This window comes from Metopolophium dirhodum, chromosome 5 (assembly GCF_019925205.1).
Source record: "Metopolophium dirhodum isolate CAU chromosome 5, ASM1992520v1, whole genome shotgun sequence".
NCBI lineage: Eukaryota > Metazoa > Arthropoda > Insecta > Hemiptera > Aphididae > Metopolophium > Metopolophium dirhodum.
In genome coordinates, this window is record NC_083564.1 from 16036925 (window position 1) to 16100817 (window position 63893).

Sequence of the window (63893 nt, forward strand, 5' to 3'; positions counted from 1 at the left end):
TTTGTGATACAAAAGATTGAATATCAGCTTTTCCATATTTTAATGCAATATACTTGCGTTTAATATTTTCTTTAGCTTTAATCAATTCTCCGAGTACCTCGCCTTTAGACGACATATTTGTGAATTAAGTGTCTTATAAAAAAACAATAGTTTATATAACAACGAACGTATCGAATCCGTGACGATAGCGACCATTGTCACGTTCACTGTCTTTGTATATGACAATAAATTCATATCCTCCTTTACACCAACATGAAGTACAAACGTTTTTAAACTCGGGATATGACACATCACCAGAGCAATGTTCGTTGTAAACATGCTTTAGGTTTGTCTCGTCTTGTTTAAATAAAACAATAAAATTTGCGTTATCACGTAAAAGTTGTTTAGGTACTTTTGAATAACTCTAAGCTAAATAGAAAACATCTACTAAATTATGGTGGCCTCTGGAAAAGTAAGTCCTTGCAATCTTCTGGTTTTCAGTAATAATATCATCGAAAATAAACACAGAGTTTGGTAAAGCTTTTTCAGGTTCGATAACTTGCTCGTTTTCGTAGAACGTGAATAATTGTATTCCATTAATACCTGATAAAATATCACTCAATAATTTATACTTTGGTTGATCCAATGTTTTTGAATATATGTAAACGTTGTGAAATCGTATACCATTTATATGTGTTAATAATGTGAATATTAAATTAGTTTTCCCACAGCCTGAAGGACCCATGATAAGCGCTCTAATCGTATTAGGTAGAAGTACACCGTGTTTTTGTTTTTTATACGAAGTAGGTGGGTCCACGTTTTCAACTGTGAGTTGTATATCTTGTTTAATGAATTTCATTTTTTAAATAAATATCCCTGTAACGCTGACAGCGTAAGCAGTACACGATATCACTCGCTCGAAGAAAGACCAAGAATAAAGGTGCTGGTCTTATAAACACGCTTATAAATAAACTACCATTAGAGCTTCACGTACCTGGTGAGAGTAAATACACGTATACTAACGTGGTGATAGTAATAATAAAAATATTGTTTCTTTATAGGTTATCAATATTGTGAACCTGGCACTAATTTGAAAAAACGATTAGCTCGCGGAGATAAAGGGGTTAATCCTTTAGACACTGCGTGTAGAGAACACGATATTGCATACGATCTTAGTAACTCTATCGCAGATCGCAACGAGGCCGATTATATATTAGAGCAACGAGCCTGGGATAGGTTCAAGTCTAAAGATTCGAGTTTAAAAGAAAAAGCTGTAGCTTGGGGCGTGACTACCGCCATGAAAGTGAAACGTAAAATTGGGCCTGGATGTGGGTTTAAAGCAGCTATCAAAGCAGCTAAAAACGTGATAAAGAAAAATATCGGTGAAAAAAACCTGATGAAATTAAGTAAAAAGTGTATAACCGTTGCACGAAAAACATTCAAAAATAAAAAGACTAAAGTTCCAAGGGTTATATCAATACCAAAAAAGAGTGGAGTGTTGCCGTTAATCCAGATTTTCGCCGGTTTATCAGCACTAGGAGCACTGAGTGACGGCGTTGCCAACGTTGTCAAGGTTGCGAATGAATTTAAAATAAATACGCAATCTCATTTGGGTGGCGGATTATACATCGCGCCGTATAAAGGTAACTCGTATAAAATCGGATCAAGTCTATTTCTTGCACCATATAAAAGTGGAGGGGATTTGAAAACGAAAAAAACTAGAAAAACTAAAAAAAATAAAAAAAACTAATAACTACGTTACCCAGAAGAGCGCTGTACGATTTCGAACTTATAAAATTTGCACGTTTGAATAAAATACCTCATTTCATCGGTATGTTTACTCAAGATAGGTTACCCGTACGTCGTAAATGAGTAGAATCAGCGGTTGTTAACTTGGATACGGAAAACGGTACAGGTACTCACTGGGTAGCGTATAGAAAAATCGGAAATCAAGGTTAATATTATGAAAGTTTTGGAAATTTACCACCTCCATTAGAAGTACAACGATATTTTCACGGATATGACATAAATTTCAATTACAGCAGAGAGAAGAAATATAATACTACAAACTGTGGACACTTGTGTTTAAAATTTTTATCATGTATACGATAACGTTAAACGGGAACTCGAGTGAATTGTCATGCGACATTTTTCCACCGCTAGAAGTAGAAAGCACAGCACAAATATGTCTTTTGAGTCTACAGACAAATAATTCGATACCGAACATTGAACCCGGTTGCAATACTATCGGTTTCCGTAATATGATTGGACAAAGAGAGGAAGTTATTATACCCACAGGCTCGTATGAGTTTGAAAATTTAGAGACTGTTATAAAAAAAAATATGCCCGAATATATCGACTGGTTTGAATTAAAAGCAAACAATACCACATTAAAGTTTATAGTCTCGTGTAGTCATGACGTAGACTTATCAGTTGAGAATAGTATAGCGAAGTTATTGGGTTTTAGAAATTATTTATACACTTCTGGTATTAATCATGAATCTGAAAGTACAGTTAAGATAATGAAAATCAATAGTATAAAAGTAGAGTGCAACTTGATTACTGGTTCATTCTGTGATGGAGCACCGAGCCAGATCATACATGAACTTTATCCAACTGTCCCACCAGGTTATAAAATCATCGAAGTACCTAGACATCTAGTTTTTTATGCTCTCAATACGACTTCAATATCTAGAGTATACATCGTGTTAAAAGATCAGAACGGTTGTCTAATAAATCTGCGCGGTGAACCAATTACGATTCGATTACAAATAACGTGTGGAAATGGCATTAAAATTTAATATAAAAAGATCTACAATCAAAAAACCAGTTAGTTTACCGACTGTCGTGAAAAAGTCAACATCTAGACCGAAAAAAGGCAAGATCAAGCTCACAAAAAATAATTTAAATTTTCTACGTTCGTTGCAAGTATAAAAATAATTATGGATGACTCGTATTTAGACGTTGGGGTCGACTATGTCGATGAGTGTAAAATAACACAAAAGCATTATCATTCGTTCACTCCATACTCAAATATGTCTTTATCAAATAACGATGAAATTAGGATAAGTGTTTTAAATATGGATGCATACACTCTACCATGTGAAAGCTATATTTATATAGAGGGGAGAGTAAATAAACCGGCCGATGCAGTGGGGGATGTACGTTTTTCAAATAATGGATTGGCATTTTTATACTCCAAAATGCGCTATGAAATAAACGGAATAGAAATTCAAAAATTAAAAACACCTGGAGTTGCATCTTGCTTGAAAGCATATTGTTCGTATACTCCAAACGATTTGAATACGTTGGGGAACGCTGCTTGGGACTCGGCGATGGATGGCGAAGATAATAAAAACTTTATGAACAACAATGTATTTACCGGGTGTATCCCTCTAAAACATTTATTCGGATTTTGTGAAGACTATAAAAAAATATTGCTTAATTGTAATCAACAGCTGATTTTCTACCGACCTGGATGCGATACACGTTGTTGGCGCGGGCGCAACCGAAGCAGTCTCAAAAAATAGAAAAATTACAATTGAACTTACTAGGGTGGTGTGGAAGATGCCTATTATCAGAGTTAGTGATAAAGAAAAATTAAGGTTGATAAAAGTGGTAGATTCATGTAAAACACTATCATGTGCGTTCAGAACCTGGGATCTCTGCGAATATCCTATTCTTCCTAGAAATACCTCACATTCGTGGACGGTAAAGACCAGCAACTTGTTAGAAAAACCGAGGTTTGTGTTATTCGGATTACAAACAGATCGAAAAAAAAAATATTGAAATAGACGCTGGACGCTTTGATCACTGTCAACTAAAAAATCTTAAGGTTCACTTAAATTCTGAATTGTATCCATATGAAGATTTTCGTGTTGATTTTAAAAATAATATAACTAGTATACTGTATAAGGCCTATGCAGACTTTCAAAAATCATATTATGAGAAAGAGTATAGTGAACCTTTATTGTCAAAACATATTTTTCAAAACTATTCACCAATCATCGTTGTTGATTTATCGTGTCAAAACGACAATGTGAAGTCGTCAACCGTAGACCTACGTATTGAATTTGAAACTGATTCAGTTATTCCGGAAAAAAAACTACAGCGTATTGCTTAATATTACATGATCAGATTATAAATTATAGCCCGTTTAGTGGCGAAGTTAGAAAATTGTAAAAATGTATATAATTTTGTTTTTCCTCTTATGTAAAATATTGTAACCTTATTATTATTAATAAATAAAAAAACTTGTTTTTAAATATCACGCTTGTTTTTATTTTACACAATAAGAAAAATAATAATACAGAAAAATTAATTATATTGTGGTCCAAATGGACCATCGTTTTCCGAACGTCCTTCCTGAATGTTTTCGAGGTGACTCTCTTGTGCTAGATTTCCCTGTAATTTTTTTTTTAAATTAAAATATGTTATGTCAAATTTAAAAATGATTATTACCTGCGGATATAATCTGGTGACGCTTCTGATATCCAAAACTACAGACTAATTTCTATAATACCTCATATTGGTAAATTATTTGAATCGATTGTATACTCCAAAATAAAGCGTAGTCTTAATCATCTTATCATAAGTGAGCAGCATGGTTTTAGATCACATAAATCAACCGTAACAAGTGGTGTTGCCTTCTCTTCTTATTTATCAGAAGTTATCGAACACAGAGGTCAGGTAGATGTAATCTTTACAGACTTTAATAAAGCATTTGACACAGTGGACCACAATTGCCTCATAATGGTGCTTAAGTCTTTAGGCATTGGGAATCCCCTACTATCTTGGTTGCACTCTTACATCACAGGTAGAAAACAATTCATAAAATTCAAAAATGCAATTTCAGAGTTAGCTGTGATACCATCTGGAGTCCCTCAAGGAGGCTACCTTAGTCCTCTTTTATTTATTCTGTTTGTAAACTCAATAACCAAATGGATCACTAAGGCTAAACTCCTTCTTTTTGCTGATGACATAAAAATATTCCTTAAAATAGACAATCTTAATCAATGTCATATCCTACAGTCAGAACTAGATATTTTTGCAAGTTGGGCGTACTCCATTGGTCTTAGCCTTAATATAAGCAAATGTCATGTTATCTCGTTTTCTAGGCAGCGATCTCCTATCTACCACAACTATTCTCTTAATGGCACTTCTCTTAACCATGTCTTCCTCTATAAAGATCTTGGTATTCATTACTCACCATCATTAAATTTTGAGCACCATATAAATGTCACTGTAGGTAAAGCTTTAAAAGTATTGGGTTTTATTAAACGCAATACTAATCAGTTTTCTTCTGCTCGTTGTCTCTGCACATTATACTTCTCATTAGTACGTTCTATATTAGAATACGGTGTGGTTGTGTGGCATCCCTACCTAGCTAAAGACGAACTACGACTCGAGCGTGTACAAATTAGATTTCTTTCCTACATTGCCTAAATAATGAAGATCCCTCACCCTACGCATGACTATTCCTTAATTCGTAGTTCATTGGGAATACCAATGCTGTCAACTCATCGACAAGATGCCGATGAGCACTTTATAACCTCGCTCATAGGTGGCACCATAGATGCACCCGATCTCCTCTCTAAAATATGTTTTCGTATCCCTTCCTTCTTCTCCAGAAATCACGCACTCTTCCAAGTTCCAACTCACAATACATTATACGGACATAATAACCCCTTGCTTAGAATGCTTCGTAATATTAACAATCTTTATTTTGATTTTAATAAGTAATTAAATAATATCATTGTTATAAATATGTTATATCATAGATTTATATAGCTAAATTAAGGTATTACCATTTAGTTTATATTATGTTGTGTTTTTCCATATGTTCTAATTTTGTGTGTATTTGTATTATTATATTATTGTTATATCTATTAAATTTAAACTGAATCTGTTAATTTAAAATTGCCGTTTGGCGTTTATATATTATAAATAAATAAATAAATAATAATGATATATTCAATAATAGACATAAATGCTACAGGGAGCACGTAACCCCGGGTGGCATACATCAATAAAACTAATAGTAATAATATCACTAATATCAGTAATCCCGGAAAGACTACATCGATAGGAGTACAGGACTAATAGTAATAAGTATCTTCCAGGGCGGCAACCCGGTGGTTTAGAGCACGCTAAGCCACAAAAGGTCTGAAATGGGTAGGAAGATGGGGGGGCGCTCGAACAAGGCTACACCCTCGAGCGCCCTCACGAAAAGCTCACTCATGATTGTGCAGAATCGTGCGGAGCAAAAAAGAGCCGCGGGATTGAGACCGCGGCTGACGATGTCCTGCCTGGGTACAGGACTGGGCGGATGACGAACGGCCGGAAGGCGTCTTCGCACCCCCGGGCCACCTGAAGACCCCGTTCCGATCTCAACGCCAGTGGAGGGCGCATCTCCAAACCGAGCTTCCCGGGGTAATAGGAAGCACCTGGAGGTGGTCTTAGAGACTTACCGGTGGTGACGGGGAAGGGTCATCAATGAAGGAAAAGAGGACTGGCTAGGCAGTTTTCAGCAGACCAGCCACTCCAACAATATACCCCAGAGATGGGCAGCTTGCCAAATGCAGGTCCTCAAGGATCGCAGAGCATCTGCTTACACATACGACTGCCCGACCGTCAGCTACGAAAAAGTTCCGCGCTCAAGGTGCAAGCGATCGGAGCGGACCGAAACGCAGAGCGCGGACTCACGGGGAAAACCAATAACCGTGTTCCAGGCGTATCAACGCACTGAGGAAGGGAAGACCTGATAGGCACGTCAGAAGACCTCGACGTGGGTCCCCGAATAAGGACGACCGAGGTGATGGAGGGCTCCTTCCTTTTCCGCACGGGAACCATCTACCCAAATGGGGGAACTATACCACCTGCGACAAACCAGTGGGCTTGGGCGAGAGGTGCCAGAGCATGACGGGGGAGGCTGACGCGGGCCTCCGTTAGCGCGCTGGTGCTTCTAGCACGAACCTGACTGAGAGCACACGGGCCCGACCAACTCGTGTGCAAACACGTGCAAGGTGGAAGTCCGGCTGGGGGACACCCACCGACAAGCACTCAAACCCGAGCATTCGGTACGGACACGGCACCTGGCAAAAGAAAACCGTACCACTCAAAAAAGGTCGCATCGCGTCAGCGTAAGAACTGCCCCGGTGTCGATGCTAGTGGGAAAAGAGTCGTTGTGAGTACTCTGGATAACGGATCCTTCAATCTCATCCCGTGGGCGACGAGGACAGCCCCACTGAAAACCCGACTTAGCTAACGCCCGAACGGTAACAGTGCCCGTCGAGCTGTGTGGCGTGCGTCCGGCCGACGCGCGCGTGTACCTCGCGTGCTCACGCTCGCCGGCCGCGCGTTCGCGACTTATGTGGATGGCCTCGCGGGGGCTGTCGGGAATAGCGCCTTAGTAGAAGGGGAGGAATTTGACTGGGTCGAATCCAGCGCTCGCCGACGCGGATCAGCGAGACCCAACGATCTACCTCGTACGAGAGTAGCCGGCGGGGGACCGTCAGTCTGGCACCAGGGCGCCCTGAACTTAACCCGTCGGAGGGACGCGATCGCGTCACAAAGGCGTGAAATAGCCACCCTCGAGAAATATGGCTAAAGGTGTAACAACCCCCGGGGGAATGGTCTTATACTCCCCGTCACACAGTGGTTTACAATACCGTTTTTATACTAAAAATGCCATAGGAGGGAGCTCTTAGGAATACCCAACGAGGTACGTCGATGGACAAGTGTCCATCAGACGAGCACCAGCAGAGAAACCACCAAGTCAAATATTAAGTCACAGCTCGTTTACCAAAGTTATTAGTTAATTATTTTGGACTTAGAATATTTACGTTAAATTACAAATAAATATACATAACTCATACATTCAACTTGTTATTTTTTTCAAAATACTTCCACTATTGAGCTGAAGTAGTTGGTTCGTTACAGGTGTAGAAATTTGCGTGCTAGGAAATCGGGGATGTCAGCGACGCCAGACCCGCTAAAACTTCATGGTTTCAGGGTCTGGCGGCTGGAGATTACACCGCGGCGCCGGAATGAAGACGCGGTCGAAGGGACAACGCCAGGGAGAAAATTACCGAGAGTCGAGGATCGCTGTGCGGTCCGCTAACTCTCGCATTTTCACCCCGCGGTAATCCCACATCGGCCGATTCGCTCGTCCCGTGGTCCCCACCGGTTTCGCAGCACACAATCTCGCTCTGCGTCTTGATCTTCGCCGTCCGTCAACCGTGGTCGCTCCTGAGCCGTCTACGTCTGGCTTCGCCGGCTGGGCAAGGTCGTCAAGCGTCCGAGGAATCGCGCCAGCGGCACTCGTCACCCGTGGGACAGGTCGTGAGAACGTGCAGAGGTGACCAGTGGCCAACAACACTGCATACCCGCACCAATTCGCCATCTCGTATCCTCCCCCCTTGCTTATTGTGTCTCCAATCCGACGTTTTTTTTTCCTAAATTTACTTAAAATTGTCAAATTGTTCACATATTGTAAATTTCGATTTTTTTTCCTTTTTGAAAATATTTGCTTAACGATTTTTATTTTTTGCACTGGGAGGTGAGAGAGCAGTACTACTAGTTCGCTTAATGGTTTTGGTGGATTTTTGGGTCCTGGAGGACCCAGTTCCACTTCTAGGGAACATACGGGTTTTAATATTACGTAATAAAATGTGGCACAGGCGGTGACGGCGGATAATGACCTAATATATAAGGATAAGGACTAATGACCTTACGTGACGGCTGCTGATAGCCAACTGTATTTTTCTGTTAAGATAATTTTAATAGGTAGGTATTTATTAAATTCCTATATTATTAGAGTTCTATAAAAATTTTTAACACTTAATACATCAAATTCCTAATTTACTAAATCACTAAATCTAAAACATTAATATTAGGTAGGTACCTGGCTATTTACAACAAACAATTTTTTTATGAGCTATAATTTACCATTTGCATTTTTTTTTTTTTTATAAAATCAAACATTTGATTTATGTTGTTTTGGTAATGAACTGGATACTATTATTAGTCTTCCGATGGTTGTATGTACGTATAGGCATTTGCATCCTCTGGGTATGATAGGTTTAACTAGTGAGTATTAGTACTATTAAATGGAAAGGTACCAAGCAATAGTAATATGCTTATTGATTATAGAACAAACTCGAAAACAGTTCTAACATCACCAAAAATACTTGAATGTTGACAACCGCTTGGCTTAGATTATCCTTCAATAGCAATAAGAAATAATACAATTGGGTTAAGTATAAATTAATTTAAAACAAATAATACTCAAATTGTAACAAAAATGTTATTTTGCTATTAAATAAATATTCATTATATTTTATTTTGCAAATTTTTCTTGTTAAGTAATTAGTAGTTTTGAGAAATTGAAAATGTTATTTGATGTTTAATTTTCTGTTCAAATTACAGACTAAATGTTTATAAAGCATGATATCATAATAAAATATAGTTAAATAGGTAATAAAATAATTATAACTTACCAACTAATAATAGGTACATAATTGTTCAAACATATTTCCAAGAATATCTTCAAAGAAATTGTGTTAAATCTGATAAGCCCATGAAAATATTACTCATACAATACAATTTTTCATTTAATTAGTAATGCCAAATTTGATTGAACCATAAAATAATATTAAAACTTTATTTTCATGTATCTACAGTTATTAGTTTTTGAATTACAACATAATAACAAAATCGCTACATTAGAAATTTAGTGAATATCCAATATTGTAAAAATATGAACTTCAAACGCTCATAAAAATTTAATTTGATTTGCTTGTGGACATTTTTTTTTTATAAAGGTAGAAAAACTTATGAATAATCTTGTATTACATTTTCAAATTAGATAAAAATAGATTTTAAAATAAAAATTTTTATGAATTCTTAACTCAAAATAATTTGCTAATTTTTGCGATTTTGCCGTATTTTTTCCAGATTTGAACTTCATATGGTTATAATAAAAAACTATGACTAAGGATATCTAATATTTTTTAAATTTCATTGTAACATTATAGTAGGAGCTTTGTATAAAATTTGCAAGCTTTTTACACAACAATTAAAGTTTTATTGACATTCATAGAAAAAAAAAACAGTTAAAAACTGAGCATATCCGTAAACAGCTAAAAGCAAGTCAAAATATTTTTAAGAAAATTTTATGTATAGAAAAGTCTAATTTAAACATTTTGGGAAAATTGCATGTATTTACGATCATTTGTTTTAGAGTGACACCTAAAACCAAAATCTATTTTGACAAAAACCGATTTTGCGTAAAAATTCCCGTTTTTCCTTAATTTTTATTTTGTTTTTCCGGGCGCTTTTGAAAACAATTGGGAATTTTAAATTTTGACCTCCCAAAAGTACCAACTAGATTCATATTCCCATTGAACAAGATACTGAAGTTGAAAATCAAAGCATAATTTCAAATATTAATCGTATACACAGACACAAAAAAAAAATAAAAAAACACACATTATTGTAAAACCAATACATTCATCGCTCCGCTCAGAATTCAAAATGATTAATGTAAAAAAATATGAGTAAACAATAACTTATCTATAAAAAGGTTGTTAAATGAATAATTTTGTATTTTTAGTGCTCAATTGACCACTCACATTATTAAAATTCAAATTTTTCAAAATAAAGTGCTACGTATTATTGCCAACGCACCATGGTTTATAAGGAACGTAAACCTATACAAAGACCTTCAGATCCAGGAAATCACAGACCACATTAAAACCTCATCAAAAAACTTCCATACCGCACTGCTCAACTCTCCTGGCTCACTTCATTATCAGCTCCATGTACATCCGCCTCAACGCAGACTAAAACGTGGACGTCCACACGACCTTCTAGTTTAAACAGCTCCACATTATACAACAGCTGTTGCTACTCGTAGCGTCACGTAGTGTCAATATTAAGCTATACAACTTGCCATTCATTATTTCTGTTATACCTTTATATTGTTATTATTATTATTATTGATGTATTATTATTATTATTATTGATGTATTATTATTATTATAATTACTTAAATTATCATATTCAAATTGTTAAAAAAGTACCTTTATAATTAATATCAATATATGTAGATGGCCATGGCCAGGAACATCTTATATTATAATAATAATAAAAAAAAAAATGCTTAATTATAAAAATAAGTTATTAGCTATACATATTGTAACCGTTTAAAGTTTTGACTGTCAAAAAAATGCACAGCTGAACCCATTTTCCTTCTGATTTATTGTAAAAAGTGAAGGATGAATCTTGAAGAAAACGCCATCAGTAGATGGAATTATCCGTCTCACTTACAATTACCAGAAGAACTGTCGTCCGGCTCATCGACTGGTTTATTCGTTTGAAAGCTACATATTGGAACAAAGGATACGCAATAGCTTTGCTTGGATTTGTAGGTAAACTGTAGTATGTTGTCGATAAGAATTTATCTCACTGACTCAGTATCTCAATAACGTAATGTTTATATTATACGTGTAAAGCAATAACTTGACAATAAATTATGTACTCGTAATAATTATATATAAAAAAAATAAAAATATTGATTAGAACAATAGTTATTTCATTTGTCAGGTATTCCTGTACAACCTGTTTAAATATGTGTGATGTGTATGGTAAACTATTTTTTTATTCATAGGTGTATCTATTACGTCACTTCAATGGACTGTATATTATAGATTTATTGAGTTTAACATACTACACCAAAATAAAGTAAGTGACAGCAAATAATTGATTTCGATATAATAACCTACTTATAAGGGTACATTAATAAATTATCTATATAAATGATATTATATAATATAATAATTATTACAGATTGACTATTCTCATTATAGTTACATAATATGTAAGGTTATCTTACCGTATGCATGGATAGAATATCGGTTTAATGCCTGGTGGTGTTTTAGCCGCTGTTTATCCGGCTCACAAGACGTAATAGAACGATACTCAAATATAATATAGGGCTAAGGTTTATATGCAATATTGAAATATTAAATATAGACGTGAAGTATGTGCATTTTTTTTATGAAATATGCTAATATACATATTATACAGGCGGTGCCGGATTCAGAACAAGTGCCTTCCTAGACCCTTGCTCCTTTTAAATTTACCACCCCTACCCCAAGAAAAAAAATTTAGTATTTATTACTTATACATTTATTTCATTATACCTAAACAAATTAGGTCAGTAGTAATTATAAATTCTAATTAAGAATAATACATTTTTTTTTCAATTTCTTACAAAATTTGCAGACCTAGGCCGATCCACCAATCACGCTCACCCCCATTTTTTCATTTTTACATTTAGTTATGAATTTATTCGAATTCTGGTTTTTAAGACCATATTTTAAAATTTTTGAGGTTTGGGACATGAACTCTTGATTTTTGACCAAATATACAGCCACAGCGTGATACACTAAGCACGCCAAGCCCTATTTCTTGATTTAATTACAAATGTATTCGAATTCTAATTTTAGATTTTGAGTAGCACGAAAGAATGTATTGATTGTATAATGATATGTGTTTTTTTCTGTCTATCAGCAATATTTTGTATTGTAAAAATGCTCTGACTTTCGAGATCAGCATCTTTTCTGGTACTTCTGGTAACCAAATGGTTACCATTTCTGGTAATTTATTCAATAAAATTTTAAAAAAAATTAAAATGAAGGTAATAATATATATAATTATTTAATACTTAAACTTTTTTTCTGAAGGATATCTACCTATTATTATTTATTATTAATAATAAACAAAAAAAAACACATTATTCACTTGGATTTTACATTGTTTTAAACAATGTTTTATTCGTTTTAAACAATGAGCAAATTTTGTAAAACAATTTTTTTTATATCGTACAGCTAAATTCGAACTAGCGAGTGCTGAGTTTGGTACTTATAATAAATAATTAATGTCTGTTAACTACGGTAATTGTGGACTGTATGGCGTGTTAGGTAACTCTTGAAATAAAACTATAACTGGTGTGGGTATTAGACGTAGAGCTCAAACATGGATGAATTATTTTGTTTCGTAATTAAAAAACCTACAATATTAATTTATAAAGCATATTTATTGAAAGTAAAACTTTTAACTTTTAGTAACTTTTATAACATAGCACCATATACATATGAAAGATTGATGAATAGACTTTAAAACAAAATGTATTTTGAAATGAAAATAAAAAATCTAACTAATAATATAAACATAACAGTATATTAATATATATGTATATACCTATACATTAAAAACAAAAATTGCACTTTTAACAAATAGTAACAAACAGTTGCAGTATACAAATATAAATATAAATAATAAAATAAGCTTTAAATAAAACAAATGGTCCACTGTTATGGTCATTAAAAGTGTACACATTGTTGGCATTATAGCGGAAAAACTATCAACTTGACGTGAAAATGTCAAAAGACCATTTTTGTAGATAATTGCGTCCTCTACAATTTGTATTAAAAATTTTATTTTTTACAACCAATAACAAAAGAGATATTAAAAAAAAGGCCAATTCCGTGACTTTTGACCTCTAATAACCTTTAACGCGTACATGATATGGAGGTCAACTTTTTACACATTGTTTACAACGATGTAATAAAGACGTGTACCAAAATTCAGCTAGGTGGGAATTTTTCCGAGCTGAAAACCTAATTTGATTGGACTAACATATTTATAATAGCAGGTATATAATATTATATAATTACATAAAATATTGTATACTTTAGTAGGATAAAAAAGAGATTTCTGGAACCTCAACCTGCTGGCTCAACCCTATACCTGATGGCTCAACCCGCGAAACCCGTTGCTCAACCCATATCACATACGTACACGACATTCCCCCCGCTACCCCGCTCTTCATATACCCCCCACCATCAATCACGCACTTATACGATATTCCCCCCGCCACTCTTCCCTATCAATTAGCCGCGGAAAATAATTTAAAAATTTTTTTGCCGAACCGGGATTCGAACTCGAACAGGTCGCTTCCCATACGACAACCACACCACTGCGCAACTTACTCGCTTATGATTACAAGGTATATTCTATCTCATTTAACTGGTGTTTACGACAATCGTTCACATACGTACGAGATGTATAATTTCCCCCACCACCACCACAGCCACTATACCTTACAAAGGGCCGCCGCGAACGCGCGCGAGCCCGCCACCGCGTTATCATATCTATGTTATCAGTTATACCTACTTACATACGTACAAACACACATACATACATACACACACACACACACACACACACACACAAACGCACATACACATACATACATACATACATACATACATACATACATACATACATATAAACGAACATACGTTATGCTCATAATATAATATAAGGTACCTACAACATCACACATACCTATATACAAATATTATACCATAATATTATATACTTATTACTTACATATCAATAAAACACATCATATAAATATGATATAACCATACACATACAAACTATAATATAGTATTACACACCATACAGTACTCTTTAGTTTTCATTATGAACTTATATATTCATACATACATACACACACGTTATACATCTCAAACAAACACACATTCAAATATATTATAATATAGTCTACATATAATATACATAGGTACTTACATATATCTAAACAATTATACACACATCATTATCACAAACCCCTGAACATATTATTATACAATTTATACACTTATTACTTACATATCAATAAAACGCATCATATAAATATGATATAACCATACACATACAAACTATAATATACTATGAAACACCATACAGTACTCTTTAGTTTTCATTATGAACTTATATATTCATACATACATACACACACGTTATACATCTCAAACAAACACACATTCAAATATATTATAATATAGTCTACATATAATATACATAGGTACTTACATATATCTAAACAATTATACACACATCATTATCACAAACCCCTGAACATATTATTATACAATTTATACACTTATTACTTACATATCAATAAAACGCATCATATAAATATGATATAACCATACACATACAAACTATAATATACTATTAAACACCATACAGTACTCATCAGTTTTCATTCTGAACTTATATAATAATATTTACAACACACACACACACACACAAGCTCAACATATATATATATTATATACCTTATCATACATACACGCATGCATGCATAGATACATACTTTCATATCACATCACACACACACACACACACACACACACACACACGATTCCAATATTCCATATAGTCCTTTATTCATTCAATTACATATGAACGCTCATACACACACGTATATACACGTGTATACATACATACATACATATATACAAAAATATTATATATAATCAAATTCGAATAACACTTCGCTGCAGGTCTGCAGGTATGCTAGGTATAATAAGAGAATTTAAAAAATGCGAAACTTGTGGGCGTCGCTTGCAGATATGGGTAGGAACGAATGAGTTAAAAAAAATGCAAGGTTTTATGCGTGTAGACTTAGATGCAGCAGAAATAGAATTATTAACGTCTCGAATATTTAACATGATAAGTGAATTGTAGATAAGTAAACGATGTTTATACATATACTAATAAACGCTTATTTATAACTATTTACCACGCTTTTTTTTTCTCCCCTTACGTATTTACATATTTATAATATTCAGGTATATATATATATCAACTTGAATACGTTTGTATTAAGCTAAGTATCGAAAATGTTTCGTATTTATTTCAAATGGAACATATCATATAGGAAGTACTTGAGATGAATAACATGTGTAATACGACCTAAAGTTTTGCTACAGGCATACAATATTTCTATTTTCCTAGGACGTGCAACGTACATATCCAAAAATAGTGGTGCACATGAATTAGAGATTTATTTGAAAAACATGTATCCAAACACATGCTACATACCTGATAGGAAAATGTGCTATACCATACAACTACACACCACTAGTTTGTTGGCTAGAGGTTTAAGATCTTCCTCCGCATTAATATATAATATATATATAGTAATAATTAAAAAATGTGTGATCTCAACAGTTCGTGGACAATGTTCTACATAGTAATAGAACTATATTACTAGATACGTAATGTTTATATTACGATTTATATTATATTTATATTTTTATTATATTGATACGATCTATGTTTGATAAATGAAGGTGTCAACATAAGGAAACTCTTATTGTATTATTATTATTACATACATAAGTTTTTTTTTTTATGTTTAGTTTCTAAATATATTTCCTTGCATGCAATTTGTATACCGCATCTAGAAAAGGTAACTATACAATCTTTCATTATACGTTTAAACTCGATTTTATAGTATTTTTAAAACAGGCGGCTTGAACACTTTACCATACGGATATTAACACACCCGATATATACAACAAACCGACGACCCTGTATTGCATTGTATAACTGTGATCGGTGGTGGCAGCGGCGGCGGCGGCGGCGTCGGCGACGGGTCTTAGGTAGGGATTTTTTGAATGAATGAATAGTCGCTATTCATTACTCCCCATAGTTGATGATATTTTGTCGTACCATATTATCCTATATCTCTCGATCGCTCTGTATCAATACTACGCACGTAATTTATTATCATATAACGTTTTAATTTTTCTTGTTCATTTATTTTTAAATGTTTAAATGCGAATAATGTTTTTTTGAAATTCGTATGCAAGTCAAATTTGATCGCTCACCGAAAAACACATCTCGAAATGTTTAAATCTCGACAATGTCCTTTGGGATTCACTTTGAAACGTAATCTAACTAGACACGAAAAAAATCACAACGCCTAGCGTATCCCGTGTATTAGGTGTGGTATTACGTTCAGTTATAAGGCCGGTCTCAATAAACATTTGAAAAATGTTCATGGTATGTATTTTTGTATCCACTTTAAATATTTATTATTATTATTATTATATTTAAAATGTTTTATCAGGTATAGTACAAATCGCGCCACACGTTTTTGTACCAGACTTACAGCCTGGTACATCATCCGTTCGTAAAGATTGCGTATCAACTGGACGAGATGAACAAAATGTCCGCTTATCACCCATTCGAGATAACGCGATGGATGAATTTTAGAGTAATGTGAATGAATGCTTGGAAGTTCTAGACACCGTTGAGAATCTCGGACTTTATAATTCTCAAGGTTAGCATTTTTTTTTTTTTATAAGCGTGCTATAAGCTAATTAGTTTTTTTTTTTTTAAAGATTCATACACTACGCTCGATAATGGCAAACGTGTCTCCAGTGCAAATACAACGTCGGCTGTTAGGCTAAAAAAATTACGTTTAAATCTCGTAAAGTCTTCAAGATTTACACAAATCTCTACATCATCAAATCATGCAATTACCTGATATTACGTGAAAAATACCGGGAAATTTAGACCTTCATTATGCAATACGTACCTATAATCTTAAACTTCAAACACCTAACTTCATACCAGTATTTTTTCATAATTTATCAAATTATGATGCACATTTTATTGTCACTCGTCTCGGGTATGATACAAACTCTATCTCGGTAATGATCCAACACAACCAAAATCATGGCTTGTTTATCAGGATTGTGAGTATAATTTAATATTTAATTTAATATTTAATTTATTATATTACTTAAATTATAGGTAACAACTTGTACGTGTTGGACACCGTAAAGTCACAAGTGTAGTTTAACAGTTCAAAGTTTCTATTGAAATCGTTGGGCTCAGAGAAAATAGAATTTGTACTCTCGTTCATGTATTCCAGTGTTCTGGGTTCGTTCAAAGACTCGTGTATACACACACACACACACAGCTTTCCAGTGGAGTGAGCGTTGCGAGGCTGGTTATCGTGTTTTTCATTTTCAACAAAAACGGTAACGTCGTTTTATACGCGGTCGTTTGATCGTCGTCGGCTTGGTTTATGTTCGGTCTTAACACTCGTCTCGGGTATGATACAAACTCTATCTCGGTAATGATCCAACACAACCAAAATCATGGCTTGTTTATCAGGATTGTGAGTATAATTTAATATTTAATTTAATATTTAATTTATTATATTACTTAAATTACAGGTAACAACTTGTACGTGTTGGACACCGTAAAGTCACAAGTGTAGTTTAACAGTTCAAAGTTTCTATTGAAATTAATGTATGAGTCATAAAACTTGAAATATATCTAATGCGATATGATTGATGGAATGATTTGCAGACTATAGTTATATGTAATTATTAAGATTTTCGATATTTTAGACATGTCCTTGACATAGAAATTATATTTGTATTAGATTTTATCGACATTAATATACCCAATATAATAATTTGGGAGAAATTAAGGTATTTTTATCAATTTTCACTAGAAAAAAAAATATATATATATATATTTCCATGATTGTGAAGGTAATATACAAGCGATTTCATGATTATTTTACAAAGTAAGCATATAGAATACCTAACCCATGAAAAGTATCAGTTATAAGCATCCATGTAGTATAGATATAACTGTATAAATAATAATAAACTCCTATTATTTTGTATAAAATAAATGCTGGGCCATCTGTGTAAGATATGCGTTAAAAATAATTGAAATATATATAAATGGTTTACTATATGATATCATAAGTGAAAGATTATCACAGCTTGACGTAGGTACATTTTATTTTGTTTTTGCTAATATGTGATGAAAATAACTATATAATATTATCTTTCTTGTTATCGAATACCATGGAATTTAAATATGATTTTGTAGGTATTATATTGCATTTAATTGTAGTATTAGTATTCACAGCGGCGTTGTGATATATTTCATGTATCTACTGTAAATATATAATAATTAATATATGTTTAAGAATTCAGGTATCAAATAAAATAGGTATATATTGAAAGTATTTTATACAAATTATTATTTGAAATAATCAATCGAGTCTATATGTATACATGAATGTTGTTTAAGTAAATATGTGTGCAAATGTATGTACGTGTGTATGTGTGTGTGTGTGTGTGTGTGTGTGTGTGTGTGTGTGTGTGTGTGTGTGTGTGTATGTATGTATGTATTAACTATTATATTATAGTGCAACGTGTAACATGGACGATCTTGTGGTAAGTCTGATGTATCCATTCGATCGAGTAAATTGAAATTATTCTCCAGGTCTTTGTAAAAATCATCGGTTTGAATATAGTATACCAGTGAATCTAAAATTACAATATAAATTAATATGTGAAAATTAGTATAGTTTGAAAACATTTACCCTGCGTACGACATCGTTTCGACGTTCTCGACCAAGACTTTTAATCTGTTGCGTAACCGCTGCCTCGTACGTTGTTACAACACTACATACAACGATAAGGTGAATTTTATCGGTGCGCTTTCAATATATACCTATTTTATTTGATACCTGAATTCTTAAACATATATTAATTATTATATATTTACAGTAGATACATGAAATATATCACAACGCCGCTGTGAATACTAATACTACAATTAAATGCAATATAATACCTACAAAATCATATTTAAATTCCATGGTATTCGATAACAAGAAAGATAATATTATATAGTTATTTTCATCACATATTAGCAAAAACAAAATAAAATGTACCTACGTCAAGCTGTGATAATCTTTCACTTATGATATCATATAGTAAACCATTTATATATATTTCAATTATTTTTAACGCATATCTTACACAGATGGCCCAGCATTTATTTTATACAAAATAATAGGAGTTTATTATTATTTATACAGTTATATCTATACTACATGGATGCTTATAACTGATACTTTTCATGGGTTAGGTATTCTATATGCTTACTTTGTAAAATAATCATGAAATCGCTTGTATATTACCTTCACAATCATGGAAATATATATATATATATTTTTTTTTCTAGTGAAAATTGATAAAAATACCTTAATTTCTCCCAAATTATTATATTAGGTATATTAATGTCGATAAAATCTAATACAAATATAATTTCTATGTCAAGGACATGTCTAAAATATCGAAAATCTTAATAATTACATATAACTATAGTCTGCAAATCATTCCATCAATCATATCGCATTAGATATATTTCAAGTTTTATGACTCATACATTAATTTCAATAGAAACTTTGAACTGTTAAACTACACTTGTGACTTTACGGTGTCCAACACGTACAAGTTGTTACCTGTAATTTAAGTAATATAATAAATTAAATATTAAATTAAATATTAAATTATACTCACAATCCTGATAAACAAGCCATGATTTTGGTTGTGTTGGATCATTACCGAGATAGAGTTTGTATCATACCCGAGACGAGTGTTAAGACCGAACATAAACCAAGCCGACGACGATCAAACGACCGCGTATAAAACGACGTTACCGTTTTTGTTGAAAATGAAAAACACGATAACCAGCCTCGCAACGCTCACTCCACTGGAAAGCTGTGTGTGTGTGTGTGTATACACGAGTCTTTGAACGAACCCAGAACACTGGAATACATGAACGAGAGTACAAATTCTATTTTCTCTGAGCCCAACGATTTCAATAGAAACTTTGAACTGTTAAACTACACTTGTGACTTTACGGTGTCCAACACGTACAAGTTGTTACCTATAATTTAAGTAATATAATAAATTAAATATTAAATTAAATATTAAATTATACTCACAATCCTGATAAACAAGCCATGATTTTGGTTGTGTTGGATCATTACCGAGATAGAGTTTGTATCATACCCGAGACGAGTGACAATAAAATGTGCATCATAATTTGATAAATTATGAAAAAATACTGGTATGAAGTTAGGTGTTTGAAGTTTAAGATTATAGGTACGTATTGCATAATGAAGGTCTAAATTTCCCGGTATTTTTCACGTAATATCAGGTAATTGCATGATTTGATGATGTAGAGATTTGTGTAAATCTTGAAGACTTTACGAGATTTAAACGTAATTTTTTTAGCCTAACAGCCGACGTTGTATTTGCACTGGAGACACGTTTGCCATTATCGAGCGTAGTGTATGAATCTTTAAAAAAAAAAAAACTAATTAGCTTATAGCACGCTTATAAAAAAAAAAAAAATGCTAACCTTGAGAATTATAAAGTCCGAGATTCTCAACGGTGTCTAGAACTTCCAAGCATTCATTCACATTACTCTAAAATTCATCCATCGCGTTATCTCGAATGGGTGATAAGCGGACATTTTGTTCATCTCGTCCAGTTGATACGCAATCTTTACGAACGGATGATGTACCAGGCTGTAAGTCTGGTACAAAAACGTGTGGCGCGATTTGTACTATACCTGATAAAACATTTTAAATATAATAATAATAATAATAAATATTTAAAGTGGATACAAAAATACATACCATGAACATTTTTCAAATGTTTATTGAGACCGGCCTTATAACTGAACGTAATACCACACCTAATACACGGGATACGCTAGGCGTTGTGATTTTTTTCGTGTCTAGTTAGATTACGTTTCAAAGTGAATCCCAAAGGACATTGTCGAGATTTAAACATTTCGAGATGTGTTTTTCGGTGAGCGATCAAATTTGACTTGCATACGAATTTCAAAAAAACATTATTCGCATTTAAACATTTAAAAATAAATGAACAAGAAAAATTAAAACGTTATATGATAATAAATTACGTGCGTAGTATTGATACAGAGCGATCGAGAGATATAGGATAATATGGTACGACAAAATATCATCAACTATGGGGAGTAATGAATAGCGACTATTCATTCATTCAAAAAATCCCTACCTAAGACCCGTCGCCGACGCCGCCGCCGCCGCCGCTGCCACCACCGATCACAGTTATACAATGCAATACAGGGTCGTCGGTTTGTTGTATATATCGGGTGTGTTAATATCCGTATGGTAAAGTGTTCAAGCCGCCTGTTTTAAAAATACTATAAAATCGAGTTTAAACGTATAATGAAAGATTGTATAGTTACCTTTTCTAGATGCGGTATACAAATTGCATGCAAGGAAATATATTTAGAAACTAAACATAAAAAAAAAAACTTATGTATGTAATAATAATAATACAATAAGAGTTTCCTTATGTTGACACCTTCATTTATCAAACATAGATCGTATCAATATAATAAAAATATAAATATAATATAAATCGTAATATAAACATTACGTATCTAGTAATATAGTTCTATTACTATGTAGAACATTGTCCACGAACTGTTGAGATCACACATTTTTTAATTATTACTATATATATATTATATATTAATGCGGAGGAAGATCTTAAACCTCTAGCCAACAAACTAGTGGTGTGTAGTTGTATGGTATAGCACATTTTCCTATCAGGTATGTAGCATGTGTTTGGATACATGTTTTTCAAATAAATCTCTAATTCATGTGCACCACTATTTTTGGATATGTACGTTGCACGTCCTAGGAAAATAGAAATATTGTATGCCTGTAGCAAAACTTTAGGTCGTATTACACATGTTATTCATCTCAAGTACTTCCTATATGATATGTTCCATTTGAAATAAATACGAAACATTTTCGATACTTAGCTTAATACAAACGTATTCAAGTTGATATATATATATACCTGAATATTATAAATATGTAAATACGTAAGGGGAGAAAAAAAAAGCGTGGTAAATAGTTATAAATAAGCGTTTATTAGTATATGTATAAACATCGTTTACTTATCTACAATTCACTTATCATGTTAAATATTCGAGACGTTAATAATTCTATTTCTGCTGCATCTAAGTCTACACGCATAAAACCTTGCATTTTTTTTAACTCATTCGTTCCTACCCATATCTGCAAGCGACGCCCACAAGTTTCGCATTTTTTAAATTCTCTTATTATACCTAGCATACCTGCAGACCTGCAGCGAAGTGTTATTCGAATTTGATTATATATAATATTTTTGTATATATGTATGTATGTATGTATACACGTGTATATACGTGTGTGTATGAGCGTTCATATGTAATTGAATGAATAAAGGACTATATGGAATATTGGAATCGTGTGTGTGTGTGTGTGTGTGTGTGTGTGTGTGATGTGATATGAAAGTATGTATCTATGCATGCATGCGTGTATGTATGATAAGGTATATAATATATATATATGTTGAGCTTGTGTGTGTGTGTGTGTGTTGTAAATATTATTATATAAGTTCAGAATGAAAACTGATGAGTACTGTATGGTGTTTAATAGTATATTATAGTTTGTATGTGTATGGTTATATCATATTTATATGATGCGTTTTATTGATATGTAAGTAATAAGTGTATAAATTGTATAATAATATGTTCAGGGGTTTGTGATAATGATGTGTGTATAATTGTTTAGATATATGTAAGTACCTATGTATATTATATGTAGACTATATTATAATATATTTGAATGTGTGTTTGTTTGAGATGTATAACGTGTGTGTATGTATGTATGAATATATAAGTTCATAATGAAAACTAAAGAGTACTGTATGGTGTTTCATAGTATATTATAGTTTGTATGTGTATGGTTATATCATATTTATATGATGCGTTTTATTGATATGTAAGTAATAAGTGTATAAATTGTATAATAATATGTTCAGGGGTTTGTGATAATGATGTGTGTATAATTGTTTAGATATATGTAAGTACCTATGTATATTATATGTAGACTATATTATAATATATTTGAATGTGTGTTTGTTTGAGATGTATAACGTGTGTGTATGTATGTATGAATATATAAGTTCATAATGAAAACTAAAGAGTACTGTATGGTGTGTAATACTATATTATAGTTTGTATGTGTATGGTTATATCATATTTATATGATGTGTTTTATTGATATGTAAGTAATAAGTATATAATATTATGGTATAATATTTGTATATAGGTATGTGTGATGTTGTAGGTACCTTATATTATATTATGAGCATAACGTATGTTCGTTTATATGTATGTATGTATGTATGTATGTATGTATGTATGTATGTATGTGTATGTGCGTTTGTGTGTGTGTGTGTGTGTGTGTGTGTGTATGTATGTATGTGTGTTTGTACGTATGTAAGTAGGTATAACTGATAACATAGATATGATAACGCGGTGGCGGGCTCGCGCGCGTTCGCGGCGGCCCTTTGTAAGGTATAGTGGCTGTGGTGGTGGTGGGGGAAATTATACATCTCGTACGTATGTGAACGATTGTCGTAAACACCAGTTAAATGAGATAGAATATACCTTGTAATCATAAGCGAGTAAGTTGCGCAGTGGTGTGGTTGTCGTATGGGAAGCGACCTGTTCGAGTTCGAATCCCGGTTCGGCAAAAAAATTTTTAAATTATTTTCCGCGGCTAATTGATAGGGAAGAGTGGCGGGGGGAATATCGTATAAGTGCGTGATTGATGGTGGGGGGTATATGAAGAGCGGGGTAGCGGGGGGAATGTCGTGTACGTATGTGATATGGGTTGAGCAACGGGTTTCGCGGGTTGAGCCATCAGGTATAGGGTTGAGCCAGCAGGTTGAGGTTCCAGAAATCTCTTTTTTATCCTACTTACTTTTTATAAATTTAATTTTTTAAATTTTTTAATTTAGATGGATGATCAAATTGATTGGATTGTTGTTGAGTTTAGTGATGATACTAGTATTGAAGTGGTACCTAACTTTTGGTTTAAAAATAATTCTCGTGCTTGGCCTAAAGCTTCTAAGCAAGCAAAGAGATATATCCAAAAACGAATTAAACCTATTACAAATGACTTCTTATTTTTTAAGTCTAGACAAATTGGACATAAAGTTCATAGTTAAGAAATTTTTATTTTGAAATTATTTTATTAAGATTATTATAATCTAGTGAATTGTAAACTAATTAATTTTGCAAAATCTTCAGGTTCATAAAGCGAAGCAAAAAAAAAATTACCCTTGGCTATGCGGAAATCTGACTTGTCAAGTGCTGATGAAATTATCGATTGGATGAGAAGAAGGAAGAAAAAATACCCTAATAGAGATCAAAGTTTGTCTCCTAATTTATAATTATACAATTGTGAAATCAACAAAATTAAAAGTTGAAAACTCAAAAAAAAAAACAAAATTATACAATCTTCTGAAAGCTGTCCTCCTCATTATAATGGTAATAGATTTTATTTTAAATTTTTTACTAATTAATTTGTAGTTTTATTTTTATAAAAAACTTTTTAGATATTTCTCAATCAATTCATTCAAAAGAGGAAAAAAATATTTTTGATATTTCTGATGACTCTGACTCTAATAATGATATAGTATACAATTCAGACAAAGATCATATTGACAAAGGCCAAAGTAATATTTGTTCACAATATTTCAAGATATTTGAATAGTTATATAAATATTTATCACATAAAAATGTAATACATAAAACAAATTATAACCTATTTCATATATTAAAAAAAGGAAAAAAAATTAAAACAACAAATTAATAAATGTATTAAAATAGTAAATTTTAAAAAGGAAATACCTACGTTATATAAAAGCAAATATTAAGTAATTTTATGTATTTTTTTAAGAAGTCTTACATCCTTTTGACTTGTGTATATATATTATACTAATGAATATTATGCCTGATACATACTTAAATTATTATCTATTAAATAAATATATTTTTTTATCTAGATTATAAAATCTAACTTAAACTCAAAACACAACATTTAAATTGGTTTTTTTATTTAAATTTGCTTATTGATTTTTATTTAAGCTCTATGTTGTAGCGGTTGCTATATTATAACATAGGTACACTAAGTTGTTATATATCTTTCACTAAATTTGATATTATACTATCATAAACAATTGTATTAAAACTATAGCTTTTTGTTTGATTAATCACCTCATTATTTTGGCTAAAAAAACATAACGTACTATCTAAAGTAATATGTTAGTCTATATTTAAACTTATGACAGTAACTTTTTAATTTTACATGTAACTCTAATAATGTTATTGATGGTGTTAATTGTTTAACACATGAAAAACATCTATCTTTATTAGATGAATCTATTGAAAATAGAGAACAGGTCATTTCATCTCCTGTTGGGACTTGGACAGTTGAAACATTTAACAGTGATACACAATTATTATACAAAACTAGTTCTGATCGCAATAGTATCAAAGTTAAAAAAAGTATTATTTATTGATGGAAGTATTGAAAACTCTGGTAATATAGTATTTACAATGTAGTTTATAATATAATATATTGTAAAACCGTGTAAAAAACAACACCGACAACTGGACATTTCCCTTGGAAATGCATAGAAAATTTGAAGTTATAATAACTAAACTCAGAATTGGACACACGAAAATTTCCCACAGTTTCCTAATGTCCAAAGAAGAACCCCCAATATGCTCAACCTGTGGTGTCCAAATAACCATCAGCCACATACTCACCGAATGCCGAACATATCACAACACCCGATCAAGCCTCAACCTGCCCGAATCACTTTCAGAAATACTAAACAATCACCCTCAATCCATCACCAACATCATTCAATTCATCATAGCCGCCAACCTTCAAAACCTAATTTAAACAATTCTTAGATTTAATACAATACTATACATGTAATTTTATTTTATACACTGTGAACCCAATGGCCCATGTTGCCGAGGGTGTAAATTCAATAAAAAAAAAAAAAAAATATATTGTAAAATGTGTGATTTAAAACCTCCATTTTACGACCTATATGACTAATAAAATGTAGAAATAAAATATTAATTTATTTTCCCTAATTGGCTGCCGATTTAAAAATAAATTTTAATTCACATATATTTTGTAACCCATGAAAAAACATTTATTTTCGTATAAATTATTATTGGTTTTCTTTTTTGTTCGAATACTATAGCAGGATCTGTTAACAAAGCTTGTACTTCAGCGTCTACAGTGTTTACAGCCAATACTTTAACTCAGCCACAAAATAGTAATATTTTATAAAACCAACCAAAAATAACTGATGGTGTGTGCACTATTTAGTTATATTATATAGTATCAGAATTTATTTTTATGTATACATAGTAGTTGTTTAGTAGTGTTAAATATATTATGGTGTGTTAGCTTTGTTAAAAAACAAATAAATCTCAAGGTGAGATGAGACAACACACGGTGACTACAAGTGCTGTTTACAACACTTATATCCTCCACACAATCACTATGTCAATTATAATATGTATAAATATATATACTGTGTATTGTATATTTGTATTTCCAATTAATAATTTTTGATTTAACAGTTTTTCAACGGTTTATTACTAATACTTTAGTAAATATGTAATACGATATATACATGACAGCATTTTAAGTATTGTACAATCAAATAGTATAAATATAAATACATTGATGATTAATAAAAATACATCAGCTAAAAATTTCATAAATCTAGATAATATATTCCTTATAAAAAGTCATAATGAATTAGAGCCATTGGAAACCAAAATGAAGGATGATGAAAACTTTAAAAATACATTGGTATACTATTTTTAATTCTTTAAATTATCCTGCAGAATTGCTTTACGGATGTTCACTGACATTTTGCTATCAGATTATTCACTCGGTTTGATCTCTCCCGCCAGGGACGCATCTTTGCTCATAGCTAATGCGAACCATCTATCGGTCAAGGTACTCATGAGGGATGTTCGGAGAAGTAATCACCCGACGCGACGTCTTAAGCGTATATGAGCTAGCGTCGGCCTTCTGTGATTCTCATCTCACGCACTTCAGCGAGACGTTCGTCAGAGACGCCATGATTGGATCTCGTGTCACCGGTTGATTCACGTAATCGACCGTAAATGGGACGATTGGCTCGGTGTTAGCAAACTTTCTAAGTCAGTATCCATCCGCCGGCGACGTGGACGCCCCGGCCATCGGCAAGCGCCGCGGTCCGTCAACCCCGCGACGCCCAGCGAAACACACAGGCCCCACCTCCTTGGCTGTGGTTTCGCTAGATTGACGTAAACACCAGTTAAATGAGATAGAATATACCTTGCAAACATAAGCGAGTAAGTTGCGCAGTGGTGTGTTTGTCGTTTAGGAAGCGACCGTTTGAGTTCGAATCCCGATTTGGCAAAACAATTTTTAAATTATTTTCCGTGGCTAATTGATAGGGAAGAGGGGCGGGGGGAATATCGTACAAGTGTGTGATTGTTGGTGGGGGGTATATGAAGAGCGGGGTAGCGGGGAGAATGTCGTGTACGTAACGTGTACGAGGTGTAGAGTTGTATAGATGTATGTGGGTTGTGCAACGGGTTTCACGGGTTGTGCCATCAGGTATAGGGTTGTGCCAGCAGGTTGTGGTTCCAGAAATCTCTTTTTTACCCTACTCAGAAGAATTCAATAAACAACTTAAACTTTCAACCAGTCTAATTATTTCGTCAACTCTACCTAAGAAATTCTCTACCAACAGTCTTGCTACCTGCAATTTATAAACTAAGCAGTTAACCCAATTGCTAGTTTATAACATTATGAACTTGAATGAACTTTTGAATGTTTTTCTTGTTTCCGATGTTATGGATTTTACGCACATCACAAAATAAACGTACGCACCAATTTAAGATTAAAATAATTAATGTATTTTTTATTAAAATTGGTAGTAAAAATCTTAAGTATAGCTACAAACTGTTAATCGAACACTCGTAATTCTACGACTGACTGACTCCCTGTGTGTTGTCGTGACGGTGCCCCGTCTCACATAAAAAACCCTTATTCAGCGGTTCCCACGGTAGCAGCGTCTTACGACCCACACTCTGCATTATGATTGTCTATATATGTTGTTAACATATATAGATATATAAAAAATAAAATATGTGCTAATCAGGGTTTCTTAACACCGGCCAGACTAAATGAGACACGGGGGTCCAATGACCACAGTGTTTCACTTAAATGTTTAAGTTTCTGCAAAGTTTCGAATTTTCTGTTATTTGGGGGTCAGTTCAGTTTGACAATAAAATAATAAAATATTAAAAGGAAAAAAATAATAAAAGTAAGAAAAATAAATTACACTGTGTGTCTTAATACCATTAGGTTTTTCATGCTTCTGGTATTTCAGGGTTGTATATTTTTGTGACATTTTTTCTTAAACTAAAACTTAATATACTAGTTGTTAATATTGTTAGTATTACAATAATACAAATGACAATAACGTGAATGTTAATGTTGAAAATTAATGAAGGTTCAGCTAGGGTATGTGAAAGTTCATTTAACTCAACTGCTTTATTAGTCAGTTGGTTCAAATTTTGAATTAGGATTTTATTAGTGAGGTTTTGAGGAATAATTGTTTTGACTATATCTGCCAATGTGTGTAACGGTTCATTCTTAGAATTTTCTGGTATAATATCTGAATGACTATCCCTACTAGCTTTGTTATTAGAAAATAATATAGAGTTTCTGAGATTAATTTTACAAAATGGGGGTATAGTTATTCTACCTACGTCCTCAATTTCTATCTTGGAATTTTCTGTTGGATTTGTGCAAGTGATGGTACCTACTTCCCGTTGGGTATAATAGATCCATGAATTAGTTTGCACTAACTGATGCCATATAGGGGCTTTTAATGAAACGAATTTGAATTTGCAATAGTGTTATGTGCTGCCCCTTCAGGGATTCTCTATGTAGATGATTTGGAAATAATGGTAGCCAAATTAGATTTATAATACAATGTTTTATTAGAACAAATATAAAATGTCGTGGTAATAGTAGTAGTAGTCGTCGTCGTGTATATGGCTAGTGGCGTGAAGTCGCTTCTGCGTTGCTGGTCCAGGTACATCTGTCTTTACTGTGTTTCCAGCCCTCCTATATATGATGTCGGGTCCTTTGATGGATCCTGCGCATGGACGGGGCGGTGTATGTAGCTGGTTCAATAAGTTGTTATTCTCGCAACCGCCGCTCGTGACTTGTTGTTGGCCGCTCCCCCCGATTAGCTTGCCAAAATAAGATATAGTTTCTAACCATGAGGTTACGTCCAGGAGACCATAACAACTCAAGGAGAACTGCCTCTCCGAGTATAATAATACTTAAATACTAATACATGAATTGAGTGCGTAAAGCTATTCCTTTACACCTCCCTGCCAAAAAAAAAGATTATTAGCCTGTAAGGTTAAGAATCTTTAACAATACTATTTAAGTTCAATAGTCAACAGTAGTTGATTTTGCAATTTGGTATACATTGACATTTACAATTTGTTATAATTTTTACATTTCATTACAATCTTGTTTATAACAAGTTACAATAATCGATAGATATATATATATGTTTTACATTTACAATTTTGTTATAATAGGTTACAATTTGTTATACATATTTTATGACATTTTACATTTATAATGTAATTTACAATATTATTTAATTACATTGTGTTCTTCTTTTTTTTTTTTACTTTATGATAAAATTTGAATACATAATAATATAAATTTTGATTACCTGAAATTATAATATTAGAAGTGTTAAAATGTTTAGTTTATTATATAATATAAGTTTATATTTCCCCTTTTGAATACAATATTTGTTAGTTATAATAAATCTTCCACCAATTGATAAGTTATGTGAATAATATAATAAATTGTTACACATATATGTCAACATAATTTCATTTACTTAGGATATTCGAGTATATAGCTTGGATCTCTTGTTTTCTCTATTAATTTAAGTAATTCCTTACATTCTCCGTTACAATGATCATTCATAAAGAGTTCAATATTTCTGGTTATCTTATTTAATTTTTTGAAATCATAACGTTCGTTTAATCTTTTGTTTGCTTTTAATATGTGCCAGTTAAAGCATACCGGTTCCATCTTATTTTCCTTAAGTTTATAAATATGTACTTCGGTGCTTAATATTTTTTTTAATTCTTCGATAAATCTAAAATAATATAACTGTGTTAAGTCTACGTAATTACCTTCACCATGAAATTATCCTAAAAATCTCTATATATATTTATTTTTTTCTATATTTTCTACCTAGTCTATACAAATATATCGGCCTTATTTTCGTGACTACATAGTCAAAAACGCATTTGGTTAAAATTACATCAGCAATTGGATCGTGACAATGCGTGATATGATGATTCGTATTGCACACCAATCCATGTGCTTCTAATAAGTTTAACATCCTGCCGTTTTTATTAAGTTTTCCTATGTACCCTGAATATAAGGTTTCTATTGTTTCTATGTTAGTTAGTTTTAAATTAAATTCATTATTATTCCTATCACTGTACGCCGTTATATTTAAAAACGCTAAAATACCCCTTAACCTTAATCTTTTTACAATTGTTAGATCTGTCGTTCCGTTCCAAAAAACTATTATTGGCTCCCTGTTATCGATGTGCAAATATTTCTGTAGGTATACCGTTGACAAAGTCGACTCCCCCTGATGGTTTATACTTTTGTATAATTGGTCCAACAATGGTGTGGTCAAGTTTGGTTTACTCCGGAATACCCTTTTGATTGTTTGCACAACTTTTCCCAAGTCACGGCGCCGGAACCTCCTTAACTTATCGTCTTGTGTAAGTACAAGAGGATTCCCCTCCAGTTTCATCGGTTTATATTTTTCTAAACTGTTGGAGATGGCGCCGGATACCAATAATATTTCGGTCCTATTGATCATAGTGAATTCGAAATCCATTATGAAAAAACGGATTTGAGAGCTAGAATATATATATAAAATATTAAATTTATGCATATTATTATTACTATAGTTACATATTACTACTATATTTAATTTTCCTGTGTTGTTGTTATTATGTTTTACTCTTCGAATATATGGTCCGTGGATAATATAAGTCGTGAGATTAGTTGCTCTAAAAGCATTCCGACTTCTACACAGATTGAACTATCCGCCCTAGGGTTAACAATTACTGCGTGTATAAATGCAGTTACCGGTACCATAGCTTGATTTAAAATACGTTGTGTAAACGGCATAGTCATTTTCCTATTAGCCTCTATGACATGTCGTTTAAAACATCCTACACAAATCATATCCCCCCGGACGAACTGATTGTGCTGCCCGTTTAATAATTCGTTTTTCAGCTCTCTGAAAAATTCTATTGCTTGTAGTGTCAATGGTAATTCTGCCGACAATGGTATGTTCTCGTTCATGTTTGTCTCTGTTAAAATCTTTATATATTAAACTTTTACGTGTATTTATATTTCGTTTCTTCTTATACTCTGAAATAGTTAAAATTTCATTATTTATTACGATAGTTACGTTAATATTACTACTATTCTAATTTCTGTTAATATTACTTATGAAATATTATTTTTACGTATTATTTTTTTCTATTTGTACGTATTTATAATTTATATTATTATTTATTTAATATTATTATTATTTATTTATTTTTATTTGATTTATTCTTATTTATTTATTTATTTATTATTATTTTTTTTATTTATTTTTTTTTTTACAAGGATTTATTTATAAAAAGAAATCGGTGGTAATGATACGTCTATTAATTAATTGATTTAATACTGCACCTATAGTTAAACAAATTGATCTATTCGGACGTGTAAGGTTACAAAATGGATGAAGATAAGTGGTCAAAGGAATCATCACTAAATCTAATTCTTCTTCTGATAATGGTACGGGCATTCTATTGTTTGCTTCTAGTACATGGTGTTCAAAACAGCTTACGTATACTATGTTTCTTTGTATTAATTGAATATGCGCACTAGTTAATAATACTTCCTTTAATTCTTTAATAAAATCGATTGCATGTAATGTAAATGAATAATCTAAAGATATTTGTGCATTTTCGCCCATGTTTATAATTTTAATTGAATGGTTAACGTATATTTTATTTTGACGTTCTCTTGTTTATTTTCTGAAACATAATTATATTATTTGATTGCATTACTATTATAATTATTATTAATATTAATTAATTAACTTATTATTTATTATTATATATATTTTTTTTTATTTATTTATTTTTTTTTTTTTCTATAAAAATTTTATCTTGGTGACGGTGGTGGAGTGAATGGTGTCTCTTTAAACCCCCTTATGTAGTCACTTCTGTTTGATGGTCTATATTTAACTATCCTTCTGGGTATATCTATTACTTGTTCATCACTAATATATTTGCATTTAATTAATATATATATTGCTATTATGAGTACGAGAGATAGTGCTGCTAATACTATTGTTACATATAGTAAGTTACTGTGTATAAACTGATGCTTTTGGCTTTGTTATCTTAAAACTTCTTGGTCTATCATTTGTTGTACTTCATCCAAGGACTTGGATACACCGTGTAGATCCGTTAATTGTATATTTGGATTGTCTCCCCATTCTTTATTTACTTCGAATCTATGTATGTGTTCAGGTATCTTCTCTAAAATGCTTTTTATGTTAGTTGTAGGTATAAAAACCTTATAATTCGTGTTGGTAATTTCTTCTGTGGCGGTTAGTACTGCATCTTGTGTAAATACTTGACAATTATTGTTCACGATAGTTATTTCTCCAATTTTATTAGTATCTAGCGTAAATGGCTCGATCATATCTGTACAACTTACGGTCAGTGCTTCACTTCCCACATGTAACCAGGTGTTTTTGTTTCGTAATTTATGGTATATGTTTCTTTGTAGATTAAATTTTTCGATTGCACAGTTCCGTTGATTAGAAGTAGTATCAGGTCCTTTGAATAGTTGTAATTCGCATGGTTGACGTTCGCTGTTTTCTTGGATTGGCTGTGGTGTTCTACATATTCTATATATTGTAGTCTCTGTACAGTCGTCCAATTGTTTGTCTGTATATGTAGTAAATCGTTTTCTATCTTTAGTTATTGCAATATTGTTATAAGTAACTGTTGGAAGATACCACCCTTCAGTATTATTTTGAACATAGATTATTGGTATAGGTATGAAATGGTATAATGTAAGTTCAATGTCAATAACTAACGGTATTTTTGTAATGAATACTAAATTATCGTTTTCATAGTAAATACTCATTTTAGTAATTTTTTGAAATTCATTTAATTCCGAAGCTTTTGTTCCCATAGGAATGCTATATTGTTTCTTAATTGTTAGTTCTATTGCTTTTAAAGTTGATGCTAATTCTTGCGGTGTCATAAGACTTGGGTGTATTATTCCTTCTCTAGCGGCTGTTACTATTTGTCCTCACGTCTGAGATTGATTTGTGATTATTGTGTATAAATTATGTACTTCTCCTGCCATTAATAAGTCTAAAACATCGTCAGTTCTAGTTTGTATTTGTAACATTCTTACGTATAATTGTTGTTCCTTAGTAGAAATGTTTCTATATAATTGTTCGGTTTGTTCTAACGTATTTCCTATATTTTTTACTATTGTTTTTACTACTGTTGTTTGAGCCTTCATTATGTGTAGGATATTAGCCCCCGATTCTTCTGTTTGCTTTATAGCTTCCCGTGTTTTCTTAGTGCATTTATCATCGCATACACCAAATAACGTGTACATAGCGTTACCTATTATGTTTACTAACCCCCTTCTTTTCCGTTGCTTATTATCGAATTGTTCCATACCACTTCCTAATGACAAATACATACGTTCTTTTTGTTTACTTATTTCGCTGTATAAATCCGTTATTATTATCTGGTATTTCCCGCATAAATCGATATGTTTTTGATCGGTACATATTTTTGTGATATTTTTCATTTTTTCCCCCAATAAATCATATTTTGTATTGTACTCCTTTAGCGAAAAATATGTTACAAGTTTATATTCAGCCCCTATAATCCTAGTAGGTCCTAAATTTTCGTAATATAATCCCTTGCCATTTCCATAAGGCGTATATTTAAAGTGTTCTGATGTATTTATTTCGTCAGATTTGACTAGACAACCAATCATCATCACCAATCTAAAAGTATAAAATTATATTTATATTAAACTAACTACCTTATTTTATTATCTTATATGTATATATTTTTCTTAAAACCACCTATCATAATCTAGTATATCCCTTGGATCGTATAAAAGTTTCATATAATTTGTTAGTCGTTTACATAATGTATCTACTGACGTTACTGAATTTGGTGACAAATCATACATAATATTAGTAATAATTTCTATTATTTTAGTTATTTCGAGAGTTGTGAAAGGTTCTTCAACGTTATTATTTGCAGTATTGATATGACCTATAAAACACCTCGGTGTGTTCTCCGGCCCTATAGTATATGTTTCGTGTAATTCTTGTTGGAGTGCGATTTCAAGTTCCAAAATGAATTCCCTTTGTCTGTCCCTAAAATTAAAATTTATCTATAATTTATATTTTTTTTTTGCTTAAGGAATTTAAAAGAAATGTTTAGTCCTACATTGCTTGTATTACGCTTCTTATTTAGTTTTTTTTTTTTTTTAAATCAAATTAATAATTTACACGTTAATTAAATATAAATAACTATATATATAATATATATTTTAATCGGATTGTGCATCACTATAATATTTTTTAACATTGTTTCTATGAACAGTGATGCTACGCCGCCCACGCTGTATAACTACATTTTCATTTCCTACTATTGCTATGACTTCGTATGGCCCTAACCATAATGGATCGAGTTTTGTTCTATGATTATTATCCTTTAAGAGTACTAAATCCTTAACATGTATTTCTTGTGGATTTTCTTTCCTATCGTATCTTTCTTTACTTTTTATTTTGTTTTTAACTAATTGTTCTCTAGCTATCTTATGTGACACTTGCATGTTTTCTTTTAAATCAAATAAGTAATCGTCGTAATTGTATCGTGGTTCTGGCTCGGTTTTTAATTTAATTGGTACCTCCAATGTGCGTCCATAAACTAGTGCGTATGGCTGGAAGTTAGTAGATGAATGTACTGTCGAATTATATACAAAAAATGCAAAAGGTAATAAATGATCCCAATTATTTAAATTCTTGTCTATGTTAAGAACCCCTGGCTATATTAGTTAGTATATATATATAATAGTGTATAATATAGTATTGTACGACGGCGACTGTCTGGAATTGCTGCGGCAGCAATTCCAGGCAAGCGCTGGCTACAGGCACGGCTCGTATAGCAAGCCATGCCAGTGGCATTTCAGAGCAGTAGACGGAACATTGTGATTCGCACCAGAACATTATATTTGTCAGACCATTTTTTGTAAAACATTAAATAATTCATTAAGTGCAATTGTAAGTTTTTCTTTTCAAGTTAAATATAGAGAGTAGTAATTAGTTCGAAAGTGTTCGTTGTTTTTATTTGTGCACGGACCTCCAGGAAGATCCGTAACATTTTTGGTGGCAGCGGTGGGATCACGACAAATATCAGTATCCCGTTACCACGAGCAATAGCCGAACTAGACTTTCAACAATATATTAGAAGAAAAGGAAACGAACAAAAGCGTATCCATCCGAAACAGAACATTGTACACAAGTTGCGTAAGGTAACACTAATAGTATAAGATATTATTATTTTATAATATTTTATATATTTTATATACATCTATATGGTGTGTATATATACATGCAAACGGTTGCGTGTGAACGTGTCTCTATAAACGCGCGATCAGCAAATTCCCGGCGTGGTGTAACACATACATACGCCGTCGAGAAGAAAAAAAAAATTGACGACAGGCAGCCACCGTGTGTGTGTGGGCCTGGCGTACGTGTTGCCGCCGCCGTCGTGGTTGTGACGACATCCGTATCGCCGCCGCCGACGTTTGAAAACTGACGACAACACAGCTGTTACGATAATACGATATCAGAGCCACCGCGCGCCGCCCTCGTTGTTTATAAACACGATAGCGCCGCCGTAACGAATTTATATCAAAATATAACGATATATTTACGTTATTTAATCATCAAAGCGAAACCCAATAATTAATTATTGGTCCCCGCGCCAGCAGTTTCGGGGCGTAGAACATCGTTCCGAAGTGGTTAAGGTGTCGAAGAGGAAATTCGACGTGTTATTGTTCCGAGATCAATTCGACGTCATATACCAGAGCATTCAGCATCAATCACAACGACCAGACGCAGACGAACACTGAACATTTCAATCCATTATAGTCGAACAATTGTGGTGGTCGTGAGTATTTAGCATTAAGTTTTCAGCTCTGTTTATAGTTAAATATTTTTTTTTACAAATATAGGATAATAAATTATTATACATCGTATATTAACATAAACCTATGGTAGAAAAAAGGTATTTCTTTGTAAACACATGTTCTCAGTGTTTCTTATTCCGAATTCTTTTTTTTTTTATATCTCTTTACGATTAGAGAATAAACAAATAGTCTTTTAACCGAAGTTAACGAAGAACTTAGGGAAATAGACAAAAGTTTAATTCACGTCGCCTTCGAAACCACTTCAACAGAAAATTCAGAAAATTCCCAAAACACAAAAATTCTACAGACCAATCAAGAAAAACTATTAGACTGGTCTTCAAGCGACACAGTTGAATCGACAAACCAAGGAATTAAGCTTTTTGTAAATCAAAAACCATTGGAAATAATGGGAGATAAAAATCAACCAACAGAGAGTGGTGCACTAGGACCACAGTTGAACACAGACATTTCAAATAATCCAGATTTAAGCCAATTAATTGATCTAAAGATTCAGGAAATCATGAAGACAAGAGATAGCACCAGTTCGAGACATGGAGAATCGATATCAAATAATCAAATAGGACTTCAAGATGCGATTAGGCTACTACCAAAGTCATTTGATGGAAAAAACACCGAAAATTTAGAGATTTTCCTTGAAAAATGCGAATTTGTTGTGTCATGTGTAGTAGAACCGGCAATTCCACGACTGCTTCAGGCAATCCAAACCAGGTTAACCGGGAAAGCGAGGCAGGTAACAAAGTTTAAAACATTCGACACATGGGAAGAATTACGAGAAACACTTAAAACAAGTCTAGAACCCCAGCGAACCACACAACATCTATTTTTAGAATTGTACGCCATCAAACAAAAAAATGGTGAAGATATTCTGACCTACTCCATGAGAGTAGAAGCTTAACAAAATCTTATCATTGAACAGGAAACTGCAGACTTTTCACCAGAAATTGCTCAAGCGATGGAAATTTCTATTAAGAGACAGGTAATTCAAGTCTTTATGGAAGGCTTGGGGAACCTAAAGGACTACATTAAGGCAAGAAACCCGCTTACTTTAGATAAGGCAATACAAGCCGCCCGAGAGGAAGAACGGATTAGGATGTCATCCGAAGAATCCAAGAAACTGTACAAAGGAAACTCGGTGGCAACGAAAAAGCCAAATGGTTCTTGCAACATTTGCAATAAACCAGGACATTGGGCCCGCGATTGTAGATCCAACCGAGGTAACAACACAAATCAATCAAAAAATTCCAGCACGCCACACGGAACCTCCAAAGCTACAGTGAACACTATCACGTGCCAGTACTGCAAAAAACCGGGGCACACAAAAGATGTATGCCAGAAATTAAAATATGTTACCGGGAAAAGGAATGAAGCAGCTCAAGCAGAGACTTCGGAAAACCAAAATCAACCGGGCGCTTCCGGCGGACGTCCGGTAGGGAGCATAAAAAGCGCCGCCATATCATTTCCAGAATCTTCACATTAAAGTCAAATTTAACAGATAATACTTTTACATGCAGAACCTCTCAGACAATTAACCCCAATGCTAAATTTTTACTGGATTCAGGAAGTGATCTCAATCTAATTAAAATTTGTTCACTTTTGGATCAGGTAATGGTATTTGAAGATACCATTTACTATTTAAAAGGCATCAACGAACAGTTAGTCCCAACATTAGGACGGACAACTATAAGTATTCAAATTGGCGAGCGTATGATGCAAGTAGAATTTCAATTAGTACATTCCAACTTTCCCATTACACAAGATGGAATTTTAGGGAAACCCTTTATAATAGGGAACCATACGATTATTAATTATCAAACTAACGAATTAATAGTACCAGATACCGATAACATGAAAATCCAAGCTCGAACAGAAACTTTAATCGCAAAACCTATCACAGAATATCAAGAGGGTGAAACACTTTTAATCCCAGCTCAAAAGGTTTCAGAGAATATCCTATGTAGCAATACGGTTAACCAAGTGCACCAGAATCAGATACTCATAGCGGTGATTAATCCCACGGAATCTTCAGTGGAACTTACCCAAGCACAAACGAAATCAATTACTATCTATAAGTTTGATGAAGTTAATGTTTATGCAACTCAGAACATACCACAAAAGATCAGCGGACAAGGCCGTTTAGAAACCCTAAGGGAAAAATTAAATTTGGATCATCTAAACCAAGAAGAAAGAGAATCTCTTATGCCAATATGTGAGGAATACTCAAATATCTTCCATCTAGACGGAGATAAACTATCTTGCACTGACCAGATTTATCATGAGATCAAAACAAGTGAGGCCGCACAACCGATTAATGTACGTCCATATCGGTTGCCTTTTAAGCATAGACAAGAAATTGACAGACAAATTCAGAAACTTGAGGAGGACAACATTATCGCCCCGAGCAAAAGCCCTTGGAATGCGCCATTACTCGTAGTTCCCAAGAAGCCTGATGAAAACGGAGTCGTGAAGTATCGCGTGTGCGTGGACTTCAGAAAGTTAAACCAGATATCAACAGGAGACGCATATCCTCTACCGAACATTACAGAAATTCTGGACCAATTGGGAAAATCCAAGTACTACACTACGTTGGATTTTGCCCAAGGGTACCATCAAGTCAAAATGCACCCAGATCATTGCAATAAAACCGCCTTTTCTACGGACAAAGGTCATTTCGAATTTTTAAGAGTTCCATTCGGGTTGAAGGGAGCTCCAGCCACTTTCCAACGTCTAATGAATTCCGTATAAACGGGATTGAATGGGATCAAAGCATTTGTGTATTTGGACGACATCATTATTTATGCCCTAGACCTTGAAGATCATTCAAGGAAATTAAAAGAAGTATTCGCCAGATTACGAGAAGCAAACCTCAAACTCCAACCGTCAAAATGTTCATTCATGCGAAAAGAAGTGAACTATTTAGGACATGTTATAACCGACAAAGGAGTAAGGCCTAACCCACAAAAGATTGATTGCGTAGTAAAATTTCCAACGCCAACAAGTGCTAAGGAAATCAAATCATTCTTGGGTCTGTCAGGCTATTACCGACGTTTCGTTCCGAATTATGGACAAATTGCAAAACCACTCACGTCGTTATTAAAGAAGGATGTTCCATTTTATTGGTCGGATCTTTGCCAAGAATCGTTTGACAAATTAAAAGCTATTCTCACCAAAGAACCTCTCCTACAATACCCTGATTTTGAACAACCATTCAATCTCACATGTGACGCCAGCAATTTTGCAATTTGCTGCATATTATCTCAAGGACCAATTGGGAAAGATCTACCAATTGCATATGCATCGCGCACTCTAAACAAAGCAGAGCAAAATTATAATACAACGGAGAAGGAACTGTGTGCAATAGTATGGGGAGTCAAACAATACCGACCGTATCTATATGGTCAGAAATTCAAAATTATTACAGATCATCGAGCGTTAAGCTGGCTTTTCAACGTAAAGGACCCGGGGTCCCGATTAATCCGATGGAGGTTGAAACTAGAAGAATATGAGTATGAAATCCACTATAAGCCAGGTGTTGCTAACACCAACGCTGATGCATTAAGTCGAATCAGAACTGTCACGACTAGATCCAAAATCAAGTCAGAACCTTCAAGGCTAGAAGATAGGGTAACGTCTACAAATGGTTCCGACAGAATAAACATTGTAGATTTACCGGAAGTCTCGAACACTTCAGAACCTCTATACAATACAGAGCCTTCTGATGAATACCAATTTTTTTTTAAATACCGAAGCTAAACCTACTACCAATGTAATTGAGTTACCAGGTAATATTTTCGACTCAGAACCTACTACATCAATAGCACATTGCGTTTCCGCTGATTTTAATATGTCTCGAGGTATCGCCCTTCAAATGAGACGGAAATTCGGGCAGGTGGTCCAATTGCGAAAAGAACAAAAATCAGTTACTGATGTAGCCGTTATTCAGTCAGAACAACGAACAATATTTTATTTATTGACAAAAGAGCATCACTGGCAAAAGTCGACGTATCAAGCAATCTATAGTTGTTTACAGAAACTTAAAGAATTGTGTTTGCAATTAAAAATAACCAGTCTAGCTTGTCCAAGGATTGGAAGTGAAGCAGATGGACTACAATGGGAAATCATCCGAAATATGTTTCAAAACACCTTTGGAAATTCGAACATCAAAGTCTGTATCTACACCAGAGATGAATTAACAGAAGATCAGAAAATACAGAAAATAAAAGAATTGCATGAAAACCCGCTAGGAGGACATCATGGATTAACTAGAACGTTCAATAAGATGTATGAAGAACATAACTGGAAGGGCATGAGAAAACAAATCAAACAATTCATAAAAAATGTCCAGATTGTCAAAAGAATAAAACAGCGACAAGAACACCAAAAAAGCCTATGGTGATTACCAGCACAGCTACCAGAGCCTTCGAAAAGATATTCCTAGATGTCGTAGGACCACTACCTCGTTCACATAGTGGAAATTCTTTCATCTTAACTTTACAAGATGACCTCTCTAAATTCGCATGGGCTTCCCCCATGGAGAATCATGAAGCGAATACGGTAGCACAACATTTTGTGACCAAATTCGTGTGCTTACACGAAATACCGCAAAGTCTGGTGACAGACTGTGGTACGGAATTTTTAAGCAACGTTTTTAAAGAGGTGTGTAAACTCCTTAAAATTCGACAGACGTCGACCACACCTTATCACCCTCAAAGCAATGGCAGTCTCGAAAGAAGTCATCGTTCTTTAGCAGAATATTTGCGAAATTGTATCGGAAAAGATCAACTAAACTGGGATACTAAAATTCCATATGCGATGTTTTGCCATAACTCCACTGTTCATTCAGCCACAAAATTCCAGCCATATCATTTGGTTTATGGAAATTGTGTAAAAATCCCCACATCTTTCACTAACGAACCAGAACCTCAGTACAATTATAATGACTACCAATTCGAAGTCAAAAGACAAATGCAAGAAGCTCAGGCTTTTGCAAGAAGCAATTTGCTGGAAGCAAAGAGTAAGTCAAAGGAACAGTACGACAAAACAGCAAAACATCAAATTTTTGAAGTTGGTCAGAAGGTTTTACTACAAGAAAAAGCCGCGAAAAACAAACTGGCCCCGAAGTGGTTGGGTCCGTATGAAATTTTAGATGTAAATCCGACAAATAAAAATGTAACCATAAAAAAAAGTAACAAGAAGAATCAGACCATACACCAAAATTTACTTAAGTTATTTCACGAAAAATGAAACAAGAAAAATTAATTTGTTCCAGGAAATTCATCATGGCATTCTTTGGAATTTCCAAGAAAAATCCGTCATTCCCGAAAATGGTAATCCTGATAATGTGGATATGGGATAGTACAGCAGAAGCTCAAGAGAATTATAATATTACTACCTTCCCGGATCACAAAGGATTCTATTATGAATCTCACGGAGTGATCAAAACTTCTCACACTAAATGGAACTTGGTCACGTATGTGGATATTGGAATCTTGACCACAAAATATGAAAAGTTGATGACCCAGTATAGCGAAATGGAGACAATTTGTAAGCAAATGATAGCAAACTTTGGTAATGCAGAAATAGAAAACATTTGTAATCAATTCGTAATCCAATTTTCTACTACAACCCGTCCATATTTATATGAAATTCAGTTAAATCGTCGTAACGCAATGTTATCGATAGAGCATAACTCAAATAATGAAATTCGAAATCGCCGAGGATTGGGAAGTACCTTCAAGCGCCTGATCAACGTTTTGTATGGTGCATACTCGAAAATCGACACCGAATTCATATTTAAACAGATCGTAGAATTAACCAAAAACAAAATTCAGAATATTAATTTAGTCAAAGAAAAAACAAGAGTTGTACAAGCAGAAATATTGGATGCAAATCATACTTCACAGGAAGTCACAGAAGATCATCAGAAACTCGAAAATAACTTGCAGTATTTACAAAGACTGACCAAAGAAAGTATTGTTAAAATCAACAAATTAGAATTTAAAAATAAACTGTTAGAGCAAGCTTTTTTATTCGAGGTAACTCTCAATCAGTATGCTTACGAAACACAAAACCTTGTTGCCATTATAAATGCAGCAATGGATGGTCAGATCCACACCAGCGTAATCACCCCCAGAAAATTATTACGGGAGTTAAAAGAAATTAAAATCAACTTACCCATGGGAAACGACCTCCCTATAGAAGTAATACCCGAGTCCATGCCAAACCTTTTCAAAATCTCTGAAATAACGATTTTCGTGCAAAACGAGTACTTAATATTTTCTATTGAAATACCCTTGATTTCAAGTAAAGTATTAAATGTGTATCGAGTTGTTTCATTACCAATGATATATTCTACCAATACATTAATTTTAATTGAACCCGAAGTCGAATATTTGGTAATTAACAATGATAATGAGGAATTTTTCACTATGACAGGGAAACAGTGGGAATCATGTGTAAATTTAGGAACTTACAAATTATGTAAAGGTGGTCAAACATTTCACCGCCGCTCGAGATCGAACGTTTGCGAAGTAGTACTTCTAACATATCAACCAATCTCAGAAACTTGCAAAATAAAACTGGTAACATTAACAACATCCATTTGGGATAAGTTAGTGGATTCCAATGCATGGTTATTTTACACACAACCAACTTTAGTGACCATCAAATGTGCGGAACCTCCACAAATAGTAACATTTCAGATCTCAGGCGTAGGAAGGTTGACCACCTCCCAAGATTGTGAAATCCATACAGAAAATTCCATTATATTTCCGACAAGTAGATCTAATAGAGGTATCTCTACTGATTTAATTCCAGAAAGCAAAAAACATGAATCAGTATTATCAGAGAGTCTTAAAAATATAATTCCCCAGAACCTAAAAGACATAAGTATCGTACACGATTTTAATTTTTTATCCAAAAGGCTAATAGAAATAAGTAAGTTACCAAAGGTAACAACAGATTCTCTAATGATATTTCAAATGGAATTTCATATGGCACTTGTGTATATCTTAATGTTAACTGTAATATCCGTAGTTAGTGGATTAGCTATTAAGTTTAGAAATAGCATAATTAGAATGTACTCTCCGGATTTACCGGATATTTTATCACTAAATAATCGATAAGTAAACATTATAATCATAAATTTAGTTGTGAAAACATATTGTACGGAACATTAGGGAACCATTAGGTCCCTAAGTTCCATTTAAGTTGGGGGGTGTTAAGAACCCCTGGCTATATTAGTTAGTATATATATATAATAGTGTATAATATAGTATTGTACGACAGCGACTGTCTGGAATTGCTGCGACAGCAATTCCAGGCAAGCGCTGGCTACAGGCACGGCTCATATAGCAAGCCGTGCCAGTGGCATTTCAGAGCAGTAGACGGAACATTGTGATTCGCACCAGAACATTATATTTGTCAGACCATTTTTTGTAAAACATTAAATAATTCATTAAGTGCAATTGTAAGTTTTTCTTTTCAAGTTAAATATAGAGAGTAGTAATTAGTTCGAAAGTGTTCGTTGTTTTTATTTGTGATCCGTAACATCTACATAATGTCGTAAGTACTCAGCTAAGGTCCTATGAGCACGTTCAACAGGATTGCCCTGTGGCCTAAAAGGACTAGTGTTAACTTTATCTATCTTTAATAACTTGCAAACTTCAGCAAACGTTTTACTAAAGAAATTGGTGCCCTGATCAGTTAATATCGTTCCTGGTATACCATGTACACAAACGAAGTGTATAACAAAGGCTTCCGCGACCGTGTTCGCTTTTTGGTCAGGAATTGGAACTCCCAAAGTGTAACGCGTTAGATCATCTTCCATAGTTAAAATATAAATATTATTAGATAATGTTGTCGGCAAAGGCCCTACTATATCCATAAATATCTTTTCAAATGGTTTTGAACTTGTAGACGTAATAGCCATTGGTTGTTTGATATGCCGATTTGATACCTTATTCACCTGACACGATGTACAATTCTTTATATATTTCTTAACGTCCCCCTTCATATTTCTCCATATAAACTGTTTTTGAATACGTTTAATAGTTTTGTTAACGCCTAAATGACCCCCGAGTTTTGAATCATGAAACTGTTTTAAAATAATCGCTTTTTCTTCCTTAGTATATTCTATACCTGCACATATAATGATTTCTATACCTGTTTTACGAAATATGTATCGTATCATTGACTTTATTTTTTCCCATTCTAAAACGTCATGTTCGCCTAATTTGGACATAGCTAGTTTTTTTAATTCGTTTTCTTCACAAAGTAGTTTCAAATTTACTAATGATATATACATGTTTTCGTAAGTTGTTTTCTGCCGATCTCTATTTTTTGTTACTAGGAATATTATGAATCTATTTTCCTGTTTGTAATAAGGCGTGTCCCCTATTACTTTACTGAGCGGTAACAATGCACCGTTTCCAAATTGTTTTTTTAATTGGTAATTTGTTCCTGTTCTAAAGTTATATTGCCTTGCAATTTCTGACACTATATTATATTCTTTTGGTGATTCTATTAGTGTACCTATAGTTTCTTCACGTTATTATTCGTAACGAGTTGTGTTTCTATTTTTTCGAGAAATTGTTCATATGTTTCATTTTTTATTTCCTGAATTGAATACATTCGCGTAAGTGCGTCTACATTAGAATTAAGTACTCCAGCTTTGTAGCGTATTTCATATTCGTACTCTTCTAACTGTATTCTCCATCGAGCTAGTTTTGATAGTGGATTTTTTAAATTAAAGAGCCATGTTAGTGGACGATGATCACTAAGTATTATAAACTTCCTACCATATAGGTATGGTCTAAATTGCTTAACTCCAAAAATTATTGCAAGACATTCTAATTCGGTTGTTGAATAGTTGCTTTCACTTTTATTTAATGTGCGTGATGCATAACAAACTGGCAAATCTTTACCTATTTCACCTTGAGATAATATGGCTCCGAGCGCCTTGTTGCTCGCGTCCGTAGTTAATAAGAAGGTTTTTGTAAAATCAGGATATTTAAGAACTGGTTCGGAGCATAACGCTGTTTTCAAGGTATCGAATGATTTTTGACACTCGTTACTCCATACGAATTTAGTGTCCTTTTTTAAAAGATTAGTTAATGGTTTTGCTATTGCGCTATATGAATTTATGAACTTCCTGTAATAACCGCTTAATCCTAAAAACGATTTTATGTTTTTTACTGTTGTTGGTTCTGGGAATTCTACTACTGCTTTTAATTTACGCTCATCTGGTTTTATCCCGTCCTTCGTAATGACATGTCCTAAGTATATACATTCTCTTTTTAAGAAATTACACTTGTCTGGTTGTAATTTCAAATTGTTAGTTTTTAGTCGCTCGAAAACGTCTATTAGCTTTTCGTTATGATCATACAAATTTTTCCCGTATACAATTATGTCGTCTAAATATACTAAGCATTTAATTCCTATTAAACCTGCTAAGGCTGAATTCATAATTCTTTGGAAAGTTCCGGGACTCGTCTTCATTCCCTGAATCATTCGTTTAAAATACCAGTGACCTTGGTTAGTCGAAAAGACCGTTAACTCCCGTGAGCCTTTGTCCATCATCACTTGATAAAACCCCGAAGACAAGTCGAGACTACTGAATAACTGGCTGTTTCCTAGCTGATCTAGTATTTCTGTAATATTTGGCAAAGGGTGAAATTCATTTATGGTCACCTCATTAAGTGCCCTAAAATCTACCACTACTCTGAATTTTTGTTTGCCTGAATTATCCATTTTCTTTTGTACTAACAGCAAAGGGGAATTCCAGGGACTCCTAGAATTCTCAATAATTCCATTTTCTTCCATTTTTTTAATTTGCGAGTTTATTTCGTCTTGTTGTGCGTGAGGTAATCTATAAGGTCTACGATATATGGGTGGTTGGTCCTGCTTTAATTTAATAGAGTGTGTACCCGCGGTGGTAAAAGTTAAAATATCCCCTTCCATATGAAATATGTCATTGTATCGTTCACATATCTCATAAATAGATTGTTTTTCAGTTTCGTCCATGTGTTCAGTTATTATCATTTGTTTTAGTTTTGCTATACGTTCGTTGTGATTGTTTTTTGTTTCTACTGAATATATTTCGTACTCAGTATCGTAAAGTATTTTGTTTAAATCAGTTTTGGTTAAAGTCTTTATTTCTTCTGATATGTTCAACATGCTAACTATTGCCCTACCGTTGCTAACGATGGACACTGTATTACTACAAAACACATCCTTTACTAATTGTTGTTTGTGTATTAAAATATTCTTGTTTTCAACTAATGGGTCGGCTATCAAAATTCCTATAATAGTTTCGGTTCGTGGTTTTAATTTGATAGGACTGGTTTCCTCTACGATTTCATTAGTCATTGTTGGTGAATGGGAGGTCGTTTGGATAATCAACTTGTTTTTTGCTACATCTACTATTACATTATTAGCTGAGAGAAACTCGTTTCCTAGAATACCGTCCTTGGGAATTGGAAATCGTGTTCCTACTATATGAAATTCTGTACTGATATTTTTTTCGTTTAATTCTATTGGTATTATTAATTTCCCTATGGTTTGAATGAGGTCCTCGTTTATCCCACGTAAATTTATTCTTTGAGTTTCGTCTACTTCTAAATCTTCGCGCAAGCAATTTATTTTGAGTATGTTTACCTGACTACCTGTATCTATCATTAAATGTAATTTTTTTGTTTTAGCAGCGGACGAGTTAAATGTTTTATAGTTATTTTCTATAGTTGTAACGATGTGGTAGCATCGTGCATTGGTTGTTCTGCGATAATCTGGTTTATCGAACGAGTACCGCGCCCTTCGTTCTATACGTTGGCGTTTCCCGAGTTATTGTCGTGTCTACTTTCATCGTTTCGTTTTTTGTAACATGCATTAATATTATGCCCGTTTCGATTGCAATATGTACATGTTGCTACTTGTATATTATAGTTCGTTGGTGGTTGCGTAAAATTGTTTCTATTAGGTGGACGGTTGTTGCTACTGTTATTTGAATAGTTAGTTCTTGGATTGTTTCTACACTGTGATGCATAATGATTTCCATTACAATTATAGCATTTTATTACTGGCCTGTTAGTATTATTTGGTTGCGAAAAGTTATCTGTTCGTTGGTAATTATTTGTTCGCGTAAAATTATTCGATTTCGTAAAGTTATTTGATCGAAAATTTCCGTTGTTTCTGTTATTGTAATTCGTATTAGTCGTTCTCTGATAGTTATTACTATTGTTACGTGAAAAACTACCTCTGTTGTTTGAATTTTCATTTCTACGCCTATAATTATCCCTTTTCGTATTATATTCGACCTCTTCAGCTTTTGATAACTGTTTAGCCATTTCAAGGGTTTTCGGATTACGTGATTTCACTATTGTCCTAATCGGTTCTACTAATCCTTTAATAAAGTTTGCTAACGTTTGTTCTTTAAGTGTTTCATGTATAATTTTTGCTTCTGTATCTATTTTACCTAGTGTACTGGCGGTACATAGTTGGTAATATAACTTTTTTACTCTATGGCAATAATCATTTACATCTTCGTTATTGTGCACCCTAATAGAATTTAATTGTATTTGTAAGGTTGAAGCCGTAGCGGTGACCTCGAATGCGTCTGTTAAATAACTTTTTATATATGTCCACTTCGACACGTTTTTATATTTAATCATTTCTAATGCTCTACCTGTTAACCTTGTAGTAATATATTTGACTAACGTTGGTGCATTTGCCTCTTCTACTAAGCTTACTGCCATGTCGCATGCATTTATAAATTGATAAATATTGTCTATTCCTGTACATAGTGGTATTAATTTAAAAGCGTCTTCTAATCTTATAACTACCATTTTCTTTGCGCGCTTTTTAGTTGTATAATCTAATGATTGAAATTCAAAACTCTCTGTAACTGTGCTACGCGTAGTGGGCTTAAGTGCTGGGCTTGGGTTTCTACTTGGGTTATCTTTTAACTGGGCTTCTAACTGGGTTTTCAACTGGGCTGGGCTTCTAATCGGGCTTAATAATTCAATTTGTCTATTCGTTTCGTTTAATTCGTCTTCTACACTAGTGTCATACAATGAATTAGCTACGTTCAAGGGAGATGTACCTTCTTTGTCCATAAATCACTTCACCACTTATTTTATACGTTTCTCATAATATAATAATTCAATAATTGCCCTTTAATATAATAATAATTCAATAATACCCTTTAATTCAATAATACTTCAATAATAACTCAATAATAATTCAATAATAAAACTTCAATAATAATTCAATAATACGCCCTCAATAAATTCAAAAAAATATTACGTTTTACGCCAATATACCTATGCTCGACTACTTAACAATACTTTTGTTTTAATTATGTTGCATACGTCTATGTAACAAATTGAAAATAGTTATTCACTCACAATAAAGCGGTGTTCCTTGATGCTGATGAATTTGACGGTGCTGCAACGTGACTTATTTGTTTTGTGTATAGGTTCTTCTTCAGAGTTGTCGCCTTGGAAGAGTGATCAATTCCTCCTTGTTGACTGTAGCCTTTGACGGTTGCCTCCTTTGAATGAATATCCTACCGACTGCGCCAGTGTTATGTGCTGCCCCTTCAGGGATTCTCTATGTAGATGATTTGGAAATAATGGTAGCCAAATTAGATTTATAATACAATGTTTTATTAGAACAAATATAAAATGTCGTGGTAATAGTAGTAGTAGTCGTCGTCGTGTATATGGCTAGTGGCGTGAAGTCGCTTCTGCGTTGCTGGTCCAGGTACATCTGTCTTTACTGTGTTTCCAGCCCTCCTATATATGATGTCGGTTCCTTTGATAGATCCTGCGCATGGACGGGGCGGTGTATGTAGCTGGTTCAATAAGTTGTTATTCTCGCAACCGCCGCTCGTGACTTGTTGTTGGCCGCTCCCCCCGATTAGCTTGCCAAAATAGGATATAGTTTCTAACCATGAGGTTACGTCCAGGAGACCATAACAACTCAAGGAGAACTGCCTCTCCGAGTATAATAATACTTATATACTAATACATGAATTGAGTGCGTAAAGCTATTCCTTTACAATAGTCTGGATTAAATTGATTATTCACTAGTTATGAAACTACACATACATCTGATTCTGCACAATGCTGTACATGTTGATTACCTCTACAAACTTTATAGGGCTTTAATGTTGTACATTCTTCCCACTTTGCGTTATCTAAAGCAATACAATTTTCGTTGTCTCTGCTTACACCTAAATAATCTATTTCAGGGTCGACTAAGAAAATGGTTTGTTCACTGTGGGGTATGGGTAAAGGTATAGGGTGGTATATACTATATTCCTCACTGGTAATTAGTGGGATTTCTTTGACGTAGATAAGATAGTTGTCTTTTAAGAATATGTTTTTTTCAGAGATTCGGAGGATTTCATTAAGAGATTCTATATTATTTTCCAATGGAAAAGTATTTCCAATCGGCAAGTCTACCTTAATTTCGAGAAGTTCTTTAATAATGTGCTGTGGAGTATAGACACTAGTGTGAATTTTTCCATCTAATGCTGTATTTATTATGGAGATAAGGTTCTGGGTTTCATAAGCGTACTTGTTTAAAACTAGTTCAAATAGTAATGATTGTTCTAATACTTTGGTTCGGAATGCCAATTTATTAAGGTTTTGGATAGTAAGATTTGTTTGTACTTGTAGGTACTGGAGGTTTTGTTCTACTTTTTGTTGTTGAAGTTCTAATTGTTGTGTAGAGTTATTTACTTCTGCTTGTAAGAATCTGATCTTTTCGGGAATATTGCTTTTGCTAGGTACTTTGCTTCGATTTAGTTCTGTTATTTGATTTATAATGAATTCAACATCAATCTTTGAGCATAAACCATACAGAACGTTGGCCATACGCCTGAATGTCTGCCCCAATCCCCGTCGAACTCTATTATCATCATTATTAATGGCTAACATAAGACTTCTGTGATTAGCTTCGATCTCGTTTAAATAGGGCAAAGTTGCTCTAGAAAATTGTTGTATAAACAGAGAGCAAATCTCCTCAATTTCCACATTACCAAGTCTGTTCTTCATATTTTCACAAATGGTCGTGGTTGCTTGAAAGTGAGCCATGATGACATGGTATTTTGAAATTAGTAATTGTACATCCAAGGAGATTACCAATTCCCAACTTACATGTGACAATCTGGCTACTCCATGTGACTCATAATAGATCCCTTGTTGGCTCTTGAATGACGTTAGATTAAATACTTGGTGGTGATTTCTTTGGTCCGAATCATTGATGGAAGGTTCCATGACGCTTATTGAAATTATGCTGAGTCTGAAACATAGTTATGTTCTTTCATGAAATTGTTTTAGAATGTTCCGGTGTACCTTTACAGGTTTGGTTTTCTTAAGTATCGTGACATTTGGTGAATCTGGTTGGATTTCTACGATGGGGTAAGGACCTAACCATTTTGGAGCTAGTTTTCCCTTACGGGCTTTGTCTTGTACTAGGACCCTATCTCCTTCTGCAAGGTTTAGAGGTGCTATTGATTTGTCATAACGCTCTTTAGATTTGTGTTTGCTTTCTAATAGCTCTGCTCTCGCTAATTTATGAGCTTCCTGCATTTGTTTCTTCATCTCAAAGTAATAGTCCTCATAGTTGTATTGAGGTTCAGGATCTCGAGTGAATGAATGAGGAACTGTTATCTCATAACCATAAACTAATTGGTATGGTTGAAATTTGGTTGCAGTATGTACTGTTGAATTATGACAAAACATCGCGAATGGAACATAAGTGTCCCAGTTTTGAGGATCTTTGTCAACGAAACTTCGTAAGTAGTCTCCTAATGTTCTGTGGCTACGCTCTAAAGACCCATTACTTTGTGGATGGTATGGAGTGGTCGAAGTTTGTTTGATCTTAAGAAGTTGACATACTTCTTTGAATACATGACTCAGGAATTCTGTGCCACAGTCTGTGACAAGACTTTTCGAAAGTCCATGTAAGCACACAAAATGGGTTACAAAATGGTATGCTACAGTGTTTGCCTCATGGTTTATCATAGGTACTGCCCATGCGAATTTAGAAAGGTCATCTTGAAGAGTTAAGATGAATATATTCCCTTTATGAGATTTAGGAAATGGTCCTACAATATCCATGAAGATTTTCTCAAAGGGTCTGGAAGAGGTTGTGGTTATAACCATCGGTTCCTTTACTGATCGATTTGGTATTTTCTGACGTTGGAAAGTTTCACAGGAAAGGATATATGCTTTGATCATCTGTCTCATTCCCTTCCAATGATGTTGCTGCAATATTCTTTGATATGTCCGATTTATTCCTTGATGTCCCCCCAAATGAGTCTCGTGGAATTTTCTAATGATTCGTAACTGGTCTTCTTTCGATAACTGTTCTTGTGTTACGATTTTTATTTCTATTTCCGAATTTCGGAACGTGTATTAGAGCATGCTCCGGACGGTTTCCCATTTGATACCGTCTCGATCTATCACTAAACGTGGACAAGCGAGTCGAGTTACTTTCCGCTCGTGGCAAATTTTTTTGAGATTCTGTAGACTCTGAAAAATATCTTCGCAGGTCGGTTTTTGCCAGAACTTTTCTTTAGTAATGAGGTAGAATATGTTTCTGTCTGTTATCTCTAGGGATGCTACCTCGGTAACCTTTTTCTGTAGTCTACGTAGCTGTGCCAGGTTGCCAAATTTTCTTCTTATTTGTACAGCTATTCCGTGTGTCATCTCGAAATCCGCCGAAACGCAACATGCCAGGGAAATGCTAGGATCCATTTCAAATATATTTCCTGATACTTCGCTAATTTTTTTAGTTGGTTTTTTAAGACTTGAATCTGCTTGCAGAAATTCCTGATAATTTTCGGTGATTTGTATTTCTATAGAAGAACTAGCTTGATGAGAGCTGTGATCGTTCTGAGGTTCTGAAGTTTTTAATGGTTCTGTATTGTCTGGATGTTTTGAGTTCTTTGCGGCCTTTGATGATCTGGTGACGATTTGATTTATCTGACTTAAAGCATCTGCATTTGTGTTATTAGTGCCAGGTTTGTAATGAATGGTGTATTGGTGTTCTTCCAATTTTAAACGCCACCGCGTTAGGCGTGAACCGGGGTCCTTTAGGTTAAACAGCCACACCAATGCTCGATGGTCCGTTATAATATTAAACTGTTGACCAAAAAGGTACGGGCGAAAAGTTTTAACTTCCCATACTATGCTGGCACACATAATCGCGAACTCACATGTTTCTAGGAACAGCTCGAGATCTTCTTGATTTTCCCCACTGAATGTCGATGGTAATAACTTCAAGGCTGCTTCTAGTCCGATGGTGTCCACGGATTTCCCAGATTGTGATAGGAGTTCTTGTGGGTTGTTCTGTGTTGAAGTGTTTGTCAGTGGATTTTCGGTCTGTCGGGAATTTCCTGTTTCGAGGTTGTTTGGTTGTAGAAGGGATCCGTGATCGGTCATCGTGATGGTCTGATCTAAAATATTTGTATGCAAGGTATGGTTCGTTTGAACAAGCACGCTATCTACGGCAGCTAAGGTTTGGTTAACGTTTTGCAACAACGTCTCGTTAAATTCTATGATTTCATTGGTCTGGTTGATAAAAAGATTATCCCCCGAAATTTCCACAACAGGTCGTTCGGATTCTGGAATTTGTGGATTTGCAAACCTAACAGGAAGACTGAGACGTGGAGCAGGGAGAGGGTCCTCGAAAGTTTCCTCTCTATCTTCCAATTCAGGGGTAGGGGTCCTACTATTAGTATCTCCCGGATCACTCATCAACTAAGTGTTACACAATAACGATTTATGCAAACTACTACTACTGTTGTTAACAGTTAAAATAAATTATTAAATGTTATCACTACTAGGTTTGATGACAATAATAATAATAATAAAAAAATAAAAAAAAATTTTCAATAACTAATTTAGATTGTTAGTATGTTAGTAAATGTTCTGTTACTCACAACACCGCAAACTGTATTGATGCCGCCATGAGTGTTGTCATTGGAAATGTGTGTTGTTGAAAGAGTCTGGATAAGTCGGGTTGGCTCTGAGTGTTGCCAGTGAAAAGAATTATAAACGACGTAAATCCTCTTCGACAGCTCTTGTTGAATGGACGTTCGCTTGCCCCAAAACTGCTGGCGCGAGGACCACTACAGGTAGTGGGTATCAATTATTGCTCCGTTATTGTTATTGTTGTTGTACACAATGTTATCAATAGTCTTATCAATATTGATAACAATATCGATTGTGACTATCGATTTCGATTTTGACTATCGATTTCGATTTTGACTATTGATTTCGATTTTGATATCTTACCGTTGCTCGAACTGGTTCGACTGATGTCGGCTTCGGGCGGCGCACCAATGCCACGCCCAAGAATTTGCTGACGCCGATGGTAATAATAATAACAATAATATTATTTACGTAATTTTCAGGAATGTTCTGTAGAATGTCTGAATGTTAAAGGTCTGAATGTCGGAGTTGATCTGGAGTGTTTGAATTTTCTGCGGCTCGTATTTGAGTACATAGACGCAGTGCGCGATTTACTTAGCTATTTAAACACTTAAAACAAATTTTACTTCAAGCGTAAAACCGGAATCTACGGATCCCACCGCTGCCACCAAAAATGTTATGGATTTTACGCACAACACAAAATAAACGTACGCACCAATTTAAGATTAAAATAATTAATGTATTTTTTATTAAAATTGGTAGTAAAAATCTTAAGTATAGCTACAAACTGTTAATCGAACACTCGTAATTCTACGACTGACTGACTCCCTGTGTGTTGTCGTGACGGTGCCCCGTCTCACATAAAAAACCCTTATTCAGTGGTTCCCACGGTAGCAGCGTCTTACGACCCACACTCTGCATTATGATTGTCTATATATGTTGTTAACATATATAGATATATAAAAAATAAAATATGTGCTAATCAGGGGTTCTTAACACCGAAATAGGTTTTTGATACGGAAAGGAGCGTGCGATAGCCAAATTCCCAATGAGTTATCAATTTCTTTTTCCCACACAACAGTGTACTTAACATTAACTCTTATAGCATCTAGAATATACAATAATTATATGTATAGATATCAATGAAATAAAAGTATATATTTAATTATAATAAATATTATCTACCTATAAGATACTTATTATAATTGTTAAATAATTTTAATTTTATTTATATTACACCAAATGCAAGTCAAAGTTTAATATGTCTTACCTATAATTACTATAATAACCTAACTCTTTAAGCTAGAAAAACATAGCTTTGATTTAAATCCATGTAATGAATAATCTGCATTTATACACGCAGTAATTGTTAACCCTAGGGCGGATAGTTCAATCTGTGTAGAAGTCGGAATGCTTTTAGAGCAACTAATCTCACGACTTATATTATCCACGGACCATATATTCGAAGAGTAAAACATAATAACAACAACACAGGAAAATTAAATATAGTAGTAATATGTAACTATAGTAATAATAATATGCATAAATTTAATATTTTATATATATATTCTAGCTCTCAAATCCGTTTTTTCATAATGGATTTCGAATTCACTATGATCAATAGGACCGAAATATTATTGGTATCCGGCGCCATCTCCAACAGTTTAGAAAAATATAAACCGATGAAACTGGAGGGGAATCCTCTTGTACTTACACAAGACGATAAGTTAAGGAGGTTCCGGCGCCGTGACTTGGGAAAAGTTGTGCAAACAATCAAAAGGGTATTCCGGAGTAAACCAAACTTGACCACACCATTGTTGGACCAATTATACAAAAGTATAAACCATCAGGGGGAGTCGACTTTGTCAACGGTATACCTACAGAAATATTTGCACATCGATAACAGGGAGCCAATAATAGTTTTTTGGAACGGAACGACAGATCTAACAATTGTAAAAAGATTAAGGTTAAGGGGTATTTTAGCGTTTTTAAATATAACGGCGTACAGTGATAGGAATAATAATGAATTTAATTTAAAACTAACTAACATAGAAACAATAGAAACCTTATATTCAGGGTACATAGGAAAACTTAATAAAAACGGCAGGATGTTAAACTTATTAGAAGCACATGGATTGGTGTGCAATACGAATCATCATATCACGCATTGTCACGATCCAATTGCTGATGTAATTTTAACCAAATGCGTTTTTGACTATGTAGTCACGAAAATAAGGCCGATATATTTGTATAGACTAGGTAGAAAATATAGAAAAAAATAAATATATATAGAGATTTTTAGGATAATTTCATGGTGAAGGTAATTACGTAGACTTAACACAGTTATATTATTTTAGATTTATCGAAGAATTAAAAAAAATATTAAGCACCGAAGTACATATTTATAAACTTAAGGAAAATAAGATGGAACCGGTATGCTTTAACTGGCACATATTAAAAGCAAACAAAAGATTAAACGAACGTTATGATTTCAAAAAATTAAATAAGATAACCAGAAATATTGAACTCTTTATGAATGATCATTGTAACGGAGAATGTAAGGAATTACTTAAATTAATAGAGAAAACAAGAGATCCAAGCTATATACTCGAATATCCTAAGTAAATGAAATTATGTTGACATATATGTGTAACAATTTATTATATTATTCACATAACTTATCAATTGGTGGAAGATTTATTATAACTAACAAATATTGTATTCAAAAGGGGAAATATAAACTTATATTATATAATAAACTAAACATTTTAACACTTCTAATATTATAATTTCAGGTAATCAAAATTTATATTATTATGTATTCAAATTTTATCATAAAGTAAAAAAAAAAAAGAAGAACACAATGTAATTAAATAATATTGTAAATTACATTATAAATGTAAAATGTCATAAAATATGTATAACAAATTGTAACCTATTATAACAAAATTGTAAATGTAAAACATATATATATATCTATCGATTATTGTAACTTGTTATAAACAAGATTGTAATGAAATGTAAAAATTATAACAAATTGTAAATGTCAATGTATACCAAATTGCAAAATCAACTACTGTTGACTATTGAACTTAAATAGTATTGTTAAAGATTCTTAACCTTACAGGCTAATAATCTTTTTTTTTGGCAGGGAGGTGTAAAGGAATAGCTTTACGCACTCAATTCATGTATTAGTATTTAAGTATTATTATACTCGGAGAGGCAGTTCTCCTTGAGTTGTTATGGTCTCCTGGACGTAACCTCATGGTTAGAAACTATATCTTATTTTGGCAAGCTAATCGGGGGGAGCGGCCAACAACAAGTCACGAGCGGCGGTTGCGAGAATAACAACTTATTGAACCAGCTACATACACCGCCCCGTCCATGCGCAGGATCCATCAAAGGACCCGACATCATATATAGGAGGGCTGGAAACACAGTAAAGACAGATGTACCTGGACCAGCAACGCAGAAGCGACTTCACGCCACTAGCCATATACACGACGACGACTACTACTACTATTACCACGACATTTTATATTTGTTCTAATAAAACATTGTATTATAAATCTAATTTGGCTACCATTATTTCCAAATCATCTACATAGAGAATCCCTGAAGGGGCAGCACATAACACTATTGCAAATTCAAATTCGTTTCATTAAAAGCCCCTATATGGCATCAGTTAGTGCAAACTAATTCATGGATCTATTATACCCAACGGGAAGTAGGTACCATCACTTGCACAAATCCAACAGAAAATTCCAAGATAGAAATTGAGGACGTAGGTAGAATAACTATACCCCCATTTTGTAAAATTAATCTCAGAAACTCTATATTATTTTCTAATAACAAAGCTAGTAGGGATAGTCATTCAGATATTATACCAGAAAATTCTAAGAATGAACCGTTACACACATTGGCAGATATAGTCAAAACAATTATTCCTCAAAACCTCACTAATAAAATCCTAATTCAAAATTTGAACCAACTGACTAATAAAGCAGTTGAGTTAAATGAACTTTCACATACCCTAGCTGAACCTTCATTAATTTTCAACATTAACATTCACGTTATTGTCATTTGTATTATTGTAATACTAACAATATTAACAACTAGTATATTAAGTTTTAGTTTAAGAAAAAATGTCACAAAAATATACAACCCTGAAATACCAGAAGCATGAAAAACCTAATGGTATTAAGACACACAGTGTAATTTATTTTTCTTACTTTTATTATTTTTTTCCTTTTAATATTTTATTATTTTATTGTCAAACTGAACTGACCCCCAAATAACAGAAAATTCGAAACTTTGCAGAAACTTAAACATTTAAGTGAAACACTGTGGTCATTGGACCCCCGTGTCTCATTTAGTCTGGCCGGTGTTAAGAAACCCTGATTAGCACATATTTTATTTTTTATATATCTATATATGTTAACAACATATATAGACAATCATAATGCAGAGTGTGGGTCGTAAGACGCTGCTACCGTGGGAACCGCTGAATAAGGGTTTTTTATGTGAGACGGGGCACCGTCACGACAACACACAGGGAGTCAGTCAGTCGTAGAATTACGAGTGTTCGATTAACAGTTTGTAGCTATACTTAAGATTTTTACTACCAATTTTAATAAAAAATACATTAATTATTTTAATCTTAAATTGGTGCGTACGTTTATTTTGTGATGTGCGTAAAATCCATAACATCGGAAACAAGAAAAACATTCAAAAGTTCATTCAAGTTCATAATGTTATAAACTAGCAATTGGGTTAACTGCTTAGTTTATAAATTGCAGGTAGCAAGACTGTTGGTAGAGAATTTCTTAGGTAGAGTTGACGAAATAATTAGACTGGTTGAAAGTTTAAGTTGTTTATTGAATTCTTCTGAGTAGGGTAAAAAAGAGATTTCTGGAACCACAACCTGCTGGCACAACCCTATACCTGATGGCACAACCCGTGAAACCCGTTGCACAACCCACATACATCTATACAACTCTACACCTCGTACACGTTACGTACACGACATTCTCCCCGCTACCCCGCTCTTCATATACCCCCCACCAACAATCACACACTTGTACGATATTCCCCCCGCCCCTCTTCCCTATCAATTAGCCACGGAAAATAATTTAAAAATTGTTTTGCCAAATCGGGATTCGAACTCAAACGGTCGCTTCCTAAACGACAAACACACCACTGCGCAACTTACTCGCTTATGTTTGCAAGGTATATTCTATCTCATTTAACTGGTGTTTACGTCAATCTAGCGAAACCACAGCCAAGGAGGTGGGGCCTGTGTGTTTCGCTGGGCGTCGCGGGGTTGACGGACCGCGGCGCTTGCCGATGGCCGGGGCGTCCACGTCGCCGGCGGATGGATACTGACTTAGAAAGTTTGCTAACACCGAGCCAATCGTCCCATTTACGGTCGATTACGTGAATCAACCGGTGACACGAGATCCAATCATGGCGTCTCTGACGAACGTCTCGCTGAAGTGCGTGAGATGAGAATCACAGAAGGCCGACGCTAGCTCATATACGCTTAAGACGTCGCGTCGGGTGATTACTTCTCCGAACATCCCTCATGAGTACCTTGACCGATAGATGGTTCGCATTAGCTATGAGCAAAGATGCGTCCCTGGCGGGAGAGATCAAACCGAGTGAATAATCTGATAGCAAAATGTCAGTGAACATCCGTAAAGCAATTCTGCAGGATAATTTAAAGAATTAAAAATAGTATACCAATGTATTTTTAAAGTTTTCATCATCCTTCATTTTGGTTTCCAATGGCTCTAATTCATTATGACTTTTTATAAGGAATATATTATCTAGATTTATGAAATTTTTAGCTGATGTATTTTTATTAATCATCAATGTATTTATATTTATACTATTTGATTGTACAATACTTAAAATGCTGTCATGTATATATCGTATTACATATTTACTAAAGTATTAGTAATAAACCGTTGAAAAACTGTTAAATCAAAAATTATTAATTGGAAATACAAATATACAATACACAGTATATATATTTATACATATTATAATTGACATAGTGATTGTGTGGAGGATATAAGTGTTGTAAACAGCACTTGTAGTCACCGTGTGTTGTCTCATCTCACCTTGAGATTTATTTGTTTTTTAACAAAGCTAACACACCATAATATATTTAACACTACTAAACAACTACTATGTATACATAAAAATAAATTCTGATACTATATAATATAACTAAATAGTGCACACACCATCAGTTATTTTTGGTTGGTTTTATAAAATATTACTATTTTGTGGCTGAGTTAAAGTATTGGCTGTAAACACTGTAGACGCTGAAGTACAAGCTTTGTTAACAGATCCTGCTATAGTATTCGAACAAAAAAGAAAACCAATAATAATTTATACGAAAATAAATGTTTTTTCATGGGTTACAAAATATATGTGAATTAAAATTTATTTTTAAATCGGCAGCCAATTAGGGAAAATAAATTAATATTTTATTTCTACATTTTATTAGTCATATAGGTCGTAAAATGGAGGTTTTAAATCACACATTTTACAATATATTTTTTTTTTTTTTTTATTGAATTTACACCCTCGGCAACATGGGCCATTGGGTTCACAGTGTATAAAATAAAATTACATGTATAGTATTGTATTAAATCTAAGAATTGTTTAAATTAGGTTTTGAAGGTTGGCGGCTATGATGAATTGAATGATGTTGGTGATGGATTGAGGGTGATTGTTTAGTATTTCTGAAAGTGATTCGGGCAGGTTGAGGCTTGATCGGGTGTTGTGATATGTTCGGCATTCGGTGAGTATGTGGCTGATGGTTATTTGGACACCACAGGTTGAGCATATTGGGGGTTCTTCTTTGGACATTAGGAAACTGTGGGAAATTTTCGTGTGTCCAATTCTGAGTTTAGTTATTATAACTTCAAATTTTCTATGCATTTCCAAGGGAAATGTCCAGTTGTCGGTGTTGTTTTTTACACGGTTTTACAATATATTATATTATAAACTACATTGTAAATACTATATTACCAGAGTTTTCAATACTTCCATCAATAAATAATACTTTTTTTAACTTTGATACTATTGCGATCAGAACTAGTTTTGTATAATAATTGTGTATCACTGTTAAATGTTTCAACTGTCCAAGTCCCAACAGGAGATGAAATGACCTGTTCTCTATTTTCAATAGATTCATCTAATAAAGATAGATGTTTTTCATGTGTTAAACAATTAACACCATCAATAACATTATTAGAGTTACATGTAAAATTAAAAAGTTACTGTCATAAGTTTAAATATAGACTAACATATTACTTTAGATAGTACGTTATGTTTTTTTAGCCAAAATAATGAGGTGATTAATCAAACAAAAAGCTATAGTTTTAATACAATTGTTTATGATAGTATAATATCAAATTTAGTGAAAGATATATAACAACTTAGTGTACCTATGTTATAATATAGCAACCGCTACAACATAGAGCTTAAATAAAAATCAATAAGCAAATTTAAATAAAAAAACCAATTTAAATGTTGTGTTTTGAGTTTAAGTTAGATTTTATAATCTAGATAAAAAAATATATTTATTTAATAGATAATAATTTAAGTATGTATCAGGCATAATATTCATTAGTATAATATATATACACAAGTCAAAAGGATGTAAGACTTCTTAAAAAAATACATAAAATTACTTAATATTTGCTTTTATATAACGTAGGTATTTCCTTTTTAAAATTTACTATTTTAATACATTTATTAATTTGTTGTTTTAATTTTTTTTCCTTTTTTTAATATATGAAATAGGTTATAATTTGTTTTATGTATTACATTTTTATGTGATAAATATTTATATAACTATTCAAATATCTTGAAATATTGTGAACAAATATTACTTTGGCCTTTGTCAATATGATCTTTGTCTGAATTGTATACTATATCATTATTAGAGTCAGAGTCATCAGAAATATCAAAAATATTTTTTTCCTCTTTTGAATGAATTGATTGAGAAATATCTAAAAAGTTTTTTATAAAAATAAAACTACAAATTAATTAGTAAAAAATTTAAAATAAAATCTATTACCATTATAATGAGGAGGACAGCTTTCAGAAGATTGTATAATTTTGTTTTTTTTTTTGAGTTTTCAACTTTTAATTTTGTTGATTTCACAATTGTATAATTATAAATTAGGAGACAAACTTTGATCTCTATTAGGGTATTTTTTCTTCCTTCTTCTCATCCAATCGATAATTTCATCAGCACTTGACAAGTCAGATTTCCGCATAGCCAAGGGTAATTTTTTTTTTGCTTCGCTTTATGAACCTGAAGATTTTGCAAAATTAATTAGTTTACAATTCACTAGATTATAATAATCTTAATAAAATAATTTCAAAATAAAAATTTCTTAACTATGAACTTTATGTCCAATTTGTCTAGACTTAAAAAATAAGAAGTCATTTGTAATAGGTTTAATTCGTTTTTGGATATATCTCTTTGCTTGCTTAGAAGCTTTAGGCCAAGCACGAGAATTATTTTTAAACCAAAAGTTAGGTACCACTTCAATACTAGTATCATCACTAAACTCAACAACAATCCAATCAATTTGATCATCCATCTAAATTAAAAAATTTAAAAAATTAAATTTATAAAAAGTATACAATATTTTATGTAATTATATAATATTATATACCTGCTATTATAAATATGTTAGTCCAATCAAATTAGGTTTTCAGCTCGGAAAAATTCCCACCTAGCTGAATTTTGGTACACGTCTTTATTACATCGTTGTAAACAATGTGTAAAAAGTTGACCTCCATATCATGTACGCGTTAAAGGTTATTAGAGGTCAAAAGTCACGGAATTGGCCTTTTTTTTAATATCTCTTTTGTTATTGGTTGTAAAAAATAAAATTTTTTATACAAATTGTAGAGGACGCAATTATCTACAAAAATGGTCTTTTGACATTTTCACGTCAAGTTGATAGTTTTTCCGCTATAATGCCAACAATGTGTACACTTTTAATGACCATAACAGTGGACCATTTGTTTTATTTAAAGCTTATTTTATTATTTATATTTATATTTGTATACTGCAACTGTTTGTTACTATTTGTTAAAAGTGCAATTTTTGTTTTTAATGTATAGGTATATACATATATATTAATATACTGTTATGTTTATATTATTAGTTAGATTTTTTATTTTCATTTCAAAATACATTTTGTTTTAAAGTCTATTCATCAATCTTTCATATGTATATGGTGCTATGTTATAAAAGTTACTAAAAGTTAAAAGTTTTACTTTCAATAAATATGCTTTATAAATTAATATTGTAGGTTTTTTAATTACGAAACAAAATAATTCATCCATGTTTGAGCTCTACGTCTAATACCCACACCAGTTATAGTTTTATTTCAAGAGTTACCTAACACGCCATACAGTCCACAATTACCGTAGTTAACAGACATTAATTATTTATTATAAGTACCAAACTCAGCACTCGCTAGTTCGAATTTAGCTGTACGATATAAAAAAAATTGTTTTACAAAATTTGCTCATTGTTTAAAACGAATAAAACATTGTTTAAAACAATGTAAAATCCAAGTGAATAATGTGTTTTTTTTTGTTTATTATTAATAATAAATAATAATAGGTAGATATCCTTCAGAAAAAAAGTTTAAGTATTAAATAATTATATATATTATTACCTTCATTTTAATTTTTTTTAAAATTTTATTGAATAAATTACCAGAAATGGTAACCATTTGGTTACCAGAAGTACCAGAAAAGATGCTGATCTCGAAAGTCAGAGCATTTTTACAATACAAAATATTGCTGATAGACAGAAAAAAACACATATCATTATACAATCAATACATTCT

At 33.2% G+C, this 63893-nt stretch overlaps 3 protein-coding genes, 4 long non-coding RNA genes and 2 pseudogenes across 7 annotated transcripts; 3 read left to right on the forward strand and 6 right to left on the reverse strand.

The window, feature by feature from the left end:
• Positions 1-2921: 2921 nt before the first annotated feature.
• Positions 2922-3509, forward strand: LOC132945551 (uncharacterized). The gene has a single exon (XM_061015328.1). It carries the CDS (start codon positions 2922-2924, stop codon positions 3507-3509), a length of 588 nt encoding a protein of 195 aa, XP_060871311.1.
• Positions 3510-16264: 12755 nt separating this feature from the next.
• LOC132945755 (uncharacterized) lies at positions 16265-18775 on the forward strand. Its single transcript, XR_009664591.1, has 4 exons — positions 16265-16911; positions 16979-17191; positions 17253-17609; positions 17668-18775. It is a non-coding gene; the product is annotated as an uncharacterized LOC132945755 (long non-coding RNA).
• Positions 18776-18896: 121 nt separating this feature from the next.
• On the reverse strand, positions 18897-21831 carry LOC132945754 (uncharacterized). The gene is made up of 5 exons (XR_009664590.1): positions 21380-21831; positions 21100-21312; positions 20681-21037; positions 19268-20622; positions 18897-19211 (listed from the first exon to the last, which is right to left on the reverse strand). It is a non-coding gene; the product is annotated as an uncharacterized LOC132945754 (long non-coding RNA).
• LOC132945756 (uncharacterized) lies at positions 21782-25314 on the forward strand. The gene is made up of 4 exons (XR_009664592.1): positions 21782-21879; positions 24591-24795; positions 24883-25122; positions 25191-25314. It is a non-coding gene; the product is annotated as an uncharacterized LOC132945756 (long non-coding RNA).
• Positions 25315-29025: 3711 nt separating this feature from the next.
• On the reverse strand, positions 29026-51150 carry LOC132944719 (uncharacterized; annotated as a pseudogene).
• On the reverse strand, positions 30951-31661 carry LOC132944287 (uncharacterized; the record flags this gene model as incomplete). The annotated part of the gene is made up of 1 exon (XM_061013553.1): positions 30951-31661. A coding segment is annotated over exon 1 (675 nt), but the record flags the coding sequence as incomplete, so codon positions are not given.
• LOC132945881 (uncharacterized) lies at positions 31748-32098 on the reverse strand. The gene has a single exon (XM_061015679.1). The coding sequence runs from the start codon at positions 32096-32098 to the stop codon at positions 31748-31750; it is 351 nt and encodes a 116-aa protein (XP_060871662.1).
• Positions 51151-54989: 3839 nt separating the features above from the next.
• On the reverse strand, positions 54990-59868 carry LOC132945552 (uncharacterized; annotated as a pseudogene).
• Positions 59869-61890: 2022 nt separating this feature from the next.
• Positions 61891-62617, reverse strand: LOC132945857 (uncharacterized). The gene is made up of 3 exons (XR_009664607.1): positions 62423-62617; positions 62096-62335; positions 61891-62027 (listed from the first exon to the last, which is right to left on the reverse strand). It is a non-coding gene; the product is annotated as an uncharacterized LOC132945857 (long non-coding RNA).
• Between the last annotated feature and the right edge of the window lie 1276 nt (positions 62618-63893).

Bases quoted from the DNA above. Each gene is read 5' to 3' on its own strand.
- LOC132945551 (XM_061015328.1), top strand. From the start codon at position 2,922: ATGGATGACTCGTATTTAGACGTTGGGGTCGACTATGTCGATGAGTGT.
- LOC132945881 (XM_061015679.1), bottom strand. From the start codon at position 32,098: ATGAACGAGAACATACCATTGTCGGCAGAATTACCATTGACACTACAA.